The sequence below is a fragment of the Pinus tabuliformis genome, chromosome 6, assembly GCF_031772625.1.
Source record: "Pinus tabuliformis cultivar Carrire ecotype Pingquan chromosome 6, CPIR1, whole genome shotgun sequence".
Taxonomy (NCBI): domain Eukaryota; kingdom Viridiplantae; phylum Streptophyta; class Pinopsida; order Pinales; family Pinaceae; genus Pinus; species Pinus tabuliformis.
In genome coordinates, this window is record NC_142292.1 from 873616119 (window position 1) to 873688207 (window position 72089).

Below are 72089 nucleotides of genomic sequence, written 5' to 3' on the forward strand. Positions count from 1 at the left end.
CGAGTGGTAGAATAATAACACGGGAAATGGAAGAAATCTTCTTGTGGAGATAAATAGGCTTGATGAAGAATTCCTAGACGAAAAGTTTCAATGGAGGTAGCTTATCCTTAAAAAATTAAAATTACCCGTACTCACACAAATCGTGTTTTCCTGAATAGGGTTGATATCAAGGTCATAATAAATTGTTGTGTATTGATATTTTTCTCAAGGATGTTCTTTGACTTCTACTTTCTGACATAGGGTACACAAAATGAGTAGAAGGATTTCTATGATATCACATCAATGTGAGAGGGTTGGAATATAATTGAACCATTTGATACAAAGAACATAAATAATTTTGTCGTCCAGCATCTAATATGGGATATTTTTAGGTGGAATGAGGAGAAGGCTTTCCCATAGAACATAGATTCTTCTAACCTTTGTTCTTCGACAAGGGAAGATATCAACTTAGATGAAGATTTTCCCTTGGAATGGTTATGAGTGTTGGGGATTTAGAGGATTTGGGTCTATTTCTCAATGTTGATGCAGTACCATCTACTAATAAAAGAAATAAGAAGATTCATGTATTAGGTGTCTCATAGCTTATCATTAAATTAAAACCTAATATTGTTTCAATGTAAAATATGCCTCTTGGACCTATCCTGTAGATTATTCTAGAGTCATTCATGCATCCAAATCAGCTACAATTTAGGCATATTTATAGAGATTTAAACTCAAAATTAAATGAACTTTCAATTGAAGTTTTATTTACTTTTAATGTCTCCTTTCGAATGTTGGAATTCATCAAAAAGGAATTTCTTAATTATATGGGTTTGAGGTAATTGGCACATTTCATTTCTTGTTATAATGGTCAATGCCATCACATTATTAGAAAATGTTTGATTATACTTATCCTCCCTTTTCATGATGTTATTTCTATAATGACACAATATTTTGTATAAGCTTAGAGTAGGTTTTGAGGGCTGCTCAATCATTGTTTTGCTAGAGTAATTAGTATGTTGTAACTTTTTTGAAGGCCTTTTAGGCATGGTAAATCCTTTTAGGACCATAGCATGTATATTCTACTTTGTAAGTATAATGATTTTATTTTATTTTGGGAAAACAATTATGATTTTGTTCATTGAGTTGTCATATGTTATGATTTATTCAATTATAGAACAATTAGTTTGTATCCTCAACCTTCATATAACTCATTTAAATTCACATCATTGTGATATCTACTTAAATATTTTTTTCCGATAGAAGGAAAATATAGATGGCTTATTTCATTGTTGTTCACTGTAATAATTTCCATAGAGAAAGAAATTATATATTCAAAAAATGTTTGAACTAAAATTTTGAAATGTTGGTGTTTCACAGAATCAATTTATGTTTGATATGATTGAAGACCTACAAAGAAAGGTATATTATGGAAACCCTAAAATAGTTATAGAGAATTTATGTCTTTAATTGAGACATTTGTTATTTGTCTCATGTATTTTCTACATAAAATGTGTATATCACAATTCACAAAAGTATTTAAAGGTAAATGGATAATTAAATATTAAACGTATCTTTTTATTACTCTATTATTAATAATGAGGCTGCCATTTAAATTAATCACATTGTAGATATTTGGTGAAGTTTTGAACCAACTAATGTGGTTCATTCTGAGGACAAATGGTGAAAAAATCAATCTCCACAAAGGTTTAAATAAAAGAGAAGCATCATTTCTCAGAATAAGCTGCTAACTAGATGTTCGGAAAATGTTGTTAAGAATTAGTTAAAGAGAAATAGCATTAAATTTGTAATTAATTGATTAACTATAATTTCAATGTTCTTATGGGATAAATTAGTGTTTAAAAGGATATAATCTTATTTATTAATAATTACATGTTATAAATTGGTATTCAATAGTTTGAAGAAAATAATATTAATAATTATGTGATATTAATAATATTATAATTAGATTAATAATGAAATTATTAAGGATAAAAAATAAACCTATAAATGAATCAAAATGAAAACCCAAGCATAGTTTAAAAAACAAATTTGGAAAAGGCATAAAAAAAATCACATGAAAACTAGTAGAATAGAAGAGAGAAACAACATTAAACAAACAAATATATGAAAATAGAAAAACATAGGAAGCAATGAGGAGGAGAGTGTGGGAATCTAGCTCCTACTTAATTTGCCACCATCATCCCTATTGAGACTGATAGAATGCTTCTCAATCTCAAAGGCTTCTCTTAGCTTCTGATGATTGAAATCATCAACCCTTGTGATGAACTGGGTATCCTCAATGACGACATGGTGCTTCGAATTCACGACATGTTCAACTAAAGGTAAGGAGTGAGAGTGAATGTGCCTAATTTCCGTCACATGTTCTTAGTGTCTTTGGTTTATGGAGTGACTAGTCTCACCAATGTAAGGAAGACCACACGAGCACATAATTGAGTAAACCCCCTTTATGTCGTTAGGGTTAATAGGGTTTCTGATGGATTTAAGAGGATTTCTAACTTATGACGGGGCTTAAAAGTGGAAACAATATTATTCATTTTAAGAACATGAGCAGTCTTATCTCTAGTCCCTTGGATGAAGGGAAGCGAATTTGCTTCCCTTCATCCAAGGGACCACAGGTAAGATTCTTAATGTTCTTAAAACTAATAATATTGTTGCCACTTTCAAGCCCCTTAATACCATTAGAAATTCTCTTAAATCCTTTAAAGACCCTGTTAACCCTAAATGCATGAAGGGGGTTTACTCAATTCTATTCTCGTGTGGGATTCCTTACATTGGTGAGACTGGTCACTCCATAAAATAAATAATCCAAGAACATGCAGAGGAAATTCGGCAAAATCGCTCTCATTCCTCAGCCTTAGCTGAACATGCTGTGAATTTGAAGCACCATGTCTACATTGAGGATATCCAAGTCATCGTGAGGGTTGATCATTTCGATTGTCTAAAGCTAGGAGAAGCCATTGAGATCGAGAAGCATTCTATCAATCTCAATAGGGATGATGGTTGGAAATTAAGTAGGAGCTAGATTCACGCGTTGTACTCTTGACTGTTCCCTTTGCTTTTCTATTTTCATATTTTTTTTGTTCTATGCTTTTTCTCTCTTCTATTCTACCTTTTTTCATGCATTATTTTTTATACCTTTTCTGACCTTTTTGTTTAATTATGCTTGGGTTTTCATTTTCATTCATTTATAGGTTTCTTTTTTGTCCTTAATAATTTCATTTTTAATGTACTTACATTATTATTAATATGATATAGTTATTACACTACTATTAATATTGTTTTCTTGAAAGTATTGAATATCAATTCATAATTAGTATTTATTAATAAATAAAATTATATCCCTATAAAGACTAATTTATCCCAGAAGAACATTGAAATTATAATTAATCAATTAATTAATAATTTAATACTTTTTTTCTTAACCAATTTTTAACAACCTTTTCATAATGGCTAGTTTCCTAGCAGCGAATTTCAGGCAAGGACGCTCTCTGCTATTTAAACATTTGTGAATATTGGTTTTTTCACCATTATTAGTTGGTTAGAAACCTCACCCAATCTCTACAATGTCATTAATCCAAAATACAACCTTATTATCAATATAGATCACAAAAATATAAGATCTAACATACTCTATTATTTTTAATAACAAATACCTATAAAATTGTTATCATAAAACTATAAAACATTTTAAAGACATTCAAATAAAAAATTATTATTAAAATTACCATTATAATTACATCTAAAAAAAGTATTCAAATCTATTAAATTTCAATTAATAGTTATTTAACATAAAAATATACTGCTCTAAAAAATGCACCTAGCCATGAAACATATAAAATAGACATACAACATCGTGTAAAAGTGCATATCAAACTCCAAATTAGAGTCATTTTAAAAAATAGATATTAAGTATGAGGAATATTAAGAATAGTGATTAATTTATTTTTATCTATTCCTGTTACACAACAAAATGCTTTTCTCTTTTTTTTTTTCATTTCAATTTCGATTGGTTTTTCTTATTAAAAAATAAATAATTTTACTTTATTGATTATTATTTTTAATTTTTTAATAATAAAATAATAATTTATTTATTAAAATTTATTTTTTATTCTTAAATTTTAAAAAAATATTAATCATTTTTATTTAATAAAGATTTTTTTTGGTTACAGATCTAAAAGAAATAATAAAATATTGATTAATTAAGAGGATAAAATATTGAATAATTTTATTTATGCAATTTGACTTTGTTGAATCACTGCATATTACGAGTTACATTTGGTACATTTACCTTTTATTTAATAAATTATAAATTAGTTAATTTATAAACATTAAGGGATTATTTTAAAACTTTGTTGAAAATCTCGTAAAATTTCAATTTAAACATGAAACATTTTATATATTTAAAAACAAAAAGAGTATGAAACGCCCTCTTTTCATTCCTCTATACCTCTGGTTAGTTTATTTGATATAAGGTTGACGCCGGACGGTTCTTTATATGAAGTTTTGTTGTATATCAACTCTTCGCCATTGTAATTCCTACAGGAGCAGCTTCTGGAGGAAGCAAACAAGTCGCTGCAGAAGAAGGTAAGTGGAAAATGGATGCCGTCGATTTTGTCATCGTTATGAGTCATGTAATAGTTTGTTTGCCAAGATTTTAAATGATGAAATGGGGTTCCTACGCCACCCCCATGGCGATGGGAAATACGACTGTAACAGTTGTCGGAAGTGGAAAGACAATATCCATGCGATCAGTATCCTATTCAAATATCCTGTAGCTCGTGGCAGTCTACTGCTGGGAATTACAACCCTCACGTCCAGTCACCGCATCGTGGACCGACTCTGCATATTGGGTAATTCTATCAATTTACTTTTGCTTTCATATTTCTTGCCTCCCCTTTACTCAACAACATGGGGTAATTTGTTTACAATGCTGTTTTCTTGTGAGAGTGAATGATTAGGATAAAGTAGTAGGTGTTTTTTGTTTGAGGAAAATGAAATGCTAGGGGTTAATATTAGGTGATGTTTTAATATTTTTATGATTTAAAAAAATGTTTTGGTAAAATTAATTGGTCAAAATTTTATAGTATAAAATTATTTTATCTTTAAAATAGTTAAAATTTTATAGAGTCTATATAAATTTATTATAAATATGAATATTTTTACAGAAATATCATAAAAAAAAAATTACAACTTGCATAAAGTTCAGTAGTTACCAAGTTAGAATTATAATTCAGATTTGATAAAAAAAGTTGATTCAGAAATTTTTTATTCTGAAAGAATTGGCCACTATACTATTAAAATTGGTTTTTTTTTTAATATTCTCTTATAATTATATTTATATATATTTTTAAATCTTATCAATTTTCCCTCTATCTATCTTATTGATATATATATTCTATTTGATTGATTAAAATTTTGAAAAAGGAAAATCTTAGTAATAGAGACATCCCTTAACAAAGTATCAACCTAGTGATTGTTTTTAAATATTCTTGTTTTATATGAATAATGAAAAATCAAATTTATGTTAGTAAGAGAGCCACAACCTAGTGATTGTGTTTTAAGTATTTCTGTTTTATATGAATAATAAAAAATCAAATCTGTGCTTGTAAGACAGTCACATCTTTATATTGAAAATCAAATTTATGTATTTTTTTTAATCAAATTTTCATTTTCAATAAAATTACATAAAACCTATGTTGCACTAGTTTTTTAAATGTGCGAACATTGAGAACATGGGTACTGTTGTGGCGAATTGCTAAATATTAAAAAAATTAAAATTAAAAAATAAAAATTATTTTCTTAATTATATAATTTATATAATAATCAAAATTAATATTGAATGAAAATATTAAAATATTAAAATCAATTTAAATATATGTTTCTCTCCTTAGTCTCTACCTTATATATATATAGAAGATATTAAAATATCAAGTTCATTATGAAGCATGACAAGTATTTCAGACAGCCTGCCTTAAAAATACAAAGGAACAGTTTTCCTTATGTTTCTCTAGTTATAATTGACAGAAAAACTAAAACAACTCAAATGTTTAAGCATTGACTGTCAGATACAATATGCATACACAATCTTCTGGGGTATATACATAAACAACACATCCCAGATATAGCCTTTACATCTTAACCCATCAAGAGATTGCTCCAGTGTCTGAATTAAGGATATCTCAATTAAGGATATCGGTGTTAAGGTTGTTTTTGGCCTTTCTTCCTGTGAAGCTTTCAACATAAGATCATGTTTTGTGGGAAGTGGAGCATATTTCTTTATAGTCTTTGTATTCCCCAACCCCAGGGAATTCCGAAACTCCCAGAAAAACAGCCTTCAAAGCTCCCAGAACTTTCCGAAACTCCCATTGCAGCTCCCATCAAAAAGAACGTTTCTATATAGTTCCAAAACTCTAAAAAGCACGAAAACCATTAAAACAGGTTTTCCAACACTTGAAAACTGGTCCCCTAACCCAACATAAATCTAAAATTGATATAATTTTATAGTTTTACAAAAAAACAATGATGTAGAGCAAATAAATACTTATAGAATAAGTTCCTCTGATATGAAAAAAGAATAAGTATACAAAACAAATTTATTCATAATTAATTGATATCCCTCATTTCACCTAGGGCTTCAAAGTAGTGACGTGAATATCAAAAACTATTACAATATTCCAATTGTGAACAGTATTTGATTAAAAATTAGGCTACATCTGTATTTTTGGAATTTTTTTTATGGATACCAGCAAATTTGATGACTAAATTTTAAACTAGAAAATAAATTTCCCTTTTTTAAATTTTCTTAAGTCACACTTCAGCAGGACTTTTCTTAGCCTCTTTGCTCCTTATATTCAGCATCTTCCGTTCTGGTTTTAGTTAATCCTTTTCTGATTATCGTGGGAGTTTTCAATGCCCTAACCATTGCAAATTTGAAGATTGAGAATGATTCTTCTTTCTTTGGTATAGTTATTTTCTTTTAATTTCTGTGTTCATGTCAGTATTAGGACAGTTAATTTGAAAATAACAAATTCCAGATTCGCTGGAACATAGATGCTCCGATTCTTCTAGCAAAACTTTTCTTGCAACTCTTCCGAATTGTCTGGTTCTCCTCCAAAATGACTTTCTAGTTTAGAAGGGTACATTTCAGCCAATTACGACGTCTTGGGAATGAATCAAAATTTGTGATATATTCTGCCATTTCTATTATTGAGCAGGTGTCCATCTGCCCCTACTGGAATCACTACTCCTGGCCGAAGGCCATCGGGAACTTACGGTGCGCAGGGCTGGATGTTTTGAAAATCTAATTCAGGATATGTTATGTGAATTATCTTCCAGTTCACTGACAATGGCTAATCTGGAGGGTGATAACCAATGAATTTAATTACCTGCACTTAACGAATTTGTAAAATATATATTAGTCCAACAATTAACATAGCTAGGCTTATATAAACAGACAAGATGCCGAAGTGCAAAAAATATACTCCATTCGTTGATGTGAAATATATGTTTAGCGGTTATTTGCGTTTCTTGAAATAAATATTAGTTTATATATTTTTGTAGAAACTGGTAAATAATTATTTAATTGGTTAAATTTATTTTTATATTTAAATTTTTATTTTTTTTAAATCATTTAATTATCACAAAGATGAAAAAATATTTCAGCCCATAATGTGTTAATGAATTGTATGATAACTTATTATATATATATAGATATATTCTTTAATATTAATTTTCTGGTTAGTTCAACAAAAATAACTCTTTTAAATTATGGTCGCTCACAAGTTTATAATTTTTAAATTATCTTTTATTATATCATATATTATTACATTACAATTTTTATTATTCCTTTGCAATTATTTTAATGATTTAATAATATTTATTATTTTTATGTTTTCAATATTATCAATCTTATACTATGCTTGTTTTTAAACATTAAATACAAAATTAAATATCTTACTTTTTAATTCTACAGCTATAAAGAGTTACTACTCTTCAAAATATTATAACCTAAATAAACTAATTCGTCGGTTTGAAGTTGTCAAGAATTTTCATAAATGGGAGATATTAAATGTACTTCGACGTATTTCAATTAGATTAATGGAGTGAATTACGCCTTTCAATTTGGGTATTACCAACCTCAAGCAGATTAATGGACATAATCATACATTTCATTAGATTAATGGAGTGAATTATACATTTCAATTTGGTTATTACCAACCTCAAGTAGATTAATGGACATAATCATACATTTCAATTAGTTATTATCATTCTTAATCAAAGTGAAAATGTATGTATGAGTTTTATTTGTGGCTATTTAACTAGGACTAGGTGCTATTATTTTTTTAGTATATGTTCATTTTTTTTCCTTTTTGTTATTCATTAGATTAACCACGTATATTATATAATATAAAATTGTATTCTCTGAGGGCTCTTTAAAAGTAGATGTATGACTTTTATTTATGGCTACTTAAGTAGTACTAGATGTCAATCTTGTTTAGTGCATGTCTACATTTCTCTATATTAGTTATTAGTAGCATAGAGTCATTTTAACTCTAATTATACCAAGTTCAAAAAGATCAAATTTTTTGAGATAAAACCACTTTTAGAATGAAAATAAATTTGATCAGTTTAAGTAGTTGGTAGACACAAAGTTATAAATCTAAAATTGTATAGATATTAATACTATTAATATAAAGTTGTAATTTAAAATTGATAAAAAACTGAGAGAGATCACAGTTTAAAAGGATCAAATGTTTTGAGATAAAACCACTTTTAGAATGAAAATAAATTTCATCAGTTTAAGTAGTTGGTAGACACAAAGTTATAAATCTAAAATTGTATGCATATTAATATTATTAATATAAAGTTGTAATTTAAAATTGATAGAAAATTGAGAGAGATCACAAAGAGACTGTACTCACAACAAACCAAGCTTCAATGTCTTTATTGATTATCAGAGTTACAAATATATAGGGCATAGATTACTCACTTTGACACATCTAGATCATGACTCCAACTCATGCATTGGAATCAACAACATTTAGAGTGACACCTAGGGACTCACAATGACACCTACAAATTACATTGAAGCATTGCTTCCAACAACCTCCCTTAACTCTTACATCGAAAACATTAAAATCACATATTACAACAAGAATATGATATATGTCTCACTCATCTTCATCAGCACTCACATCCACTTTGGAACCTTGCAAACACTACTCTTTCTTCATCACCACAGCTTCCAGCTATCACTTGACCTCCATTTAAAACCTAATTGCTTCATAGCATCTTTGACATACTTTGCAGAATTGATGCTTCTCGACCTCCCGAAACACGACATGTTAATATTGATAGTGAACCATCCTATTGGCATATCTCCATCTATTGAATGCATGGTCTTTGGCTGTATTCTAGCAAGAGAGTATGAGTACTAAATGTATTCAAAGGTCAATTATACGAGATGACCTCTTAAACACATAATCAAATTAACCAATGTTCCTCCCTATTATACAAGATAATCTCTTAAACGCATAATCAAATTAACCTATATTCCTAACTCCAAGCTCCATATTACACTACTAGCTTATAACAAATTATACATAATCAAATTAATAATGTATTCTTGTGAAGTATGTTAATTTATTGTATAATTACTTCATCATTTGAATTTTCACACATTACCTACACCATGAAAAATTCTAGCAAACTCAATTTTTTTATTTTTTTATTTTTTTTTATATACACACAAAACAAAACGAAACAATAGAAACAGAACAGAGAATCAACGGACTTATGATATTTTTTTATTTTTTTTTATATACACACAAAACAAAACGAAACAATAGAAACAGAACAGAGAATCAACGGACTTATGATGACAACAAAACCGATTGCCATTCTTTTACATCCAACTATCCACTATTCTCCAAGTAGACAAATCTCCTTGTCCATGGAGTGGTCCTCGAAAACTAAGAAGCCATTTCTGCACGTCGTTGGGATTTGAGCAGTGGAATCGTTCCTTCCAAATTGGAATGAACTTCCACAGACAACTCTTCCATAATTGCACCATACGAAGGCCAAACTTCAAATTCTTCAACGAAGTAGAATTTTTTGTTTGTTTGTTGCAAAATAAGTTTTGGGATTTGGGCGGTGGAATCGTTCTTTCCAATTTGGAATGAACTTCCACACACACAACTCTTCAATAATTGCACCATATGAAGACCGAACTTCAAATTCTTCAACGAAGTAGAAATTTTTTTGTTTGTTTGTTACAAAATCAGTTTCGCTTTGAATATTAATGTTGTTGTCAGCCTTCTTCTTGATTGCTCGGATGGCTCTCAGTCACAAATCTAACTGAGTTCACTCGCAAAAACCGACGACTGCTCGCACTGCAATGATTGCTACAATCTCCTCTTTCTTTCCAATTGCAGATCGAAATATCTAAAAACTGTTGTGATTCTTACACCGTTGGTTCCAATCGATCTGCCTGCAGCAGTTGCAACCATGTGCATTAATTCTGCCTCATCGGATAGAGCCACAAAACGCGCAGAAGGAAGGCAAACAATAATTAAATCTTCGGTGCCTATTCAACAGAATTTCCACCCTGCATATCGATGGGTCTTCTTATGCTCATGAACCCACGCACAATAACCTATCCGATCTTAAACGGTGATAGATACGCAGTGATCGTCTTGACAGAACGCGTGGAGGGAAGTTCTTTTTGTAAGCGTTGAAGAATTGGCAGCGCTAGGGAAGCGATACATCGATAGCCTTCTCTCATGTGGATGACGCCACTCTGAAACTTGGATCTACCCGGAAAACAATGAACTCTTCACAGAGTTATATGCATTTTGACAGCGACTTCTCCCAATCATGAAAATGCTGCGGCCGTCTTCTTTTCAAAAAAGGGTGTACAATTTTTACGCCACTTACTGTGCAACATGCAATGAAAGGCAACGCTTAGGCAGCGCTTTGTAGATTTCTGAAGTTGTAGATATTCTAAAGAAAACGGAGAAGAACTTTCGCTTAATATCAAATCTAAATATAGAAAATCACACTCACAGGGAGAAATAATGCTCATAACAGAAAACAACTATCACACCACAAATCAACTATCACATATTTATATTAATTTAGTTGGGTAGAAAACAAAAATTCTGAAGATTTTTTCACATTTTCCCGGCTTTGTCCCGAGGCCATCAAGTCACATCTAGCTCTGATACTGTTATTGAAAATTGAGAAGGATCAGAAGGAGACGGTATACACAATAAAGAAAGCTTCAATGTTTTTATTGATTATTGAGATATAAATATATGAGACATATATTATATATTATTTACTCTGACACATTTATATCTTTACTTCAACTCATGCATTGGAATCAATAACTTTTAGACAAATACACAGGAACTCACACTAACACTTACACATGGTATTGAAACATTACTTATAACAAAAATATTAAAACCAGAATTGTAATATTAATATAAATATAAATATTAATATATTATAATATAATATTTAGTATCCATATTATAATATATAGTATAACATAATAGTATGTTATACTATTAATATCATAGTTTATTATTTTAGTAATATTATAATTTGTTAATAGCACTAAGAAGCTATAACATAATATTATTCCTGTTTAATAATAATACAGTTAATAATTAATATTAATATTATTAATATAATATTTTATGATGTTATTAAGTATAATGTTTTCAAGTATTTGTTTTTAAATTTTAAAATTAAAATGGTTTGGAAAAAAAATATTTAACAAAAAAAAATTATCTATGAAACTAATTAATCAATAACTTTTTAAAAAAATACAATATTAAGGTTCTTATAAGTTCAATTATCATTCATTATTCTTCAGTAATGTGGCCAAAACAACTTACAAAATTTGTAAATGGTCCAAAATGATTTGAATATGTGAATACGATTTAAGCCTATTAAAAGGATGTATTAAATTGAATGGTAATATTAGAAAGTATTTCGTGCTCAAATGCTTTAGAGTAGAAATTGGCTCCATGTTGACATGATTATGAACAACTCAAAGACATATGGTTGCCACATCACACATATATTTATATAAATCATGCAAACAAAGTGAAAATGCAAAAGGAATAAAGTGTTATGGAGAAAGAATCTTTTCCATAATTTTGGTATTTAAATTATTTAAATGTAGGATGGTGGCATTATACAACATTGTTTCATAAATTAATAAACTATACTAGCTATAACTATATTATAGCCACACATTTTTTACAATTTACTATGTTATTAGACTCAAACCTATAAATCTGATCACATTTATTTAAAAAAATGACTTAACTCTTCATTAGGAGACATTCAATTTTCAAATTAAAATTGAGTGATTTCTATTAAAAAAAAATCAAATATAAAAATTATTATAATATAAATTTACTATCTATATAATAAAAGTCTTTATATTACATTTTTCTAATTTGTTAAATTATTAGACTCTTAGGAGTAGATTCACATATAATTAAGGATGAAAAAATAAAACTACCAAAAAATTAAGTTAAATCATCCTAAAATTCCAGTGTCTTGATTTCTACTTTATAAATCTAAGCTTAAGAAAAAATGTGAAAGATACATTTAAAAAAAATTGGATTAGAAATATACTAAAACAGAAGTAGCTTCTGCCCAGCCAGTGAAATATTACTCTATGACCCTCACTGAATAACAACCCCGCACGTTTTCTTTATTCAAATCCATCCACCGCAAGTAGTAAAAATTAAAAATATACATATAATGATAACATTATTCAAACTATATGAGAGCATAGGCTTTGAAAGTAAGTCACATTTAAAATACCTCGCACGTTTTTTGTATTCAAAATTCAAATCCACCCACCGCAAGTAGTAAAAATTAAAAATATACATATAATCATAACTTTATTCTATCTATATGAGAGCATAGTCCTTGAAACTAAGTCCTTTAATTTTTTCTCCTCTAAACAATTTTGCAAACCTCAAAATGGATTTATTAAAATCTACGGAGCTATTAAACGAAGTTCGATGCCTGAGTGTTTTAAACTGGAAATCATTCTAGTAAATGTTTCTATGGTTTATAGAAAAAAATTCATACCTCACCCTAAATTGATCTAAAGGAATCAAAAATAAATTAATAAGACGAGCCAAAGTAAATCATCTAGGTTTTCAAAGGCTTTTACTTACCTCTTTGGCTTATCTGAGTGTGGTATTGAGGTCATGCAATTGATTTCAAGCTCAAAAGCTTTTACCTAACTCTTCTTTACCTTTTTGCTGGTATGTATTGAGGTTTTGCTTCGCAATTGCTTTCCCCCTCTTGAGCTATTGATTATATGGTTTATTTTTTTTTACGTTTATTTACTTTTGATGTTGAAGAAGACAATAAATTATGTTGTTTTTTAAAATTCAATCAAGAGATTGATTTTATATTTTATATTTATTTATATATTTATTTTTGATGTTAAAATAGTCACTAAATTGTTTTTTTTAATCAGTTATAATATAGTTGATATTAAAAAATGTGGACATAATTTTTTTTTCACATTACACTTAATGTCTACATCTCAATACATTCTCTCTTAGTGCAACAAGCTCTAAGAGAGATCAGCGCTTTTTGGGATGAAAACCACTTTTATAGTGAAAATATATTATATCTCTCTTAGTACTTGGCAAATTCAAAGTTAAGATAAATCTAAACTGGTAAAAATATTAATACTATTAGTATAGCATTGTAATATATAAAATATATATGAAAATTGTAATATTAATATAATATAATATTATTATGAATATTATATTATATAATATAATTTAATATTATATTGTAAAAAAATCTACTTGATAGTAATCTAAAATTAGAAAGTAATATTATAAAATTACAAAATGATATTATTAGTATTAAATATTAATATAGTTAATAATTCATATCTAATATTAATATAAATATTAAAGCTATTCATATAATTATTTATTATGCCTTTTCAAAATATTTCGTTTAAAACTTTCATTGAAATTGTTTGAAGAAAAAAAATAGCCAAATAATTTGTCTACAAAACCAATTAGCCAATAAGTTAATGAATCGATAAAACTTATCATAAATTCTCATGAACTATTATTCATTATTCTTCTATACAATAGCGAAACCAACCCTACAAAATTTGTAAATGTTCCGAAATTGTTTGAATATATGAATACAAGTTAAAACTACTAAACGGATCTATTATAATGGATGGAGCTGTTAAATGGAATTCAGCACTTAATTATTTAAATTGGCAATTGGTTCCATGTTGACATGAGTATGAATAACCCAACAACCTATGGTTGCCCCATGACAAATGTATCTATATAAATTATGGAAAAATAGTAAAAGGAGAAAACGAACAAATTACGATTTCACAGTTGAACAGGCCATGAAGAACCCCTTCAAAATTTTGATATTGAAAGTATTTATATGTAGGATAGTGACACTATTTAAATTTCAACAATGTTCCGCAAAATTTTGACATTGAAAATATTTATACGTAGGATAGTAGCACTATTTAAATTTCAACAATGTTTCGTAAAGTATGATATTGGCATACTTATTTTTTTTTACAATTTCTCAAGTTCTAAGACTCAAAACGACAGATCTTATCGTATTTAGTTAAAAGGAAAAAATAGAACTACTGATGGCTCATCCTAATATTCCAATGCGTGATAACCATCTTTTACTTCAAAAGTTTTTGTCCTATTTTGAATTGAATTTACTTCTATCCTATCATATTTGTCAAAAGAGTGACCGCGCAAGAAATATTACTCACAACACCACTAAATGACAACTTTTAAAGTGCATTACATTTAAAATTAAAATATGATCTCTAAGTCTTTCTCAAAAATTTTGCAAACCTTAGAATGGATCTATGAATCTATTATACTAAATATTTTAATTTGCTAAGTTATTTGAAAAACCTTAGGCAATGCTAAAGGCTTAAGTAGGAATAAAGGATACACATATATATTTATTTTTTTAAATTTTAGTAATAAATATGGTTCATCGTCAGGGTTAAAATTATGAGGAAAAGTGTGAAATGAGAGTTTCATTTACTAAATAGCTAGAATACAACTATTTCTTTTCCTATACATAAATAAATAATCTCATTTGAGAAATGGGAGGGAAGAGGATGAGAGGGAAGAAAACATGAGGCAATCTTGTGAACTTAGTACCTAGTTGGAGGAGGTCCAAGAAAGGAGAATGAAGCTATAAGCTTGTGACCCTTATACATGACATTATTGAGGGAGGCAGAACATTGCCAAGGGACTCTTGAGTTGTTTGGTGGGGTCATAGAATGCCTAGGGTGATACTTGTTATAGGTAGTGTTCATATAAGTGTTCTTGAAGTGAAACTAGCTACGGGGAGGGAGGGTAGTGGATATTGTACTTATTGGTTGGGTGTAGCACTCTTTTTCCTGGTGATTTTGTGGGTAGACCAAATAATTGAAGAAACATATAAGTATTTTGTTTCATTAGATTCTAAAACATAAAATAATTTATGTAATTACTATAATCTAGATTTGTATGCAAAGTCTTTGTAATGACAATGTATAAAGAAATAATATGTATATCTTGTAAAATAATTTTTGAATTTGACAAAATTCTTGTGAAAGGGATTTGATATGTAAGAGGTGAAGCTTTATTGTGTTACTGTAGTAGAAGGAAAACTTATACATTGTTAGCTCCAAATTTAACATGCAAAAGCCCACTGTTGGAACAATCCATGTTTTTGTGTATATACATATATATAAACCTGCATACGACAGAAGGGTGAATGGAATTTTCGTGGAAGGAGACCATGTCCGTCCTAAGAACTTAAGCACCAGTAATAATAACTAATAATAAGATTAGGTAAATAATTCAATTAAAAACTCTGTAGATAATTTAAATGCAAGGAATAAATACAGATATAATTGAACAAAGACCATCATAATGAAAATAAGAAGTTTAATGAGTGCCAAATTAAATTACTCATAGTATAAAATTAGATTGTAAGCATGACATAGAAAACTAGTAATTAAGGGCTACATAATCTGCTCTTTAATATGGTCACATATATATCTATATCTATATCTATATATATATATATATATATATATATATATATATATATATATATATATATATATATATATATATATAGCTTTGAGTTCATTGTTGGCTAACTTAGTATGAAAAAACCCAATGCAAAAATAACAGATGAGTGTCAGTGCTTATATATATATATATATATATATATATATATAACCACAACGAGTAAACAGAGAATATATGTTGGCCACATGAATTTAAGTTCCCCAAATTTTGAATAATGAAAACGAATTATCAAAATATCTATGTAATCATATTGGTCGCACTATATGTATATAGATGATTGACAAAACAAATTTTTACAACTACAAACATTACCACACCTACATAGCATTCATCGATATAATTGTATCATTAAAAACGAAAGGAAGAGAACTATAATAAATTCAACATTAAACAAAGGAAAATTAAGTTTCCAACATAGTAACCAAAAGTGCCAAAGTTGCTTCCATGGATTGGAAGAAATAGAATACATCATCACAAAAAACAACACAACTTTAAGACTTATTCTCATCAAAGGGTAATGGTCATGGGCCTTTCAACTACAAACAATAAACAAAATAATATATATATGATACTAAGACACAATTGTTAAAACCCCAACAAAACTAGAGAAGGGTTTGAGTGAAATGTAAATACATAATTAACATTTCCATTAAGATCGGGAACGTAAATAAATAAATTTGTTTCCATTAATTGAAACAAAAATAAGAACCAGGAAGTAGACAAGTGAAAATTCACAAAAGAATGAAGCAAAGGTCATAGCTTGCAGTCAACAATATTCTTTACAATAATTAATCCAGAATTGTAAGGAGTTCTCTAAGCCATACATTAACCCTAAAGGTTAGTCTCCCAAACCCTAGCTCGTGACGAGATAAAATTCAAAATTGAAAAAGAGTAAAGTTTTCCTTTTAAAAAAGATAACAACATGGAACCCTAACTTGATGTATCCCATTTTCACCTAGAAAAATAACATAGATAAATCGTTAAATAGAGACCTAGAAATGAATGTCCTCAAACTAAAAAAATGAAATGTTGAAGACCACCACTGAAGGTTTACATGCATGGATTATATGCAATAGGTAAGTCTTTAAGACAATGTAAAAGCATTAATTGTGATAAAGAGGGAAAATATTAGTAAGATTTCCTGGATATGATTCTTTCCCAACTCTCAGCAGCAATCCTAAAGTGAAGAAACCCCAGATGGTTAGATTCATTGTCAAGGGTATTAGGGATTTTTTTTTATAAGAAAGAGAGAACATTTTAGCCTACCATTGTAGAGAGAGAACCCCATAAGTAGGGTCCATTCATTGTACAAGTCATGTAACCTTAGAGAAACCCCTTTAGGGTTTTACATGACAAAGGTCGCCTGTGACCCTGGTATCTAGTTAGAAAATTCAACCAAGCACAAAGAACAATTTTCAATTTTTTTTTTAAGGTAAGAATATAATAAGCGAAGAAATTTCAGGTTGAAAAAAAGAAACAAAAAAAGAATTGAGGTATCATTCATTACCGAACATAGTGAGAAAAGATTGACAAAAGTTGGGTTCCCTCCGAAGTTGTAGAGATATTTTTCAGGGGAAAGGAAAGAATGAGGTGCAGAGGCTCTATAATAGGAGTGTGGTTACTCTGTAACCACCTCCTCTATTTCTCACCATCAAATAAACCCTAAAGATTAAGAGTCATAGATTGAACTAGTGCAAATTCTAGGCTATTAAATCACCAAGTGTCAAATGATTGACAGACTTCGTGGTAGTTTGAAATCTCTCTCCCAATAAGAAACATGTAATACATTAAAATCAAATTATGAACCACTATATGGTAAAATAATCTTTAATAAAATAATGCCAAGACCTTATATTAATGTTTAATGATAAAAAACTTTATGTATAGAGGATAATAGTGGATCATAGAACTATAGTAAACAATATGTTTTATAATTCATCATGATTACGCAAAGAAATGTTTTCAAAATGTGTAACCATAAATGTAATTATATATACCCCAATTGGGCTATGTGTCAAAGGATGTCACAGACTACACACATTAATGAGGAGTAAAGGCAAGATACACCCCACTGCCCCCCACACGCTCAAGGCGATGGGTGTGGTGGCCCTTCGCATGAGTACATGAAAGGATGGTGGGAAAGGTGGCAGGCATAGCATAGACAAGGTGAGAGGTATAGAAGTTAAGGAAAGACATGTGAGGGTGAATTGTATTATGGTTTACAAAGTTTAGAGCTGGAGCAGTAGAGGAGGAAGGCGCCGACAACAATGACAATATCATTGAAGCGAAAATGGGTATGTTTCCTGGCCCTTCACCTCCCTTGGAATGTCAACATGGTTTGGTTTTTTCTAGGGAGATTGGGAGAAACCTGGGAAGGGAAATTGGGGGAACTGTCAGGGAAAGTCGAGGAGGCATCGCTCGGTTGTAGTATAGCTCTGCATCTTAGTTATGAGGCCATCGGTAATTGAAGTGGTTAGTGGTTGCAAGGCCCTTCTTGTGGGTAGCATTGAGACCCCGATCTTTACATGGTGTGGATAGTGAGTGATCGGGTACTGGGAATGGGTAGATGATAGTCCCACAGTTGAAGCTAAGGGTAGCCAACAACATGCAAATTGTTGGGATGGTCGGTGGAGTAGTAGATGCAACCTTGGTATGAGCTAGGGAATTGGGAGAAGGAGTTGCGTAGATAAACCTGCTAGGATCCTTGGGGGGAGGAAGGGTATGATAAGGACAAAGGAGCGACATTGGCTTATAGGACAGAGGGGAATGGGATGGCATACCAAGGCATGAGGATACATGCATGGCTGAGGGAGGAGATCACCAACCATAAAGGGTATGTGAGGTATCAGAGAGGGAGGAGACTACCAACCATAAAGAGTATGTGAGGTATCGTAGAGAGAGGAGAGAGAAGCCTGAAAGGATAAGGAGTCTAACCTCGTCTTATGACTAGGAAATCACCCAACCTCACCCCTATTATGAGAATAATTTGGTTAAGATAAGAAATAGTGAGAATGCAGGCAATAAGAAGTCCCAGAAAGAGAATAAACTACACTAAAGACAAAGGTTAACACCTTGTTCATGTGAAAAAGGTTTTGAACAGTGCGGATATGGATTGACCAGCAAGAGGAGGGGGCCGCAGAAGATGGGGGCGGGAGCCTATAAAGGCCAAAGACGAGAGCACGTCGGAACCTCGAAGAGGAAGGAATTCATCGAGCATCTCATAAGCGAAGCTGCTGAGGCATACCAAGAGGGAATGGACAAAGCAATTCGTAATTTGTTGGAAGTATGGGAGGAAGAAATCAAGCAAAGAAATGAGAGAGGAAGAGATAGAGAACTGGAGGAAATTAGTCTCGGACCCTGGGAATACCAGAGGAAGGATAACCCAATTCAAACAGACTTTATACCTCTACTGGCTTATTAAAATCATGTTGGGGAAGGACATGGAACAAATCTCGGTGGGGATTGCCCTCTCTCTCCAGGACATGCCCAACTACAAACAAGATTTCCAGTGTATCCAATTCCAATGACACAAGCAGGACATTCGACTAGACAGAATTAAAAGGCACATCCCATGCATCTTTGAAGTGACTGAGATGCCTGGGGAAACTATCAAGGATCTTGCATCGGTGGAATCGGCATTGGAAGAGTAGCAAGGATAGTCAGTGAATCTGGTTTCTTTTGTTTTTATATGCGGGTAGCATTTACTTTTCATTATGCATGGTTATGGATCGATAGACATATATCGTCTTGCCATGAAACAAAGACATACTTAGCTTGGTTAAAAAGATTGAAACTTTATTTTTTTTGGATGGCCTATAATGAGGAAAGGTGGCAAACAAACTTGGTTTCCCAATGGGCAAGTTGAGGCCACCTAACAGACCTATGTGGTGTAAATTTTCCATTTATAAATAGAAAATGGAGGGTCCTCCAAAGCTGAAAATAAATATATAAATGTATGTATATATATATATATATATATATATATATATATATATATATATATATATATATAGTCGTATCAAAGATGAAGGGTTAAGCATTGTCGCCTGTTTAAGGGAAAATGATAACAAATTATGTTGTGTTTCATAGAAAGAGGAATTCAAAATATGGAAACCTCATCTATGGAATCAAGATTATGCACCTGAATTGAATTAAATCCTTAGTTGTAGTTGTAGTTAGGTAAAGAACCATGGTTCATATCAACCATGTCATTCTAAAATAGTGAAGAATTGAGGGAAAAAAACAACAATTAAGATCTAGAAATAAATAATAAATGTGCAACCAAATAAATTTCTAGTATATAAAGAAAAGGTAAAGAGAAGTGAAGAATTCGGTTACGAGCTTATTAAAAATAATTCCATTATGTAAGTTCATTTATCAATAATAGTAATTAAATTATTGTTGGACTAAACTTACTTAGAAGAACTAATATGTTGGGCATCGAGGTGAACAAATAGTTAATTGGACCACTTAAGAATTAACACATGTTAGTTAGTAAATTATATGTCATGATTGTGGGATAATGAATAAAGAAACATTTATGATATATAAATATAGAGAAGTAAATATGTAGACAATGAGAGGAGATAAATGTGTGTACATGGGATCACCCTCAAAAGAATAAAATAATGAAAATGCCTCAAATTAAACATCTAGTATGGATTGTTGAAGAAGGAGACAAGTATAGAAAAAGGTAAAGATACTTTTGGTGTGAAGTAAATAATATTAATTGTTACACTAGTCACTTGATTGGAATAAACTACATCCTTGTATAAATATTGGATGATAACCAATAACCTTACTACGAAAATTATTGGAAAACATTTGAAGGTAATAAATAAAAAAATAGAGAATATATAGAAACTGAAGTATCTATACAAGAAAGGGAATAAAATTGAACCTTATAAAACTTAAAGAAAAATACGTAGTGGATGGGTATACATGTCAAAGTTGTTTGGGAATACTTACTAATAACCTCTGCCAAATTTGAACACTTAAGGTTACAAAATATATGAATATGAAATAATTTAGGTGATCTTAGGTGATTGGTTGGAATGGTTTCTATCCTTTTCACCAAATTGACCATTAGAAAAAGATATGAGAAGTATGTTCAATGGCAAAAACAAAAGATAAAACTTATAATTCAACAATATAACTTAGATATAAATATTCCAATGTAGTAACAACCAACAGAAATGAGTAAGTTGGTTTTCATGACTCATCAACACAAACTGAGTAGTTCCTTTATGAAGGGAGTCATAAAAAGTCTTGCTACAATAGTACAATATGTTATCACATGGATTGAACCTCAGGCTGAAGGAAGGCAATGCTAGGGTAACCACAAACCACGCTTAGCCAAGTAGCTAGCCCTACTAGGTTGGGAGAGGGCTCTCTCCATAAGGATCTCAGCCAAGATGACTGGATCAGAAAATTGATATTAGGCTAGGTATAGTAGCACAAGGTTTGATTGGATTTTGAATTGGTTTTGCTAGATCAGGAGGAGCTGGAGAGTTAGCGCTAGGGAATTAGGTCAAAATTGCAGGGTGTTCAATGGGGCAAGGTAGGTACGAGTTTTATCACTCTAGGGCTTGATGGGTGAGGTGTTTTAATACTGGTGAGAAGCTAGGAAGAGCATGTGATTACCATGGATCCTTCCTAAACTGTAGAAAACATAATAATGGTGAATATTTCCCCAAAGCAGAGCAGTGATGTTATGGATTCTGCCTATCAACTTGAAAACATTCATTTATGAGCTATGAAATGATAAATGAAGTACACAAAACATATTAACATATGATCACAAGAGAGGAAACTGAACTACACTCCATACCACATGAATGCCAAAGAAATAGCTACAATTTTTATTAATCTCCTGCTAAACTGCTACAAAATGATGTACAATGAAGGCATAAGCATCCAGTTGAGTCCAACCCTTTACAATGAGAAAGAAGAAGAAGATATAGGCATTGTTTCAACCTCCTCCCATCCTCAAGCATCGAATCCCTAAGATGAGGAGCTAATCTAACCAATACTGAACAAGAAACAGGAATATAGGGATCTTAAAAACTTTCCTATAAAAGTCAAAAACTGATTCATTTGAGCTCAAATTGACTTTCAATCTAATGAATCTACCCTCTACTACTAATTATCCATCATATTTACAATCCAAGTCATCATTTACCATAGTAAAACATCCCCGATGAGAGAAACTACATGAACACAGTCAAAACATAGAAAAATAACCATCCTGTGCAAAATTTGCCCTACCCATAGCACCAATTTCAGGTCCCTTTTAGAGGCCTTCGTGACATCCAAATTGAGCTCATGATAGCTCATTGGAAAGGTATTTAAGTCTACCTTCCAAAAAAAAATATAATTTTTTTTAGTTGAAGCTCAGTGGACTACTCAAAATTTGATTCTCCCAAAACTGCTTTTGTGTGTCAAAAAAGTGGCAGAAAGGTCATTTCTAGGGTGTTTTTTGACCTTTTGGTGGACTAGTTCTGTCCCAAAAACTTAACAAATCCATAAGGTGAATGTACTCATCACTCTAAATCCAAAAATGTAAGCCATTTTTCCATTGGGTGCCCCTAGGAAAAGCACATCACGAGTGGCACTGAGCGTTGAGCCAGATTTTCTGTGCGTACAATTTCCAAAATTTGCTAAAAACAAAATCTTCTCCAAACCAGACCAAAATTGGTGAGCAACACCACCATCAAGCATCTTGATGAGCAAACGAAGCTTCAACAAGGAACCTCAGCCTATCCTCCTCTTTTTTTCCCTTTAGAGCCCGCCATAGCCTAGCTTTGATCTTTTCGACCCTCATGCTGGAAATTTTGTTTCGGGTCCTGTAATGGTAGGCCATGTGCCTGATCATTTGGTTATCCCTATTAGCCTTTTGCAATAGCATCTCTAGGTGCAAATTGACTCTCTAAATCCAATTCTCTCTATAATCCTCAATTTCCTTCTCAATAGGAGACAAAGTGACTGGAGCCTCCTTGTCACCTTGTCATTTTACCTTGAGAAGTTCCAGCTCCATCAGGACCTGCTTGTCACTCGATTTTTTGTTCTCTTGTTCCAAATATGTGATGACATGCTTGGCCCTCTCCAAATTGTCCATCAATGCTTGGCTTTGAGCCTCCTTTTCCTGTATGATGATGTCGTTTATTGTTTCTTCATCCTGAGCCTCTAAGTCAATTATTTCCATGCTGATGAGTATAATGTTGCTCCGGCTCATCATGTTGTATCAAATAAAAATCTCTCTCTTTCTCCTCATCATCAAAACATTCCTTCAACATCTTTTCTTTCCCTTTGTGCAACTGCTGCACCTGTACCTGTTGTGTTGATGAAGAAGGCAAAACCCCTTCCACATCTTGTGAAGCAAGCATTTGCCTACGGGTTGATAAAGAAGCCAAGGTCCCTTCCACATCCCATGGAGAAAACACTTGCCTATCAGCTACAAACAATCTTCTTGTACCCCTCTAATATGTCATGTAAATCCTGGGCATCTTGGTAGCTCTATTCTCTTTGGCCTTCTCATATGTCTTCACCTGAGCACTGGTAGAACGTCCTCCTGATTCTTGGGACACTGGTGGAGGAACTTGAGGACCCCTAAAGATGTCATGAGAAATATATGTCTCCCAAGAGATGTTGAGGAGGTTAATATGATGAAGCACGATCATCTTGATCAGGGAATAATGATAAAGACTACTCATCTATTGAGGGTATGGTTTTTTCTACACAAGATGGGCCATCTTTTCAATATTCCTGAACAAGAAATAAGGGAGGCTTAACATCCTCACCCTGGTAAAATGCATGAGAATCTTGATGTGATAGGTGTACATCCTGGAAAACCTGCCCTCACAAGTGGAATATTTCATCATGATTTTCATCATGGGGGCATACTTGTCCTCAAGGAATCTGAAAGGAAAAAGCCTTTTCACCTAGTTTTTGTACCTGGGCTTGATGTAAGGCTCACAATAGTGTTCATCCAGGTCCTATGACTTGTACCATTTCTCCCCTACGTCTGGAATCCTGATTTCATCTGCAATATTGGAGGGTGAGATTATGAATATCACCCCAGCAAGAGTCACCCTGTTGTCCTGAAGATGAGCTACAAAAACTCTGGTGAGCTCAGGGTGGTGTTGAACTCTCTCTACCTGCTCACAAAACTCATAGCACCCTTGATGTCTGAAATAAGTGATAGCCAATTGAGAGGCCTGCAATTCTATGAGGTTTGATGGCTCTTCCCTAATAATTTTGCCTCCCTTGTGTGGTTTTCTTGGATGTTGAGGTCTATCTGTCGAACTATCATTGCCTGTGTTTTCCTCCTCCTCATAGTCTCGGTCTTCTCTATCCATGTTTGCGAGGTTTGAGGCTGTACACTCCAAGAAAAGGGATAAAGGGAATGAGTAAGAGTAATTTAGGAGTGAGGGAAAGGGAGATGACCTTGTGAGGTATTTTGGTAGGCTAGAAAATGAAGGGAAGGGTATGAATTATGAAAGTGAGGGAGAGGGGTTTGGGCCCTTTTTGAAATATAACTTCTGGGATAAAGGATGAGGGGATATAGATGTTATAAGGTAATGTATGGAAGGGGTTTAGGGTTTAGTGATAAGTGGTGGAAAAAATAGAGGGGATTAGTGTTTCTAGAATGTCATGGAGGGAGAAACTAGGGTTTCATAATTGGCATGGTAAATTTCTTCAAACCCTGCAATTGCAACTTTAATGATGAGGTAGAGGGAGTGAACTTACATGTTTGAGAGATGAGAGGGTTGTTTGGATGTTTTTATTAAGGTTGGAGGCTTTCTGGTCTTTCTGCTCAACATGTAGTGCCAACCGCAGACACGCAGCGCCACCTCCCAATGCATAGCGCAATGTAAATTTGCACTACAGAAATATCGAGATGCGCAATGCCCAACTCGGATCCACAACACCACCCCTCAACGCCCAGCGCCAAAGTGTAGAAGCACAACACCACTTCACCACTGCTCCAAAACTCACTCAACCTCTCCTCTTTCCTTCACTTTTTGACTCCTTCTTTGGCAAATGAAAATGATGAACTTGAAAATGAAATGTGAGACCTTATATAGGAGTATATTTTGATTTTTCACTTGAAAACCCCACTTTCTAATGTTTATTGACAATTTTCAAATCTTTGTTTTTAATGCCTTTCCTTATTTGTTTCTTTTCAGGTGGATGATGCTTGACTTGAACTAATTTTTTGCAGTGTTTCTTTGTCTTGTAGCAAGGAGAGATGCATTGGTGTAGCCAGGATCATTTACTACCTAAAGTGACTTAAAATTACATAAGAAATACAGACTAACTCAAAATACTCTGTTTTTACCTCAAAAACATGTTTTTGAGGTGAAAATTACATTAGTTTAAAAGAGAATTATATAGTGGCTATGATTTACTAGCCATCATACTTGACTTATTTATCATCCTCATACCCTTGTTGCCCCTTATTTACACTTTCAAATCATGCTCTTAAGCTTGGAAATGAAACCCTAAGACCTAATGAAACATGCCCTATGACCTAATGAATGCATGATTGCAAATTGACCATGAAACCATAACTGAAGACAACCTGAAGAAGTGTCAACAAGTATACTCTATGAGGTAAAAATTATATTTTCTGAAGAGAATACAACCATCTGTGGATTAGTTTGACATGACCTAATGAGATGATGTAATAGTTTCAGTATGAGACCCCTAAAATGAAAATGAAAAGGGAAAATTTGATCCCTGATGGAAGTATGTGGATACTTACACTAAAATTGGCCTTATTGGGGATGGCAGCTCCTTGGAGGTGTCAAGAAAACCATAGAAAAAATGCCTCATCCATTGGGCAATACGGTCAAACAAGAAAAATGACTCGATACAAACTGAAAATTTACTCACAATTGACTCTAAAATTGACTATAAACCAAATCAACCAAACTTGACACAAATCATTCAAGCTTTATAGCCTTCACTTTGGGCCCCAAGCTCAGATGACAGTGTACTTGAAACCTTGCAAGGAAAATCCAACTGGTATATATAATGAAGGTGAAGTAACTTCAAGGAACAACCTGAAAAGTAGTAGTGTTTCAGGAGCCTACCGTTCACTGGCCCTCCTGAACACTCCTGACCATACATTTCCTTTAACAAAAATGCATTCTGTCCTCGATAAGCTAAGATTTTATACAGTCCTTTCCATAAATTGTCAAACTTACCATGCTTTCCCTTTTCCTCATTCTGTGCATCCCACCGCAGCGCTACATCTTCCAGCTGAAACTTCTCTGCTTTGGTTTTGCGGTCATAAGTTTTTTTTATCTTCTCTTGCAACTGGAAAGTGTTTTGGGAAACATGTTCCCTTGTTTGCTGAAGGCGAATCATTTGATTAATTCTGCATCGAATATCATCGTCTTCACTGCTAGCTTCCTGTAATAATTTCATAACCAGGATTGCAAGTGATGTAGGAAATATTGTATCAGTACCATAAAACAACTCAAAAGGTGACATACTTGTTGATTTCTTGTTGCTCACTTTTTCAGCCCACAAGGAATTAACAAGCTTTCGATGCCAAATCTTCTTGGTTGCCTCCAACATTTTCTTGATAATGTTCACCAAGGATTTATTTGATGACTCATCTAATCCATTACCCAGTGGGTAGTATGTCGTGGAATGACCCAATGTAATGTTGTACTTGTTGCAAAACTCAACCATCCTCTTGCAGTTAAATGATGCTACATTATCTGTTATAATTTTGTGAGGGAAACCAAAATGAGACAAGATATTAGATTCTAAAAATTGGATAATTATCGTGTCCATGGCTTGCCTTGTCGTAATGGCCTCAATCCACTTGTTGAAGTAATTTGTAGCTGTCAAAATCCACTTGTGTTGCACTAATGATGTAGGATGGATTTCTCCTATGAAATCAAGTCCCCATTGCTAGAAAGGTGCATTTATTTTAGTTGGCTTCAGATGAAGAGGAGGCAACTTTCTTTTTCCTTGAAAAACTTCGCATTCATGGAAGCTCATAACTGTCTTATATAAATATGAAAACAAAGTTGGCCAATATTATCCTACTCTTAACACTTTCTTAGCTGTTGTTTTCCAAAACAAATGACTGCCACGATCACCTGTATGAAAATCATTCATTACCTGCTTAGCTTCATCTTCAACCAAACAATTAAGAAGAATTCCTCCTGGATCTTTCCAATAAAGAGCACTTTTAAAATTCAGAATTTTGCAGACTTTATTTTTTGTGATCTACCTTTACTTCTTGATATTCCATGAGGCGGCGAAAGATGCTGAAGAACATAAACTATATCAGAATACCAAGGTGATTTGAGAAAGATTTATGATACTTGAATGAGTGAGCCACAATCTTCGTCATCTGACATTGCTGCAATGATATTTATGTCTAGAGCATGCAAGTTTGATTCAGCCATCAGTTTTGCCAAGGCTTGTCCTTTAATTAGTTTGGTAGGCTTGATCTCAAGATCATGCTCCAACATTGCTACTATCCATTTACCTCTTCTCCCCTCCTGATAAGTTTGCATGAGAACATCCTTGACAGCTGCATTAGGAACATATACTATAGTATATGGATGCATAATGTATAATCTAAAATCCTTCAATGTTTTTATAGGAGCCAGTGCTTGTTTTTCAATGATATTGTAACACAAGGTAGCATCTCGAATATTCCTACTAAAGAAAGCAATGGGTTGCTCCACCTGATCCTTCTTTTTCATCAACAACGCAACCATGGTGTGCTCGGACACAAATGAAAATATAATAAAATCATGAGTATAATTAGGACTGATCAAGACTAGGGCTGTGGTCAAAGAAAACTTTACCAAGTTGAACAATTTCATGCCATCCTCAGTCCATTTCACAGTGTTGTCCTTTTTCCACATATTAGTTAATTTGTTATGAAACCAGCTCAAGAAAAGATAGAAAAGATAGATCAACGCCTTAGAATTCAGCCTCTTCGAGGGGGCAACCTCCTTTACATTACATAAATGAACAATTCTTCGATGATTCAAATGACAAAACCTCCTTTCTATATATAGGAGTCTAAGGAGTCACAATATAATCCAGCCGACCTAACAATAATAATATAAAGGCACAATAATAACAATAGTGGGCTTCTATGGGGCACAATAGTAACAATATGGGCACTACATGGGTACATCAATATAATAAGTGGGTTGTACTAATAACAATAAGGGGTTACACTAGTAGTATAGGGGCCTAACATGCCCCTCTCCTTCAAAAAGCGTTGTCCTCAACGCTTGAGTAGTTCTTGATGCTTCTGTATAAAATTCTTGTCCTCCCATGTGGAATCTTCAGCGGGTAAGTTCTTCCACTTGATGAGATACTCTGAAATTGATCGATTTCGTAGCTATCGCGTTCTTGTTTCTGTGACTGCTCCAGGTTCCAATATGATTTTTCCTTCCTTTTCAATATCTGGCAATATTGTTTGAATTGGGATCGTTTGCAAGTTTTGAATAAGTGACCATATTTCTTTGTCCTTCTTCCATTCATCCCTTGCTTCATTTATCCAATCTGGTTGGATAATAGAAGTAGCACAAAACAATGCTTCCACATCCTCATCCTTGAAGAGTCTTCCCATTCGGTAAGGTCACCATTTTTTAAGTGCATGTAGTATTGCCAACGTTTCCTTCTCATAAATAGCTTGCTTTAGATGTAGTAGTAAAAATACCCAATCGCCTACATCAAAACATTTTTCACTATGATGTTGATCTACCTGTTGTTTCATTTGATTTTGCACCGAAGTGGCACTATCCTTTAAAAGTTGGAGAACTTGTTGTTGATGCTTGATGTGATCTTTCACCGCTTGGACCTTTTTCTTCTTGATATGTCCTTCTATCTTTAGATTTTGAGGAGTGGTAATTTCTTCCAATGCTTTACAAGATATGGTCAGATTCATTTCTTGACGCTCGATGTGATGTTTCACTTCTTGAACATTTTTCTTCTTGATATGTCCTTCTGTCTCGCTAGTTTGAGGAGTGGTAATTCTGACCTGTGAATTACAAGATATGGTTGGATTCGTTTCTTCTTTCTTGATGTGATCTTTCACTTCTTGCACCTTTTTCTTCTTGATATTTCCTTCTATATTGAGAGTTTGAGGAGTGGTCATTCTTGCCAATAGTTTACAAGAAATGTTTTGATTCATTTCTTCTTTCTCTGGGGTCGGGTCCTGGCATATATCCTCTTCTTTTGATGTTTCTTGATCCTTTTCTTCCTCCTCTTCATACTCTATGTAAAATAATTTCTTCTCAGCACACTTATGACCTTTAGTGCATTTGCTATCACAATTGTAACAAAGCCCTTTTTCTCTTTTTTCTTCCAATTGTTGTGGTGTAACCCTTGTAGATTGTGGAAGGCTAGGAGGAACAACACGTCCATCTTTATAGTTGTGAGGGGTAGAGTTCCTTGTTGCCATAATTTTACTTTCAAATATGTCACAAAGCCCTTTTACTCTTTCCAATTGTTGTGGTGTTGCTCTAAAGAAGGTGTTGCTCTTTATATCCTCATAATGTGCTATCATTTCCTCCGTGAGAATTGACCACGTAACAAGTTTTTTACGGGAACAGAGCCCTTTGTACCATAAAAATTGATCTGGTTCTAAATATGAAGATGCAATACATACCTTTTGTAATAGTTGTACACCATGTATATCAAAATATTGCTCCATCTGAAGTATCCAATTTACCGAATCCTTGCCATCAAACTTCCTCATCTTGCTTTTTCTTGATTTTAAGAGCTCGACCTTGAAACGACTGTAACTCTGTACTTTTGGATCTTTAAGTTCTGAAATTTCTACCTATAGTAGCCCTCTATGTCCTCTTTCCAGTGCCACCAATCTGATCCAAATTGGATTCTCCAAAAAAGAGTTATGCACAATCTCCCAAGATGACCTGATTATAGACCTTTCTAGAAGAGTGAATTTGTATGAAGTGCCACGTGTCAATTTTTCAACCTTTGGCTCTGAAAATGATATACAAAAAACTACAGTCCGTTCTCTTTCTGTACCTTCTTACGAAATTTCAATCCGATCCTCAGAGAGAAAGTTATGATGATTTTTCCTAGGTCACCTGTTTTGAATGTAATTCAGGAGTCTGCAAAAAGACCAACTTCCTCAGATCATATCTCTGAAAATATCGCGTGAAAAGCTCTAAAATTTGGACCCAATGTTCAGCGCGATTTCTTCTAAAATGGGTTTTTTTTGTGACTTCTGAAATGTCACAAAAAAAAAGTTATAGCGAACATTCCACGATGACCTATTTGGAGCAGCGAAACCCTAGAATCTGTTGACACCTAAACCGAAACGGATGAGGTGAAGCTGGACAGTCATCTAGAAGATGAACTGATCCGTTTTGTGTATGTATAAATAATAGTTGGCTAATGAATAAGATAACCAGTTCTGTCTTGCGCTCATTAATTGCTGGAGTTACCCTGGCCTGACATGGTATCAGAGCACAGGTCCCAGAAATAACTCCTGCCTCTGCCAGGTTTCTGCTGCCTCATGAAACCTCTGTCCTGAGTGCCTCTGGAGACTGCGCCCTCTGACCATGAGTAATTGATGTGCGTTTTTTTTACCTGAGCGTTGATGCGTTTTGAGCGTTGATGCATTTTTTGAGCCTGATGCGTTCATGTATTCCCTGGAACGCTGCGTTGAAGCTCTGCTGTCGAACCATGGTAAAAGACTATCCCTTTCCATTCAAACAAAACTGATTTCTTGTAATGGTGGCTGTGGTCTTATTTTTAAGGAAGACTGCATTTTTTAATGGTAACTGCAATGGTGGCTGTGTTGAAAACTGAGGTATCGTGTTTTTTGTAATGGTGACTGTGGTATGCTAAGAACTGTGGTATGCTGAGAACTGAGGTATCGTTTTTTGTAATGGTGACTGTGGTATGCTCAGAACTGTGTTATGCACAATGATTTTATGAAGGCTGCGTTCAAGATTCTGCGTTTTTGTAATGGTGGCATAACCTGCAACTGTCAGAAAACTTCTGTAGATCGGGCCTGTTTGTGGAGATGCGGAGTAATGCGAGTTTTGTATGCTTTATTGCCTGTGTTTTATGGTATTGATGACTGCGTTGTATTGAATGCTGCCTGAGCGCATTGCTTGCGTTTTATGGTATTGATGTCTGACAAAGATGCGGCCATTGGGAGCGGTAAAGGTTTGACATTAATATATTTTCACTGAGGTAACAGAACCGGCAGCCTAGAGTCGAAAGCCTGAGAGATACTTAACGTTAATCCATGTTTCTGTTCATAAGTTGTTGACTTTGTGGATTGTTCTGTACAATCGTATTTACAATCTCTGCAGCTCTTGCACGAAGTGATGCATAAGGATTCTTGGGTTTTTTGCATTGATATATATTGTAGCAGTGATATATGTTGAAGAGATATCTTGAGCGCCCTCTTTTTTTCAAAACATAATATTGTAACAGTGGTATATGTTGAGCGCCCTCTTTTTCAAAACAGTGATATATATGAGCGCCCTCTTTTTCAAAACAGTGGTATATGTTGAGCGCCCTCGTTTTTTTTCTTAAAACATAATATTATGGAAGTGATATAAAGAAATGGTGATGCTCATGATATGCTGATGAAATGTTAGAAGAAAAATAAAATGCATAAGGCTATCATATAAGGATTTTTTTTTCTCTCAACAGAAGTTTTTGGCAGAGATATTTTTTTTACAGAATGCATTCAATCATTTCTATGGTCGGAATAGTTCTCACTGGCAAGGAGAACTATTTTGAATGGTCCCGGATGGTAAAACACACCCTTATCTACAATGAGCTGTGGAAAGGAGTGTGTGTCGGAGAAGAAGACAAAGACCCTGTGCAGCCCACATCAGACAAAGAACTCGCCATTTGGGAAAACAAGAACAGCAAAGCCTTTGCATTGATCGCAACATCTATAAATGAGGAAGTAAGTCGTCATATTTCATCCTATTCCACTGCCTTTGAAGCTTTACAAAAGCTGAAAGAACTCTATGATACACATTCTGCACTTGAAGTTGTTCAGCTCATGATTAAACTCTTCACCCTTGAACTGAAAAATAATGATCCTCTTACTCTTGCATCTGAAATAAAGTCTATAGTGCATGATATTAAATCCACTAAGGTTGAGCTGGATATCTCTCTTATTGCCTTTCTCAAAGAACTCTATCCTACCTACTCTAACTATCTTGAGTCTTTACAAGCAAATGGAAATCTTAAAGATATAACCTTTGACACTCTTGTGAAAAAGTTTGCTGAAAGAGAGAAAGCCTTTGGAAAGAAAACAGTCCCTGAATCTTCTGAAGAGACTGTTTGCCTTGCTCATAAAGAAAAGCATCCTGCTCAAGATTCTACAAGAGGAAGAGGTGGACGAAGAGGAAGAGGAAGATACTTCAGAGGCAGGGGGGGCAGACATCCTCAAGCAGAAAAGGCGGATCTGCATTGCATTCGCTGCAAACGAAATGGATCACATGATGCTTCTACATGCAAGCTACCATGGGACAAGGTTGAGCAGAGAAGAAATCAGCAGAAAGGTAAAACTGATGACACAGACAAAGGTAAAGCACCTGAATCCGCTCACTATATTGAGGCACAATGTAACATTGGAGTAAATGAAGATCTGTTTAATGCTTCACTTGCTTCTTCAAAAAATGACTGGTTGCTTGATTCAGGAGCAACCTGTCATATGACTCATAGGAAAGATTTCTTTGAAGATTTCACTGACAATGTTGATGGAGCAGTATACTTTGCAGATCAGTCAAAAATCAAGCCATCAGGGCTTGGCATAATCAGGCTTAAACTGCCTGGTCTTCCAGACTTTCTTCTGGATCATGTTCTATATCTCCCACAGCTCAAGAGAAACTTGCTGTCCCTGGTCCACATCCGCCAGCAAGGACACTCCATTCACATGTTTGATGGCAAGCTTGAGGTAAGAAAGGCATCTGACCACTCACTTGTCATGAGGGGTATAGAAGAAGAAAGACTCCTTAAACTGCAAGGAACCTCTGCTCATGCACAACATTTCTCATATATTTCTCATCATGAAGAAGGTGCACTTCCATCAAGTTTATTATGGCATGCTAGATTTGGACATTTAAACTATGATAGTCTCTGCTTGTTGAAGAAAAATGGTGTTGCTGGTTTGCCTACAATTCCTAAAAAACATAAACAATGTGATGCTTGCATTCTAGGAAAGCATAGCAAACAGTCTTTTCATGATTCACATTCAAGAGCACATAGGAAGCTTGAACTTATTCATTCAGATTTATGTGGTCCAAGGCCTGTTTCTTCTGCAAATGGAAATAAATATATCATGACATTTATTGATGATTACACCAGAATCTGTTGGGTTTATTTTTTGAAGAACAAATCTGATGCTTTTCAAACATTCAAGAATTTTCATAAATGGATTGAAAATGATGCACAATCTCATATTGGGTCTATTCGCACTGATAATGGAAAAGAATATACATCAAATGAATTTGAACACTATCTTCGCCAACATGGGATTAAACATCAAACAACTGTGCCTTATAATCCTCAACAGAATGGTGTAGCTGAAAGAATGAACAGAACAATTTTGAATATGGTACGATCCATGCTTTTCTTCAAAAATGTAAAGACAATGTTTTGGGCTGATGTTGTTCTATGTGCTGCATATATAAAGAATAGATGTCCATCTAGTGCTATAAGAAACAAGACTCCTTATGAATTGTGGTATGGACATGTTCCTTCGGTAAAACATCTCAGGATATTTGGTTCCACCTGTTATGCTTTAATACCAAAGGTACATAGAAACAAACTTGGTGCTAGAAGTCGTAAGTGTATCTTCTTGGGGTATTCAAACACATCTAAAGCATACCGCCTCTATGATGAAGTAAATAAGAAGTTTGTTTTATCTAGAGATGTCATTTTTCTTGAATCATCCAAATCTGACAGTGTTGTTGAGCGGCAACTTGATCGCTTTGATAGATTCAAAAAACCGAAATCATTTCAAGAGTTTGATAATCAGATTCCACATCTTGAAGGGGGGATTCCTATACTAGATCAACATGTGGAATCTCCTTCTGAAGAACAATCTCCCCTGCATGACACTCCAACAACGGATGATGCTTTAAGTGATGTAATTGATAGAATTGGGAGACTCAATCTTGATTCAGACCCAACTCAATCAACAGAACAACCTGGACCATCTCAGAAAGGTTCCCCAAAGTGGCTGACAAAGACACTTGAAAGTGTTCATCCTAATGAAATTGGAAAAACAGGAACCAGAAATTCAAACCGACAAGATGGAGGTGATGTAGATAACTCTAATTCACCTGTTGATATGGATGTTACTTATGATTGTGAATTGAACTTGTCTACAGATTTTGAACCAACTTCCTTCAAAGAAGCTGCTTCTCATGATGAATGGAAAGAAGGGATGCAGAAGGAGTATGATGCCCTCATAAAGAATGGCACTTGGAAGCTGGTTGATCCTCCATTTGGAACCAAACCAATTGGCTGCAAGTGGGTCTACAAGAACAAGTACAAAGCTGATGGCTCACTTGACAAGCACAAAGCTAGGCTTGTGGCAAAAGGTTTTGCACAGAAGGAAGGGGTCGATTATGAGGAAACTTTTGCTCCCACAGCAAAATGGGCCACCATCCGGACACTCTTTGTACTAGCTGCTCAGAACGGTTGGAAAGTCCATCAAATGGATGTAAAAACTGCATTCTTGAATGGAGATCTAAAAGAGAATGTTTTTATGTCCCAGCCTGAAGGATTTGCTGTGAAAGGACATGAACACAAAGTATGCAAACTTGTGAAGTCCTTGTATGGCCTCAAACAAGCACCACGAGCCTGGTATGAAAAACTAACTGAGCATCTTCTGAAACTCAACTTCAAACATTTTGATCTTGATGATGCAACTTTATTTGTCAAGAAAGTTGGCAAAACAATTGTATATCTTGTGGTATATGTAGATGATCTTTTAATGACAGGGAACAATGAAAGCTATATTGCATCCATAAAGAAAGAATTAGGAAAATTTTTTGAAATGACTAATTTGGGCTATGTTCATTACTATCTTGGCATTGAAGTAACCCAACATCCAAAGTCCATATTTCTTTCTCAAAAGAAATACATTGGAGATTTGTTAAACAGATTTGGCATGACAGAGTGCAATCCCCTTTCTACTCCAATGGAACAAAACTTGAAGCTCACATCTATTGAAGGAAAGGAATTTGAGGATGCAACAAAGTATAGACAACTTGTAGGAAGTCTCATCTACCTCACTACTACCAGACCAGACATTTCATTTGCTGTTGGAATCCTCTCCAGGTTTATGCAAAAGCCTTGTGAGGGACATTGGTCTGCTGCAAAAAGAGTTCTAAGGTACTTGAAGGGAACTCAAGACTTTGGAATCAAGTATACACAGGTGGACGACTTCAACTTGATTGGATACTCTGATTCAGACTTCGATGGAGACAAAGAAACTGGGGTATCTACTTCAGGATATGCTATGAGTCTTGGATCAGGAGCTGTCACCTGGAGATCACGCAAATAATCAGTACCAGCAGATTCCACAACAGAAGCAGAATACGTGGCAGCAGCTGAAGCAACGAAAGAAATTGTGTGGCTCAGGAAAATTCTTGAAGATTTGCAAGTAAAACAAATACAATCTACTCCACTCATGATTGATAACACATCTGCAATAAAGTTGGCCAAGAACCCAAAGTTCCATGATCGCACTAAGCACATCAATACTAAATATCATCTGATCCGACATCATGTTGAGGCCAAAACAATCCATCTCCGTCATTGTTCCACAAACGAGCAAATTGCAGACATCTTCACCAAAGCGCTTGGAAGAGAAAAGCTTGAAAGATTCAGAACGATGCTTGGACTCACCAACATCCCTTCAGATTAAGGGGGGGAATGTTGACACCTAATCCGAAACGGATGAGGTGAAGCTGGATAGTCATCTAGAAGATGAACTGATCCGTTTTGTTTATGTATAAATAATAGTTGGCTAATGAATAAGATAACCAGTTCTGTCTTGCGCTCATTAATTGCTGGAGTTACCCTGGCCTGACCAAATCCAAAGCTCTGATACCAAATGTTATGAAACCAGCTCAAGAAAAGATAGAAAAGATAGATCAACGCCTTAGAATTCAGCCTCTTCGAGGGGGCAACCTCCTTTACATTACATAAATGAACAATTCTTCGATGATTCAAATGACAAAACCTCCTTTCTATATATAGGAGTCTAAGGAGTCACAATATAATCTAGCCGACCTAACAATAATAATATAAAGGCACAATAATAACAATAGTGGGCTTCTATGGGGCACAATAGTAACAATATGGGCACTACATGGGTACATCAATATAATAAGTGGATTTTACTAATAACAATAAGGGGTTACACTAGTAGTATAGGGGCCTAACATAATTCACGTAAATGCTTAGCCAAGTTTGGTATAAATCTGTGTAAGAAATTCATCTTACCATTGAAGGCCTGAATCTCCTTTTTTTTGTGCGGAAAGTTTATATGTTGAATTGCCTCCACCCTTGAAGGATCAATGCAAATACCATCTTGAGAAGTTATATGACCAAGGAGTTTACCCTCATACATGGAAAAAAACTCTTTTTTGGGTTTAAAGAAATCCCGAAATTCCTACATTTTTGAAAGACAATCCTTAAGTGGTGCAAATGCTCATCATCAGAACTAGAAAATACCATCAAATCATCTAAATAGACTACCAAGAAAATATCCTTCTCATTAGCAAAACTTATTTCCATCACCCGCTGAAAAGTGGCTCCGACATTCTTCAACCCAAATGGAATTTTGGCATACTGAAAATTTTCCCACGATGTTCTAAAAGCAGTTTTGTCTTGGTCTCTTTCATGCACCAAGATCTTATTATAGCCTGAGTAGCCATCTAGTAGTGACATCTGTGATGCTCCAACTACTCTTTGCATAATATGGTCCATCTTGGGAAGAGGGTAATTATCCTTTAAGGACACTTTGTTCAGGTTCCGGAAATCTATACACAACCTTATTTCTCTAGTCCTCTTTTGTACCAGGACCAAATTTGAAATCTAATCAGAAAATCTAATTGGAACAATGATGCCAGCTTTAAACAATCTATTTACCTCTTTCTTGATGGATGGCAACATCTTTGGATTGATTCTTCTCAACTTTTGTCTAAAAGGTTTTTGATCCAGCTTGATAGGAATAGTATGTTAAATGATATTCTTTTCATACATTGTCAAATCTGAATAATCCCATGCAAAAACATCGGAAAATTCAGAAGGTAATCTAACATACTTAGCCTTTACTTCGGGAGACAATGTTTTTGATAACTTTCAAAGCTTGGGATGGTCTGTTATTCCAAGATTTACATCTTCAACTCCTTCGTCTGTAGGAACTAAGGTCAGTTTTCTTGCCACATCATCCTGATCAAAAATCTCTTCTAAAGGTATGAGACCTCTAGGAATAATATTATCCTCCAGCTGTAAACCTCCATCTGATTTACCTCAATATCTTGTTCATCAAAATCAAAAACATCATCAATGAAAGCATTCTTAAACTTTCCTTCATTCTGCAAAAAGGCATTACTTTCATTGGCATCCCAAAAAACTTGGCAATACCTCAAATTATTAGGAATAGTAGGGCTATGTTTGACACGAATTTCAAATCTGTTGCTAGAATTCATTGGAATCTTCAAATTGCTGGTGACAGTGGCGAGTGAATCTGCAATGATGTTTTAAGTCCTGGGTACTGTTGTCAAGGTGTATTCTGAAAACATCTTCAAAATATCCAGAACTACATTTCTGTAGGCTCTCATGTGTGGATTCTTTGGTTGATACTCTCCTTTTACCTGTTTATTCACCAGTCTTGAATCACCGTAAATAAAAATTCTTTTCGTGTCTAGTTTCTTCAAAATTTTTAGACCTGTAATCAACGCCTCATACTCTGCTTCATTATTAGAGCAATAAAAAGCTAACTTGTAGGAACATACTCTAACATTACTTGGGACTTTGGTAGGTTGGAAAGTAGGGCTTGGAATCCAAATTCAAATACCAGCACCATATTTACCCACAACACCATCGAAGTCCATGCTCCAAAGGCCAACTTCATCTTCTAAATACTGGAATCTTATTTCTTTCTCAACCTTACCTTTGTTGATTACTTCATTTTTCTGCTCTTCACTGACCTTTTGCTGCTGTGTAGGCTGCTCATAAGAAATTGCTATTTTTTCTTTTTCTTAATTAAGAACTGCTCTAAAATTCTCCGAAATTTTTGGTACATCATCTACTTCTACAAGTTGAATATCTACATCATTCAATCCACTATCAGAGTAAAAAATAAAGGTCTGTAAATCAGGACTAGTGATCATATACTTCATTTTCTTTTCCCGGTACAATTTTCTCCATTGATCGAAAACAAGGATGGTAGCATAAGAGAAGTCAAGTTGTAAAGTTCCTTTGAGTTTAGCACCCCACGATCTAGATAAGAGCATAACAAATCGAGGTGGTATATCAGCAACTACCACATCCATCAATACATTTTTGGCTGGGATTTGATCTAAAGAAACCACCATATCTTTGATGAGACCAATGAAACAAACTCTACTAGAGTCAAATGAGTACAAATCATGATATTTCCAGGTGATATCCAGGCCCAACTTTTCCATTATAGATTTGGGCATCAAATTATGGGAAGCTCTGGAATCTAACATAACATTACGGAGAATATACTCATGCAGTCTAAGACTCAGATAAAAGGGAGGGACCTCGTTATCTTCAAGCTGACCTTCTATGGCTAGATGAAAAATGAGTTTAGGATGATCATCCTCGACATTCACCATGTCTGACAAAGGATCTATTTGCAATATTCTAGATACATGGTGTTTATAATTGCTACTCTTAACAAGTTCAGTCAAAGGAATGGACACTTTTAATTTAGCAATTTCACTTTCTAAATTAAAGAATGAAAATGTTTCTACCTCTTTGACACGAATGCCCTTCTTATCTGGGATTCGGATCAACAAGCTCTTTCCCTTTCTTCTGAGTGCCTGAGGAATCATTCTTTGATTGCACATCCTTTCTTTTCTGAATGGGATTGACCAGTACATCTCTGCTCCTTAAAGAGTACTGCCTCTACTGTGCAGTCAAAGCATTCATATAACCATGTTGATAATCATCAGATTCAGCCTCCAAAACCACATCATTTGCTAAGATGTAATCCTCATCCATTTGAATGTATGGAACTTCTACGTATTCTTCATCTTTAGTCAGAAATATGGGCATAGCATCAGCAGTGAAAAAGTGATTGTTTCAATTACCGGATCTTCCTCATCTTCTTCTTCCATTCCTTGAACATAATTCCACTGTAAGGGAGTTCTGATTCTTTGTTGTTTTGCTAGTTGCTCTAGTGCTTTTTGTTCTCTCTGCCTGATTGGGAATTGGGGTTGCTGTTGTCCTCTAAAATTTGGATTTTGGATTGGTGGTTCAGGTCTATATGTGATGGATGACCAGTCAACCATCCTTTCCACTGTTTAAATCAATGCATCCATCTTTACATCTGAAGTAGGTGCTTCTTCTTTCATGGTCACTCTTTTCTCAGATCTCGTTCTTGCTCTTTTGGCCAGTAGGTTTGCTTCTACACTTACAACATACTTTTGCATGTCTTCTAGTGTGTTAGGATCACGTTCCCGCAACTGATATGCCATATCAACATCAAAACCGCCAGGAAACATGAGCAAAGCCAATCCCTCCGGTGGTTTAATGTTTGCAGGAATAGGATTGTATACTGCATTAAGCCTCACACAATAGTCTTGCACACTCTCACCAACATTTCTTTTGATGTTCTCATAATCGAACAAAATCTGAAGTGGATTCTTCTTCACCTCGCATCGATCCAGGAATTACCTATGGAGGATTGGTAAAGTGGTGATAGAAGCTGCTGGTAAAGATTTGAACCATTTTCAAACTTCACCTCCAAAGCTTTGTACAATCAATCTCATCGTCACATCTTCAATCTCTACTTCATGGAGGTCAAAGAAATCATTCATTTTATCCACATGTTACTAAGTTGTTATGGTTTGAGTGGCATCAAATAAAGGTATTTTGGTTTGATAACCAGCGGGCATGGCACCATGATTCTGAGGTAAAACAAGGGGTGCATACCAGGAAGCCATAACTAGAGGTGGGGGAGGTGGATTTAAAGCAAGGATTGGGGTACTCAGTATATTGAATGGGGAATTAACTATAGCTGGAGTAGTATGAACTATCTATAAAGATGAAAGAAATGGGTAAGGAACTATTTGAGTTGCAGTGGATTTAAAGGAACTATTTCAAAAATTAAAAGATGGCCTATTTTTCACCCAAATGTCTATGTTTGAAAAAAGGTTCTGCAACTAATCGAGAGCATGAATAAGCTGTGGCCCTAGTTTTCTTTGTGTAAACAAGTCTACAATGGGGTATTCAAGAGATATAGAGGAATCAACAACTATTTAATCAATCCAACTCAAAGATTTACTGTGAAATAGACTTTGCTCAAAATGAACATCGAACTCAATATCTTGCGGAGTGTCTAACCTTTCCAGGAGTGAATGAACATGAGGAATGAAAACTTCACGTAATTTTTCTTCCGCTACACTGAGTTTCTTTGTAGACTTCATAAATTTCCACTCAATTTGTTGAGGATCACTGACAATGGCTGGAGGATTCGGATCTGGATTGGATCTAGCGTACTTTCACGAAGCCAGTATGCTCGATTTTGAAATTTTATATATTGCTTTACAACTTTCCAATTCAGCCTAGAAAATTCTAAAACTCATCATCCATAAGCTTAAGAATTCAAATGAAAGATACTACTGGGGTGATTAATCTTTCAATCCCCAGTATGGTAGCCACTATGTTATCACCTGGATTGAACATCAGGCTGAAGGAAGGCAATGCGAGGATAACCACAAACAATGCTTAGCCAAGTAGCTAGGCCTACTAGGCTGGGAGAGGGCTATCTCCGTAAGGATCTCAGCCAAGATGACTGGATCAGAAAAAGGATATTAGGCTAGGTATAGTAGCACAAGGTTTGATTGGATTTTGAAGGGGTTTTGCTAGATCAGGAGGAGTTGGACAGTTAGGGCTAGGGAATTAGGTCAAAATTGCAAGGTGTTCAATGGAGCAAGGTAGGCATGAGGTTTATCACTCTAGGGCTTGATGGATGAGTTGTTTTAAGACTAGTGAGAAGATAGGAAGAGCATGTGATTACCATGGATCCTTCCTAAACTATAGAAAACATAATAGTGGTGAATATTTCCCCTAAGTAGAGCAGTGATGCTATGGATTCTTCCTATCAACTTGAAAACATTCACCTAGAAGCTAGGATATGATTAATGAAGTACACAAAACATATTAACATTTGATCACAAGAGAAGAAACTGAATTAATCTCCATAACACATGAATGCCAAAGAAATAGCTGCAAATTTTATTAATCTCCTGCTAAACTGCTACAAAATGATGTACAATCAAGGCATAAGCATCTAGCTGAGTCCAACCCTTTACAGTGAGAAAGAAGAAGAAGATATAGGCATTGTTTCAACCTCCTTGCATCCTCAGAGATCAAATCCCAAAGATGAGGAGCTAATATAACCAATACTGAATAAGAAACAAGAATATAGGCATCTTAACAACTTGCCTCTAAAAGTGAAAAACTAATTCATTTGAGCACAAATTGACTTTCAATCTAATGAATCTACCCTCTACTACTAATTATCCATCATGTTTACAAGCCAAGTCATAATTTACCATATTAAAACATCCTCCATGAGAGAAGATCCATGAACACTGTCAAAACATAGAAAAATAGCCATCCTGTGCAAAATTTGCCCTCCGCACAGTGCCACTGGCCCAACGAGTAGCGCCCCTTTCAGGTCCCTTTTGGAGGCCTTCCCGACATCCAAATTGAGCTCATGATAGCTCATTGGAAAGGTCTTCTAGTCTACTTTCCAAAAAAACCTAGAATTGCTTAATGTGAAGCTCATTTGACCCCTCACAAGTTGATTGTCCCAAGACTAATTTTGTGTTTCCAAAACGTGGTAGAAAGGTCATTTTTAGGGTGTTTTTTGACCTTTTGGTGGACCAGTTCTACCCCAAAATATTAGGAAATCCATAGGGTGCATGTACTCATCACTCTGAATGCAAAAATTTAAGTGATTTTTTCATTGGGTGCCCCTAGGAAAAGCTGGCACTGTGCGTTGAGCCATATTTTCTGTGTGTGCAATTTACAAAATTTGCAAAAAACAAAATCTTCTCCAAACCTTACCAAAATTGGTGAGCAACACCACCATCAAGCATCTTGATAAGCCAAGGAAGCTTCAGCAAGCAACCTAAGCCTACCCTCCCCTTTTTTTCCCTTTACAGCCCGCCTTAGCCTACGTTTCATCTTTTTGACCCTCATGTTGCAAATTTTGTTTTGGGTCTTGTAATGGTAGGCCATGTGCCTGATCATCTAGTTATCCCTATTTTCCTTCTGCAATAGATTCTCTAGGTGAAAATTGAATCTCTTAAGCCAAGTCTCTCTATCATCCTCAATTTTGTTCTCAATAGGAGACAAAGTGACCGGTTCCTCCTTGTCACCTTGTCGTTTTACCTTAAGAAGTTCCAGCTCCATGAGGACCTACTTGTCACTGAACTGCTTGTTCTCTTGTTCCAAATATTTGATGACATACTTGGCCCTCTCCAAATTGTCCATCAATGCTTGGACTTGAGCCTCATTTTCCTTAATGATGATGTCCTTTATTGTTTCTTCATCCCGAGCCTCTAAGTCAATTATTTCCATGCCATGATGAGTATAATGCTGCTTCGGCTCATCATGCTCTATCAAATCAAAGTCTCTCTCTTTCTCCTCATCATCAAAACATTCCTCTGGCATATTTTCTTTCCCTTTGTGTAGCTGCTGCACCTGTACCTGTTATGTTGATGAAGAAGGCAAAGCCCCTTCCACATCCTGTAGAGTAAGCATTTGCCTATGGGTTAATGAAGAAGGCAAGGTCCCTTCCACATCTCATGGAGCAAACACTCACCTATCAACTGTGAACAATCTCCTTGTACCCCTCTGATATGTCATGTAAATCCCAAGCACCTCGGTAGCTCTATTCTCTTTGGCCTTCTCATCTGTCTACAACTGAGCACTGCTAGAAGTTCCTCCTATTTATTGGGACACTAGTGGAGGAATTTGAGGACCCCTGAAGATGTCATGAGCAATAAATGTCTCCAAGGAGATGTCGAGGAGGCTAATATGATGAACCAAAATCATCTTGATTAGGGAATAATGATAAAGACTACTCATCTGCTGAGGGTATGGCTTTTTCTACACAAAATGCACCATGTTTTCAATATTCCTGAACAAGAAATAAGGGAGGTTTAACATCCTCACCCTGGTAAAATGCATGAGAAGCCTAATGTGGTAGGTGTACACCCTGGAAAATCTGCCCTCACAAGTGAAATGTTTCATGTTGATTTTCATCATGAGGGCATACTTGTCATTTTCACCACGTTTCTTTACCTTGGCTTGATGTAAGGCCCATAATAATGTTCATCCAGGTCCTGTGCCTTGTACCACTTCTCCCCTATATCCAGAATCCTGATTGCATCTACAATAATGGAGGGTGAGACTGTGAATGTCACTCCAACAAGAGTCACCCTGTTGTCCTCAAGATGGGCTACAAAAAGTCTGGTGAGCTCAGGGTGGTGTTGAACTCTCTCTACCTATTCATAGAACTCATAGCACCCTTGATGTTTGAAATAAGTCACAACCAACTGAGAGGCCTACAATTCTTTGAGGTTTGATGGTTCTTCACTAATAATTCTACCTCCCTTGTGTTGTTTTCTCTAACTTCGAGGTCTATCTGTGGAATTGTCACTGCCTGTGTTTTCCTCCTCCTCATAGTCTCGCTCTTTTCTATCCATGGTTGCAAGGTTTGAGGCTATACACTCCAAGAAAATGGATAAAGGGAATGAGTAAGAGTAGGAATGAGGGAATGGGAGATGACCTTGTGAGGTATTTTGGTAGGTTAGAAAATGAAGGGAAGGGTATGAATTATGAAAGTGAGGGAGAGGGGTTTGGGCCCTTTTTGAAATATAACTTGTGGGATAAAGGATAAGGGGGTATAGATGTTATGGAGTAATGTATGGAAGGATTCTAGGGTTTAGTTATAAGTGGTGGGAAAAATAGAGGGGATTAGGGTTTCTAGAATGTCACGGAGGGAGAAAGTAGGGTTTCATATTTGGCATGGTAAATTCCTTCGAACCCTGCAGTTGCAACTTTAATGATGAGGTAGTGGGAGTGCACTTACTTGTTTGAGAGATGAGAGGGTTGTTTGGCAGTTTTTATGAAGTTTGAAGGCTTTCTGGTCTTTCTTCTCAACGCGCAGTTCCAACCACAAGCGCACAACACCACCTCTCAACGCGCAGCGCAGTGTAAATTTGCACTGTGGAAACCTCCAGACACGCAGTGCGGAGCTCAGATGCGCAATGCCACCCCTCAATGTGCATCACCAACTCTCATGCTTGAAACGCGCAATGCCATACTGCAGAAGCGCAATGCCACTTCACCACTGCTCCAAAACTCACTCAATCTCTCCTCTTTCCTTCACTTTTTGACTCCTTCTTTGCCAAATGAGAATGATGAACTTGAAAATGAAATGTGAGACCTTATATAGGAGTAGATTTTGATTTTTCACTTGAAAAACCCACTTTCTAATGTTTATTGACCTTTTTCAAATCTTTGTTTTTAATGCCTTTCCTTCTTTGTTTCTTTTCAGGTGGATGATGCTTAACTTGAACTGATTTTTTGCAGTGTTTCTTTGTCTTGTAGCAAGGAGAGATGCATTGGTGCAGCCAGGATCATTTATTACATAAAGTGACTTAAAATTACATAAGAAATACAAATTAACTCAAAATACTCTGTTTTCACCTCAAAAACATGTTTTTGAGGTGAAAATTACATTAGTTTAAAAGATAATTATATAGTGGCTATGATTTACTAGCCATCATACTTGACTTATTTATCATCCTCATACCCTATCTTCCCTTTATTTACACTTTTAAATCATCCCCTTCACCTTTGAAATGAAACCCTAAGACCTAATGAAACATGCCCTATGACCTAATGAAAGCATGATTGCAAATTAACCATGAAACCATAACTAATGACAACTTGAAGAAGGGTCGGCAAGTATACTCTATGAGGGAAAAATTATATTTTTTGAAGAGAAGACAACCATCAGTGGATTAGTTTGACAGGACCTAATGAAATGAATTAAGAGTTTCAGTATGAGACCCCTAAAATGAAAATGAAAAGATCAAATTAGATCCCTGATGGAAGTATGTAGATACTTACACTAACACAATAATTGTAACAAATCATGAGCTTGGAGGATTGTAAAAAGCTTAAGTAGAATTTCCACACAAAGTTGTTATTTCAAAAAATAAAAAACCAAACAATAAAGATTAAGTAGAATTGCAAGACAAAGTTCTTATTTCAAAATCAAAAAAATAGAAAATGGGGGTAAGTTGTGATAAGTTGTTAGAAAAACATATGGTGGAAAGGAGATTAGTCTCTAGAATAGTAAAACAAGCAACATAATTGTGACTTTTAAGTTGAAAATGATATGATAAAATTATTTTGGTTACGCCAACACACCAAATAAACACGGAAGAACATTGCAACAATGTTGTTGATACTAAAAGAAGATACCAAATTTACCCCAAATTTAGTGAGTATAAAATGTGCAAGATTAAATACAATTTCTAGAATATGGAAATTTACTAGAAGAGGAATTCAGTTGCCCTCAAAATATGGAAAAGGAATTTAATTAGCTTAAATTGATTTTTTTTTACCTGATGGACACAAGTGGCTCAAGATTGTTCTAATATTTAGTCTCGTAACACTAATTGATGCAATGGTTTGTTAATTGGTATAGTTTATAACCGCCTTGCAATTGGAAATGTTATGATTTATTGAAATCAAGATAACAAGTGAATTTTGATTTTCTATAATGGGTGTTGATTGTAACTTCCATATTTGTGGATTTGATCTTAGTTTGTATAACAAGGTAAACATAAAAGTATTTAGGCTAGATTCCATAAAAAAATCTAACAGAATTGCAAGAGAAGAATATATATATATATATATATATATATATATATGGCTGAATGACATAGTTGTAAACTACAAAAGGAAACGGCTGAATGACATAGTTGTAAACTACAAAAGGAAACGGCTGAATGACATAGTTGTAAACTACAAAAGGAAACCTCTTAGGATACACCTTGTTGGTCTCATGTTTTTATTTAGTTTCAGAGGAAATCATAAATTGGAAAATGATAGTTTAGGAATATATGTGTGTGTGTGGGTGTCTGTGTGGATGATAAGATACACATAATGTATGTGTATATTAAATAATGTAAGGAGTATTTTTCCCTATTGTGAATTAAATGACTAATGGTTTATATAGGGAGATAGTGAAGTAAGGAAATAAAGAAAATTTGGAATATAATTTTAAGAAAATTTAGAGCTATGATAGAAAATGTTGGTAGCCTGTTAGGAGAAGAATTACCTATGCCTATTGACATGGAAAGGGAAACATGCCACTAGTCAATGTTTCCCAAAATAAGTACATTAAGGATCATTAATATGAATTTCATAGACACAAATGGAGTTGGGTGAAATGATTAATTGGAATGGAAATTTTCTTTACAAAATCAATATGTCATGATAACCACACTAACATGATCCATTGAGATTGCTAATAGGCACGAAATATGCAAGGAGAAATGATCCCATAGCTAGGGGACATGCAACCCTAGACACCTTAATCAATAATTTGCAGAAGGAATGAAAAAACTAAGGAGAGAGTTGTGAAAAACACATGGGTGAGGCGTGTCAGAGACATACTGATGTAAACATTTGTGATATAGTTTATTCTTATCTTTTGATGATTTTAAAACATGTTGTACTACCCTAGGTTGTGCCCCTAAATTGTCATAATCATTTCTTCTAATATTACCTTATGCTTTGGCTGATGGTTTACTAGGAAAGTTCACATTAAAAAATAAAAATAAAAAAACGAGGTATAAAATATTGATCAAGACATGTACATAAAAAATCGATGGGATAATTAAGGGGACATGATTGGGTCCACTTGAGCAAAGGACAAGATAATATCTGTTGTGAAAATTGAAGTGGAATAATTGTCCTCAAATTTTAGAAATGTTTCATTCTCACGAAATTAATATGGTGCCTAAAGGTCAAATCATTGGTTGGGAGTCATCACAAGGACATGGAAAGGAAATTTTCCTTGAACTTATAAAAAAAGGGAGAAGGAATTGATTATAACAAGCATGATTACTGTGTGAATGGGATAATAAGAAAATTATTTACTCTCATTTCTATCCATGATATCTTATACGTCAAAGGTAGTAAAATAGAGTATTGTTTAATGAAGTGAATAACATGTTGTGAATGAATATAAAAGAAAAGAATTATACTAGACTAACGTTGTGAGTATGAGAAAACCAATACACTTTCGAGCACAAAAAGGGGAAACTTTTATGACTGCACACGGATGTATAACCTACCTCAACAAACTCTAATGTGGGATGATAAGGCCAAAAATAGAAGGAATGTTGCAAAGTGAATTCTCATTTTTGAGCTAAAGACAGTAACAAGCAACCCAAGATAGGAATAACTAATTTTACTTAGACAATGTAGACAACATTATAACGATATTGAATATGGAAGGGAAAAGAAAGTTATCCTAAAATTTACTCATGCACGAATAATGGATATGTGACATTAAATTAACATAAAAGTTTAGTTGAGCAACCTAGCACAATAATACATTACTTGCAATCTATCGTAAAATACAAGACCAATAAATCAATTTTCAAATATTATTTAAGTAGTGCAAATGGAATTGGTACTTCCATGCTCTGAAATTTACAGTGGGACCATATGGTGAGGTTCTTGCCAATTGGCATAGCCATTGGGAAAGTAAAAAATATTTATTTTTATTTTTGATGAGCTTATAATGATGTTGTTAGCGCTTATAGATTGAAAGATTCTAACCCTTGATTTGGGTTGGGTTGCATGTTCATGACCCTTGTTGGGTACATAAGTAGTAACTGATGTTGTCTATAATAAAGTTTGAAATGATATATCTACATTCTTAAACGAGGATGTGTGGAAACTAATGACAACCATAAAGATTGTTGATGTAGGTTGAATGTGACGGAGTATTGCTCGTAAATTTTTTGTGTATTCTTGATTAGAGATAGATTATGCTTCAGAAGTAAGAACACGCCTAGGTTAAATTGTAGAGGAAGCAGTTCAGCCAGCACAGGCTACCTAGGAGGATGAACATTTTATGTGTAAGGCATATTACAACATATTTTGAGGGCCAAAAAAAAAAACTGAGGATGGTGTTTCGCTCGAGGGGGGAAAGATGTAATACCCCAAAAGTGAATAATAAATATTTAAATTTACTAAATTACTTAAAAAATAGTAGGCCATGTTAAAGGCCTGGGTATGAATAAACGATAAACATAAATGCTTATATTCTAGACTTTATTAATAAATATTGTTTACATTCGTAAATAAAATTATAGGGAAAATTTCTAAATGAGAGTTTCACATACCATACAGTTAGAAGATAGTTATTCCTCTCCTTATAGATAAACAATTTCACTTGGGAAAAGGGAGCCAAGAGGGTGAGTGATCCAAAATAGATCCAGTTTTGCCTCCATATCAATGTCTTCAAATTCATATGAAAGTAGGATCAAGTCGAAGTGCTCGTCGATACGATTCCAACGGTGTGAACAACGCATAAATCTGAGTCTGGATGAAGAAGTTAAAGCCAGTCAAACTTTTTGGGAAAATTATGGCAAAAGTCTAAAAGTCAAAGGTCAATAGTCAACGGTCAACCAGGTTAATGCCTACGTCAGTAAGGACACATGTTAATTTGGGAATGAGCCATGGGTCCTGGATGATGTTAGCAGAGGAGGTGACATGGCAGATTGTGATTTCTTGGTATGGGCCAATCTGGTGCTGACACGTGGCAACCCAGATTTTTCCCAATATGGCCTTGTTTCCAAAATTTTGGGGATCAGGGAGGTTCGAACCCCTGACCTCTCAGAATGGCTAAGTTTTTGCTTGAGGGCCACACCAGATGGGCTATGATAGATCTTGTTAATAGAGTAGGTGAAGTTGTATTTATGGTGATGCGGCTTTGTGGCTGGAAAAAGGCCAGACGGTCAGGGTCAACCCCACGACCGCCAGACCTTTGATATATCAGTTATCATATAATCAAACCATATCACATATATCACCTCCAATATATACCAAATATAATGTAATACCATAACCAATGGCAGAAGGATGGGCAGTGGTTTCGAACCTCTGACCCACCAAAACTCTGTATAACTACCGCCTTAATGTGCATGCCATTAACCATGATGCCAAGGGTGGAGTTTGGTAAACCAAGCCTCCAAAATTTTATTTAAAATTTATGTAGGTGCCGAATAGTCAAACTACCAATGCGCACATCGAGGTGGTTTTGTGCACACAGAAGTGGTTTTACAAAAGCTAGAGGTGGTTTTGCACATTCCAAGGGGTTTGAAGGTCATAGTGGCCAAATATGGTCATGTTTATATTCATTTGACTCGAAATTTTGAGTTGAATGCAATGGTGAGGTCCATTTCCTCATTTGAGCTACTGTTTTTGAGCTCATATATGTAAAAAAAAATTGAAGACAAAATAAAGTGGTTAGCACTCGAAGCTAAAGGACCAGGAGATGTAGGTAGGAAGTCTGGTGAACTCCTTTATTAAATTTTGATGTGTTGATGTGATTGAATGAGTTTTCAATTTTCTTATGTGTTTATGTTATTTGCAATCTTTTCAAAACATATCACTAAGTAACATAGGAAACTTCACATAAAGTCTATAATACCTTTTTCATTAACGTATCAAGTGGTATCAAAGCAACAAGGTTTTTATGGTCCGACCAGATTGTGTGAAGATTTGAATGCTTACTAGATTGAGGCTCAACCCAAGTGAAGGTGAACTTGTTGAGGTGAATCCAGAGATTGGAATGATTTCTTCCCAAAGAAGGATGGCGGATGAAACCCCACTTGGGTCAGAATCTCAATTTCTAGATAGTTTCATGATGATACGTGCCATGGTGGAAGAGATGTATCACGAGTTTAAGAAGAACAAAGATGAAGGCACTTCATCACCTAAAGACCAAGAAGATAAGGGAAAGGGAGAAATGCTTCCTCCACCATATCCTCCATCATCACCACCATCATCATCATCATCCTCTTCTTCTCATAAATCTAGTCCTTGTAAGAAGAAAGAGAAGAAATCCGCTTTGATAAAATTAGATGTAAAATTTGATTTGCCAATTTATGATGGAGAACTTAACACTGAAAATCTTGATAACTAGATAAGACAATTTGAAGTGTATCACAGGGTGCAAAAAGTTGTTTTAGAAAAGGAGAAGATCCATCTTGCTAGCCTTCGACTTGGAGGAACCGCACTTGGATGGTGGGAAGGCAAGACACAAGCAAATCTCAAAAAGCATGGTAAAATCATTTCAACTTGGAATGGATTTGTTTCTACTATTAAAAATCAATTTTATCCTTTGGCTTATATGCAACAAGAAATGATGAGTTGGCAAACACTGTTAGGTCATAATACTACTAGTGTAACCCCTTATTGTTATTAGTACAACCCCCTTATTATATTGGTGTGCCCATGTACTCCCCATATTGTTATTATTGCACCCCATAGAAGCCCACTATTGTTAATATTGTGCCCTTACATTATTATTGTTATGTTGGCTCTGATTATATTATGACCCCTTAGATTCCTATATATAGAAACAAGGTCTTATCATTTCTATCATCCAAGAATTGTTCATTTGTGTAATGTAAAGGAGGTTGCCCCCTGAAAGAGGCTGAATTCTAAGGCATTGATCTTTCTTTTGTATCCTTTTTTGAGATGTTTTCATAACATTTGGTATCAGAGCTTTGGATTCTAGGGTTTCGCTACTCCAAATAGGTCATCGTGGCATTTTCGCTATAACTTTGTTTCTGCTATGTTTCAGAAGCTAAAAAAAACCTCCGTTGAGGTGAAATATTTCTGAACCTCGGGTCCAAATTTTAGATCTCGTCTCACTGTATTTGCAGAGATATGATCTGAGGAAGTTAGGGTTTTTGCAAGCTGCACAATTTCATCTAAAATAGGTCATCGTGGAATTTGCGCTATAACTTTGTTGATACAAAGTTTCGAAACCTAAAAACAGAACCCATTTTAGAATAAATCGATCTAAACCCTGGGTCCAAATTTTAGATCTTGTCGCGTTATATTTACGGATATATGATCTGAGGAAATTAGGTTTTTAGAAGATGCTCGAATTACATCATAAATAGGTGACCTGGGGAAAATCGTCATAACTATCTCTTTGAGCATTCGATTGAAATTTCATAAGAAGTTACAGAAAGAGGATGGACTGCAGTTTTCGGTGTATAATTTTTAGATCCAAAGGTCAAAACAGTGAGACGTGTCACTTCATACAAGTTCGCTCTTCTGAAAAGGTATATAATCAGGTCATCTTGGTAGATTGTGCACAACTATTTCTTGCAGAATCCAATTTCGATCAGACTAGTGGCCTTGGAAGGAGGACACAGAGGGCTATTACAGACCAAAATTTCAGAAAATAAAGATCCAAAAGTACAGAGTTATAGTCATTTCAAGATTGAGCTCCTAAAATCAAGGAAAAGCGAGATGAGGAAGTTTGATGGCAAGGATCCAGTAAATTGGATAATACAAATGGAGAAATATTTTGATCTACATGTGTACCATTGTTACAAAAGGTACATATTGTGTCTAATTATTTACAACCAAATAAATTTTTATGGTATAAGTGGCTTTTTTCGCATAAACCACTTGTCACGTGGTCAATTTTCATGGAGGAAATGATAACACATTATGAGGATACAAAGAGAAACACCTTCTTTAGCCAATTGATAGATCTCAAACAAAAGGGTTCAATGGCAAATCACATTGAGGACTTCCAAAAATTGAGTATAAGGGTAAATGATATTCCAGAGAAGAAAATGGTTGATGTCTTGATAGGTACTTTAAAGGATAACATTCAACATGAGCTTCATCTTTGGGAACCTGATTCATTGGAGAAGGCATTCATGTTGGCAAGAAAAATTGAAAGTGAAATTATGGAAACAAAGAATCCCACCACTCATGACTACAATTATTGAAGTGGTTTCTCTCCTAGCCTTCCACAACCTACAAGGTTTGCACCACAACAATTGGAAGAAAAAAGAGAAAAAGGGCTTTGTTACAATTGTGATAGCAAATGCACTAAAGGTCATAAGTGTACTGAGAAGAAATGCTTTTACATAGATTATGAAGAGGAGGAAGAAAAGGATCATGAAACATCAAAATAAGATGATATACACTAGGAACCCACCCCAGAGAAAAAAAAAATGAATCTGACCATATCTTGTAAAGCATTGGAAATAATTACCACTCCTCAATCTCTCAAGATAGAAGGAGATATCAAGAAGAAAAAGGTTCAAGAAGTGAAAGATCACATTAAGAAAGAAGAAATGAATTTGACCATATCTTGTAATGAATTGGTTGGAATTACCACTCCTCAAACTATCGATATAGAAGGACATATAAAGAAGAAAAATGTTCAACAATTGAAAGATCACATCGAGCATCAAGAAATGAATCCAACCATATCTTGTAATGCATTGGAAGAAATTACCACTTCTGAAACTATCAAGATTGAAGAACATATCAAGAAGAAAAAGATAATAGTGTTGATTGATTTAGGTAGTACCCGTAATTTTATTCATTGTAAGATAGCCAAGGAATTGAATTGCTTCCCATATCTAGCACCAAAGTGTCAAGTGGTGGTTGCAAGTGGAGGAACCATAAATTTCTCTACAAAGTGGCATAATATCAAGCTATCCATGGGAAAATATGTATTGAATAGCCCAATGCTTTCCATTCCAATGGATGGTGCTGATGTTTTACTAGGAGTCTAATGGCTACAATCTTTGGGTATGATAGCTTTTAATTTCAAGAACTTTTCTTGGAATTTTTTTGGGAAGGAAAGGAAGTTGAATTGAGGGATATCGAAGGGAAACCTTGAAATATAATCAACTCTAATAGCATGAAAAATCTTCTAAATATAGAACAATGGGGCGTAATTGCACAATTATTTTCACTAGAGGATCCCACATCGAAATCATGTATTTCTCCAGATCTCCAAAACGTTTTGGACAACCATTCCAAGGTATTTGAGACTCCCAAAGGCCTCCCACCTATTCATGATCATGCTCATGCTATCCATTTGATACCAGGAAGTGTTCCTCCAAACATTAGGCCTTACAGATATCCATATGCCGAAAGAAGTGGGAGCTAATTAAAAAGTTGCAGAAGATCCCAGTTCAAATAGTATTGCGAGAACTTGACAAGGAAGGAAAAATCATATTGCAACCTAAAGTAGTCAAAGAACCGAGAAATTAGCAGCTATGAAATAGATCAATTTCAAAGTATCTCATCAAGTGGAAGAAATTACCCATTGAGGATTCCACATGGGAGCACAAGAATTTATACAGAAGCATCAAGAACTACTCAAGCGTTGAGGACAACACTTTTTGAAGGAGAGAGGCATGTTAGGTCCATATACTACTAATCTAACCCCTTATTGTTTTTAGTACAAGCCCCTTATTATATTGTTGTGCCCATGTACTCCCCATGTTGTTATTATTATGCCCCATACAAGCCCACTATTGTTATTTTTATGCCCTTACATTATTATATGTTGTCTCTGATTATATTATGACCCCTTAGACTCCTATATATAGAAAGGAGGTCTTTTCATTTGTATTATCCAAGAATTGTTCATTTGTGTAATGTAAAGGAGGTTTCCCCCTCGAAGAGGCTAAATTCTAAGGCGTTGATCTTTCTTTTCTATCTTTTTGTGAGCTGGTTTCATAACAAACACTACATCAATTAAAAGGTCAAAGTATTCAAAGTTATACTCAGGAATTCCGTAAGAGAGCTTTAACATTAGGCATATCATTGAACTCACCAGACACATTGTTGAAATACATAGGTTTTCTTCATAGTTATTTGAGGCATACCATACTTATGTCGAATCCAACTAGCTTAGATGATGTATCGGTCCAAGCAACTCATCTAGAAGCTAGAGGCAAAAATGTAACACAAGATGTTAGGAAATCATCCAAACTTATTGAAAGCAAGAATAAAGGTAAGAAGAAACTTAAATGGAGGGAGAAGAAAAAAAACATTGTGAAGAAGGATAAACCTTCATGCACTCATTGTAAGAAGGAAGGCCACGATGAGGCAGACTGCTGGTCATTGCATCCAGAATTGAAGCCTAGGAAGTTTGGGACTAAAGAGCAGAAGAATGTTGTTGCTATTCAAAATGACTTGAGATCAGATTCAGGTGAAGAAACAACGGTTACAACTATAGGTATAAAAGGTGAAGATTCTAAAGCATCTACAAGTACTTCTTCACATTCTGTTGATAATGGTAATGATGAGAGGAAAAGAAATGAGATATTTCACATTAGAGTCATTTCCAAGCATACTAAAATTGATGCTTTATTCGATAGTGGGTCACAAGTTAATTTGATTTCTGAAGCAGTTGTGAAGAAGTTGTGTCTAGAAACAAAACCTCATAAAAAGTCATATTCATTAGGTTGGATGTGTGATAAAACTAAGCTACAAGTTACGAAATAATGAAATCTTCATTTTGCTATTGGGTCAAAGTTTGTAGATGACATTGAGTTAGACATAGTCCCATTGGACATATGTGGAATCGTATTAGAAATTCCGTACTTGTATGATAGAAATGCTATCTTCTATCGAACTGAAAGTACGTATCAACTCACTAAGGATGGAATTGAATGTATTGTAAGGGCTCATAAACTCAAAGATAACTTCTCTCTTATAAATTTAGGACAGATGAAAAGAATTGTATGTTCAAGTAAACAATTTTTACTTATGATTGTAAAAGCAAAGGATATTGATAAATCTGATGCTTTCCAAAGCTGTAATCCTAAATAGAAATCATATCTAGTTAAAGTTGTTTCCGATTATGATATTTTGTTTCAAGAGCCTAAAGGGCTTCCACCCAAGTGAGAGATAGAACATGAGATTTATTTTCACCGTGATGCTCCACTACCTAACATTGGAATGTATAGGCTATCAGCTCTAGAGAATGCACAGATAAAGAAGGAGGTACAGGAGTTGCACGATCAAGCGTTTATTCGACCAAGCACATCACCGTGCAGATCACCTATTGTGTTAGTGTGCAAGAAAGATGGTTCTTGGAGAATGTGAATTGATTTTAGAGCATCAAGCAAAATGACAATAAAGAATTGTTATCCTCTTCCTCGTATTGATGATTTGTTAGATCAGTTAAAAGATGAAGCTTACTTCCGTAAATTGGACTTGCGAAGTGGCTACCATCAGATCAGAGTTGCAAAGCAGGATGTATGGAAGACTACTTTCGAAAGAAAGCAAGGACTCTATGAATGGATGGTTATGCCTTTTCACCTAACTAACGCTCCAGCTAAATTCATGCGAGTCATGAATGATGTATTTAGACCATTCATTGATGATTTTGTAATAGTCTATTTAGATGATATTCTTGTTTTTAGTAGAACATGGGATGAACATGTAAAGCATGTTTTAGATGTTTTGAAAAGAGAAAATCTCTATGTAAAACTGTCAAAATGTGAATTTTGCAGAACATATTTGGATTATTTGGGTTATATTGTAGGGGGTGGTGAATTGAAGATAGATCCATCTAAGGTCAAAGTCATTGTAAATTGGCCTAAGCCCAATACTACTACAAAAGTTAGAAGTTTCTTAGGGGTAGCACAATATTGGAGAAAGTTTATTAGTAACTTTTCTTTGATTGAAGTCCCTTTAGATGCCTTGACAAGTGTGAAACAAGTGTTTTAGTGGGGAGGCAAATAACAGAAAGCCTTCGACTCATTGAAAGAAAGGATCAGTACAATGCCAGTACTAGCACTACCAGATCTTCAGCATCCATTTGAGATCAAGACAGATGCAAGTGAATATTCCATGGGGGCATTGTTCATGTAGCACATAAAGCCTTTATGCTTTCATTCTGAGAAATTCACATCAGCAATAGTTAACTATCATACGTATGATAAGGAATTGTATGCATTAGTTCAGAGCGTTAAAAAGTGTAAACATTACATAATGGGTAAAGAAACAATCATATGCACAGATCATCAACCACTTCAATATTTACACTCACAAACTAAATTGCAGCAATCAAGACACTATTGGTGGATGGGTTTTCTATAGAAATTTCATCTTGTTATACGATACAAGAAGGGCACACATAATAAGGTTGCAGAGATGTTATCAAGACCAATTATAAATGCATCCATAATACTTAAGCATAATTTAGTAACTCAAGAAAGTTACATTGAACAATATGCTCAAGACATAGATTTTACGGATGTATATGCAACTTTATGTCATGGTAAGCAAGTATAAGAATTGGATTATTTCATAAAGGACAAACTCTTATATCATTTGGGAAAGTTATGCATTCACCAAACTGAAAGAGTTAATATAATTCGAGAAGCACATACTTCTCTCATATCAGGTCATTTTGGTGTAAGTAAAACAATTGCACAATTACAAAGATTCTTCTATTGGCCATGAATGAATGAGACAATTTCTAGATATATCAAAGGATGTACTATGTGTGATACAAGCAAGCCAGGTAATAGAAAATTAGGCTTGTATACTCCACTTCCAATTCATTCTCATCCTTTGGGAAAGTGTTTCCATGGATTTTGTTGGGCATTGCCAAAGTCTAGAAAGGGTCATGACGTTTTGTATGTAGTTGTGGATAGGTTCAGTAAGATGTGTATTTTGACACCATGTAATAAACAGGTCACAGTTCAACAAACTCCAAAGTTATTCTTTCAAAATGTATGGGTTCATTTTGGGTTACCCACTTCTATTGTATCCGATCGAGATTCTCAATTTGTCGGGAAATTTCAGTCAAGTCTATGGGAGTTAATGGACATAAAGTTAAAGAAGAGCACGACATTTCATCCATAAACAGACGGTCAGACAAAAGTGGTCAATAGGACAGTGATACAGTTTCTTCAAGGATATTGTAGCAAGCATCCCAAACTTTGGGATGAGCATTTGTGTTATGCGCAACATGCTTACAACCATGAAAAACATTCTTCTACTTAGAGATCTCCTTTTGAAACTTGTTTTGGTTTTATGCCAAAGTCTCCCTTGGATTTTATCTTTGGTAAAGACATAACAGTTGATGGACATAGTGATGTGGACAAAGCAACCAAGTTCATTGAACAAATCTAGGAAATTCACCAGGTAGTACAGGAACAGCTGGAAAAAAGCCAAGCAAAGTATAAGGCACGGCATGATAAGCATCGAGTTCAGCAGAGTTTTCAAGTTGGTGATCAAGTCTGGTTGTACATCAGCAAAGAAATACTACAAGGGGAAGGTAAGAATTTGAAAACAATTAGATATGGTCCTTTCAAAATACTTGACAAAATTGGTGAAAATGCTTTCCGCCTAGATCTACCAGCTTATATGTAGATCTATTCCATTGTAAATGTTGAAAACTTGCGATTGTATGAAGCTTCATTGATTGAAGATCCCAAAGAGCAAGGTCATATACCTTCCATTGAAGATATTTTGCATGAGTATCTCAATGAGCTATAGGAGGACACAATTCTTGACAGGAAGATAAGGACTTTGCGACGGGGAAATGTTGAGTATATTCGAATTGGACTCAAAGGTACAAATATGAGTAAAGCATGATGGTTATAGATTGGAAAAGTGAAGGAACTTTATCCTCACTTACTCGATAGCTAAAACAAACTTTTGGTGGTCCAAAAGTTTCCAGTGGGGAGGAGTGATCCAAAATGGATCCAGTTTTGCCTCCAGATAAAATTCTTCAAATGCATATGAAATTAGGATCAAATCGAAGTGCTCGTCGATACAATTCCAATGGTTTGAACGATGAATAAATCCAAGTCTCAATGAAGAAGTTAAAGCTAGTCAAAGTGTTTGGGAAAATTAGGGCAAAAGACTAAAAGTCAAAGGTCAACAGTCAACATTCAATAGTCAACGAGGTGAGTACCTATGTCAGCAAGGACATGTGTCAACCGACGAATGAGCCATGTGTCCTGGATGATGTCAACAGAGGAGGTGACATGGTAGATTGTGATTAGTTGACATGTGCCAATCCAGTGTTGACACGTGGCAGCCCAGATTTTGCCCAATGTGGCCTTATTTGAAAATTTTTGGGGATCAGGGCGGATCGAACCCCTGACCTCTCAGAATGGCTAAGCTTTTACAGGAGGGCTGCATCGGATGGGCTATGATAGATATTGTTAATGGAGTAGACGAAGTTGTATTTATGTTGATGGGGGTTTGTGGCTGGAAAAGGGTGGATGATCAAAGTCAACGCCACGACTGTCGGACCTTTGATATATCAGTTATCATATAATCGAACCATATCACATATACCACCTCCAATATATACCGAATAAAATGTAGTACCATAACCAACGATGAAAGGATGGGTGGGGGTATTGAACCTCTGACCCACCAAAATTCTATATAACCAATGCATTAATGCGTAGTCCATTAGCCATGATGCCAAGGGTGGATCTTGGTAAACCAAGCCTCCGAAATTTTATTTAAAATTTATGCAGGTATCAAACAGTCAAACCACCAGTGCATAGACCGAGGTAGTTTTGTGTAGACAAAAGTGGTTTTGTAGAAGGCCAACATGGTTTTGCACATTCCAGGGGGTCTGGAGGTCACAGTGGCCAAATATGTTAAAGTTTATACTTGTTTGACTCAAAATTTTGGGCTGAACACAATGATGAGGTCCATTTTATCATTTGAGCTACTGTTTTTGACTCATACTTGTAAAGGCATTTTGAAGACAAAAGAAAGTAATCAGCACTGGAAGCTAAAGGACCAGGAGACATAGCGAGGAAGTCTGGTGAACTCCTTTATTAAATTTTGTTGTGTTGATGTGATTGAATGTGTTTTCAATTTTCTTATGTGTTTATGTAATTTGCAATATTTTTGATCCACTGCACTATGTAACATAAGCATCTTCACATAAAGTCTGTAATACCTTTTTCATTAATGGATCAGTGAGAGGGAAGATAACATGAGGCATCCTTGTGAACATGGTACTCGGTTGGAGGAGGTCTAAGAGAGGAGAATGAAGATGTAAGATTTTGACCTTCATGTAATATGTTGTTGAGGTAGGAAAGACACTTCCAAGTAAGGGGTTTTTGAGCTGGTTAGGTAGTGGAATAAAAAATTGAACTCCATGTGTTAAGTTTTAGCCCTGAGACTAGACCTTTTGGGGTCCGAGAATTTCTACGGTTCGACCTCTTATAGTCACTCATTAGATAATTGTTTTGGAAGTGAAACTGGCTCGAGGGGGGGCACGGGTTCTTGTAGTGGATGACATGATCATTGATTAGGTGTAGCACTCCATCTCCTTGTTATTTAGTGACTATCTCAGATAGTTGATGAGATAGATAAGTATATTGATTCATTGGTTTGTAGAACACAAAATAATTCAAGTAATTATTGTAATTTGGATTTGTCTAGAAAGTCTCTCTAATGCTTATCTATAAAGAAATAATATTCCTATCTTGTAAAATAATTTATGAATTTGACAAAATATTTATGAAAGGTTTTTGATTTTTACGAGATGATGTTTTATTATGTTACTATGTGGTATAAGGAAAAATTATGCATTGTTTGAACTTTTGATATTATGTTAAATGTATCTAGTTAGTGTTGAATGAAGATATTTCCAAATTTAATAGATATATATACAAGAAGTTGAATGGAAAGTCCTAGAAGGAGACAAGGTCTTGCCTACTCCCTCAACCACTAGTAATAATGCTAGTAATAAGAGTAGGTAAAGAATAAAAACCACAGCTCTATAGAGAATTTAAATTCTATGTGGTAATTAAAAAATTATTGAACAATGGCCATTATAATGCAGGTAAGAATTTTAATTATTGCAGGGCTAAATTACCAACATTGTAGAATTATGTTGTAAGTACGACGGAGAAACCCGGTAATTATGAGCCACATAATCTATTGTTAAATATCATCATATATATATATATATATATTGAGCCCTCAGTTCATTGTTGGCCGGCTAGGTAGGCCAAACTCAACGCACAAATAATTGTTGAAATGTCAATCCCTGACGAGCAACTGATATATATATATAACCGTTGTGAATAAATATATAATATATTTATATCACATGAAGTTAAGCTCCCCAAATTCTGAACAATTAAAACAAATTATCGGAATATTTGTGTAATCATATTGGATTTACTGTACATATAGAGATGATGGACATAAGAAGTTTTATAATTGCAAACATTTTTGCCCTTAGATAACATTAATTAATACAACTATATCATTAAGGACAAAAGAATGTGAATTGTAATAAATTCAACATTAAACAAAGTTTGTTTAAGGTTCCAGCCTAGTAAACAAGCTTCCATGGTTACTTAAATGGCTTGGAAAAAATCGAATATATCATCACAGGAAAAAAAATAGAGACTTATTCTCGACAAAGGGGGATTTTGTGGACCTTTTAACTAGAAACAATAAACAAAATGATATAGGTGTGTATACAAGCTAGGACACAATTGTTAAAACTCCAGCAAAACTAGAGTAGGGATTGAGACAAATGCAAATGCATAATGAAAATGATATAGATGTGTATACAAGCTAGGACAAAATAGTTAAAACTCCAGCAAAACTAGAGTAGGGATTGAGACAAATGCAAATGCATAATTTACATTTCCATTAAGATATGGAATGTAAACAAATAAATTTGTTTCCATTAATTCAAACACATATAATAACTAGGATATAGACAAGTGAAAATTCACAAAAAAGGGAAAAAGAGGTCGTAGCTAGCAATTGCCAATACTCTTTACCTAAATTAATCCAATCTTCCAAGGAGTTCCCTAAGTCATACATTAACACTAATGTCTAGTCTCTCAAACCCGTGACAAGCTAAAATTCAAAATTCAGAAACAATAATTATTTCTTGCTTAAAAAATAGAACAACATGGGACCCTATCTTGGTGTATCCCATTTTCCCCTGGAAAAATAACAGCGATAAATCGTTAAAAGGAGACATGGGAATTAAAGCCCTCGAACTCATAAAATGAAATGTTGAAGACCACAACATAAATTTTTCCTGAATGGAGTAGGCGTAATAAGTAATTCCTTAAGACAATGTAAAAATATAATTGTGATAAAGAGGGACAATAAGAGCAAGATAGCTCTGAAGGGGATTTTCCTGAATATGATTTTTTCCTAACTCTCGGTAGTGACCCTAAAAGAAAGATAGCTTGGATGGCATGATTCATTGTCAAGGTTATTATGGTTTTCTTTTTAAAAGCAATAGAGAGTCCATTTCAACCTACCATTGTACAGAGAGAACCCCATAAGCCAGGTTCGATAATGGTGAAATTTGTGTAACCATTGAGAAGCCCCTTAAGGGTTTTACAAAACAAAGTTTTCCAATCACTATGACATCTAGTTAAAAAATGCAACCAAGCATAGAGAACAATATTCATAAATTGAGTTAAGGTAAGAATATAAAAATTAAAGCAATTTTTGGTTAAAAAAATAAAAAAATTTGAGGTATCATTCAACACCTGCCTGAGCAAACAAAGATTGGCAAAAGTTGGGTTCCCTCCGGAGTTGCATATATATTTTTCATTAGAGGGAAAGGAAATAATGAGTTGTGATGCTGTCAAAATGGTAGGTTGGTTAATCTGTAACCACCTCCTCTATTTCTCACCATCGGATAAATCCTCAATATTAAGAGTCATATATCAAACTGGCACAAATATCTAGGCTATTAAATCACTAGGTGTTAAATGATTGACATACTTCCTCATAGTTTGGGAGCTCCCTCCACCTAGGAAATGTGTAATACATTAAAATCCAATGATGAACCACTTTATGGTTGCCTATGCTTAAATAGAATCTCTCCAAGACATTATATTAACATTTAATGAAAAAGTTCTTATGTAGAGAGGACTAAAAGCGGATCGGACAACTATCGTAAACAATCCCTGTTATAATTCATGCTAATTACGCAAAGACATTTTTTGAAAAAGTGTAACCATAGATGAAATTATGATGTATATATATATATAAAGGTACGCTACAATGGATATATTAGATGGAATTCCATGTTTGAATTTCTTAATCTGAAAGTTGATTCGAATAAGTGTTTGCATGGTTTATTGATGTAGGGGAATCTGTAATTCTCATTGACCGAGAGGTCAAAATAGTTTACGAGAGGAGTTAGTTCATCAATTAGTGGGTTGTTAGAATATAATTTATTTAAAATTTCTATATAAATATTTAAATTAGGAAATTTGTTGTAGTAGTTCTATTTTTGTCATTTCTCCCAAAAATGGTCTTTTGATCCTACATTTGTGGATCTAGATTGAATCATTGTGATCTTTATATTATTTAGATTCTAATAAAAATTGGTTCGAGCATGTGGTGTGTGAGAGCTATAGATTTATTGAAACCAATCCTCTGAAATCCTTTACAGATATCATATATATCTTACAGAGTGTGTACAATCCTGTAGTTTTCTATGGTTAATTGTTGAAGGTAGGGACATATATATATATATATATATATATATATATATATATGGTTGGATTGGAGGAGGGTGGTGTAGAGGAATTAAGGTGCACAAATGCAGGGCCGCATAGGAGCTGATCCATTATAGAGAATGATGAGGGACATAACATTTCTACTTTCATGTAGTGATGCATCACTTGATGGTGGAGGAGTAGACAGAGGTGACAATTGAGGGAGTTCACTCAGTGATTGTTACACCGGAAATATTATGAAGTGATAGATTGAATGCGTCAAGTTGTTGTGAGCAGGTGGGTCCCACACGAACATTTGCACTAGGTGGCTCTTTGTAGCCTCCCTTTCCACAATCGAGCTTTAAAAGTAACCCAAAACATTGACTGTGGGTCCTACCCCAAGGGATTATCTCGATGGACTTTACAAGCACCTTTTACATTTCACAAGATGTATAATAAGTGGTCTAAAACATCAGCTATGGTCCTACTTGGAGGGCTTACCCCAACAATGTTTGCAAGTTCTCTTTTTCATAGCATTAGGTTGTTGAAACTAGGCTCACATGGCATCGACTATGCACCGATTAAAGTGAAGTCATCATTGACATTATAGAAGCGTCATTTGTGAATAAAGCAATAGGAAAGTTGGAATAGAATAGGAGGGAGGCACATAGGCGTGATCCTAGGGAAAAGGAGGCTCATGGAGGTGCTGCTACAAGAAAATGGAAATTAAGGAAATTTAGGCCATACTCATATAGAGTTGGCCATCCTTTCGACTCATCCACTATTATTACATCTGGATCTACAATTCTCAAATGGATTTCACTCCCAAAAGAATGGTTGAAGGGTGCACCAATTTTGGGAATTTTCTTTATATTGGGACCGACTCCTAGCAATTGCAAGTTTCAGTTGCATCAAGTTATACTAGAGAAAAACATGTGTTTTATTTAGTAACAAAAGTAATCATGTTGCCGAGAGTTGATTGAGGTGTGTAATGAGGCATTGGAAGAGGATAAATAAAAAGTCCTATTGCTAATAGAGAGGTGTCGCAAGAAATACAATGATTGGAGGTAGGAATGGCTATGATGGAGACGTGCTTGTAGCTAGAACCAAAGGTTAGAGAAGTTCGTACCAAAGAGGAAGAAGAAGTAGTAGAAGAACCAACAAAAGTTAAGCTATTGAAATAATTTTTGGGATATGTCATGAAACCCAAAAAAGATTTGTCTTCTTATATATGTAGCATGAATCTCAAGGAGCTTATTGACTAGATCAGAAAGATGGCTAAATGTTTTGAATATGAAGAAATGGATAAGGAGGAGAAGGTTAATTTCACTATAACTAAGTTAAACGGTCATACAAATCTCTAGAAAAATGATATATAGGCAAAGAGAAGGAGAAAGAATAAGTAGAAGATTGAAAGTTGGGATAGGATGATGATAAAACTCAGAGACAAGTTTTTCCAAAATACTACCAGCTTACCCTATTCATGAGTATGCATAACCTTAGGAAGATGGCTATTATAGTCGCAGTGTATACAAAATAATTCTATAAAGTGAACATCTAAGCAGGATATGTAGACGAGTCTATAGAAATGATAACAAGATACGTAAATGGGCTTTGACTAGATATACGGGATGAGATTAGTGTATTGTCATCGAAAATAATCAAGGAGGCATATCAGTCTTCTTTAAAGGTTGAAGGGAAACTTGCAAAGAAAAAATATGATATAGGTAAGAGTTCTATTGGAGGAAGAGGTAAGCAAACAAATAGCGGGATATATACTAGACCAAGACATGGAGCTAGTAGCTCAAGTCCACAACGACAACAAGAGGGAGAATCCAGAGGTCGAAGATCCTATTTCAAAGGACTAGGAAGAGGAAAAATAGAGGTTTGTTGCTAAAGGTGTGTCTCAGCTTTTACATATGGAGATTTATTTTCTAGAGAACAAAGAAACAGACCAAAGGAACTTTTTCATTGCTCTAGTATTGGAGGTGGAAGTAGAGGTGTAGGAAGCTAAAAATTTGCTAGAGACAAGAGAGGCCCTAATGCTAAAAAGGGTGTTGATTAAAAAGGAGAAAGAAGTTGTTCAACCTGTCCAAAGGAGAGCCTTATTTCTAAGTATTTGCAAAATTCAAGGAAAATGTTGTAATGTGGTGATAGATAGTAGAAATACTGACAACTTGGTGCCTAAAAAGGTTGCATAAAAGATGAAGTTTAAGAAGGAAAAGCATCCAACACCCTATAAGGTGTCCTGGTTATAGAAAGGACATCATTTTTTGGTGAATGAGAATCGTGAGATATAGCTTCTAATGTGTACTTACAAGGACAAGATTTTGTGTGATGTGATGTCGATGAACTTGTGTCATATTTTGCTAAGTAGTTCATGGTAATTTGATCGAGGAGTTGTACATGATAGTAAGAGTAATACCTATAAATTTAAGAAGGATGGCATCAATCATACATTTCTTCCATTACAAGAAGAAGAGACTTCTAAATCAAATAATCCTTAGGGAAAATTTTAAGGATGGAAGTTGACCTTAAAGTTTATAAACCTTGACAAATATTGAAGATGAGAGGGGGTTATAGATGTTAGGGAAGAATATTATAGAGTAGCCAGTCCTTGCACTTATGAATTTTAAGAAACCTTTCCAAGTGAAAAGTGATGTCAGTGATGGTGTGATTGGATCCATACTCATCTGGGAGGACAAAACCATTACTTATTACAATGAGAAATCAAATGAGGCCAAAATGGAGGTCTTATTTATTGTCTAGGGATTTTATTCTTTAGACTCATAATCATGTATTGAAATATATTATGCAAAAACCAACACTGAACCAAAAACATATTAAGTAGGTTGAGTACCTGTAAAGTTTTACATTCTTTTGAAAATACATCAGTGGACACTCTAATAAAATCGAATATGCTTTGAGTAGAAAACAATTATTGTTGTAGTATAGTCAAATTCAGGTGTTGGGATTTGATTTTATGAAGGAATTGTATGACAAGAATGCATATTTCAAAGAATATTTTGAACCTTGCATGAATCCAACCTCAAAAAATTGAAGCCCATGGCTTAATTATATGCTTCAAATGGATTTCTCTTTTAAAACAACCAATTGTGTATTCCTAATTGTTCCGTGAGGGGAAATTTAATTAAGAAAAAGAAGAGTGGAGTGCTTGGAGGACATTCTGGACAAGACAAGACTTTTGATATGTTGAAAATAAAGTAATATTGGCCAAATTTGAGGGCTAATATGTAAAAATTTGTAACCCAGTGCAGAACCTCTGAATATGCTAAAGGGGGAAGCTAAAAAAATGGACTATATATCCCATTGACGATTCTAGAGAGCCCTTTGGACTCTGTAAGCAAGGATTTTTTTTTAGGACTATCAAGAACTCATAAAGTTAATGATTCTATTTTTGTGGTTGTAGATATATTTTTAGAAATGGCTCATTTTATTCATTATGCCAAGACTATTGATTCTAGCCATGTTGCTAATATTTTCTTTAAATAAGTGGTAAGACTCCATGGAATTTCAAAAAGTATTGTATCAAATCTAGATACCAGATTCCTCAGACAGTTATGGAGAACATTTCAAAGAAATTTGGCACAAAATTGTAGTTGAGTTCAGCATATCACCAATAAATTGATGGCCAGAATGAAGTGTTGAATATAAGTTTGGGAAACATTCTACCTAGTTTGATTTTAGATCATCCTAAATAGGGGGACCAAATTTTAGCATAAGTTGATTATACATAAAATGACAATCCAAAGAGGAGTACTCAACAAAGCCTTTTCTAGATTGTTTATGGAATAAACCTAAGAGAAATGCATGAGATAAAAAATATAGGAAGAATAGAGTAGAGAAGTGAAACATCAGAAGAGTTTTCTATAGCTATATGAGAAATCCATGACTAGATAAAGCATAAATTACACGAAAGAAGTCTGAAATATAAAAGTACAGTAGATCTGAGCAGAAGAGATATTTTTTTTGAAGTGGGAGATTTGGTATTTTCGCACTTGACGAAAGAAATATTTCCAAACGGCGAGCAAAACAAGTTAAAATTTAAGAATATTTCATTGTGAGGGATGTTAAGGAAATTCTCTACTAATTCTTATGAACTATAATTGGCATCTAGAATTGGAAACACGCCAATATTTAATGTAACAGATTTGTATAAGTATGAGCCTGAGATAGAACATCCAATATATGATGATCAAAAGTAGCAACCACTACAATGGGAAAAGAATTTGCCAGAAGATAAACCTTTGCATCCTAAAAGGATTTTAGACAAGAGATTGATCAAGAAAACTAGAGACAAAGAATACATTGAAAACACGGTAAGTGGAAAAACATTCTAGTTTCAGATGAAACTTGGACGACTACCAAACTCATATGTAAAAGTGAAAAATTTGTTGAAGAACTCATGAATAGGAGTCCATGAAATATCTTTTCCTTGGGAGTATGATGTACGGGCATCTATAATTCTCATTGACCGAGAGGTCAAAATCATTTAGCATAGGAGTTGGTTCGTGAATTAGTGAGTTGTCACGATAGAATTTATTTAAAATTGCCATGTAATTCTTTAAATTGTGAAACCTATTGTACTAGTTGTAGTCTTGTTATTTATCTCAAAAATGGTCTTCTGATTCTACATTCATTGATCTGGAACAAGACCATTGTAATATTTATATAATTTGGATTTTAATAAAAATGGGTTTGAGCATATTGTGTGCGAGAGCTTGTAATTTTACTGAAACTAATCCTTTGCAATACTTTACGAATATCATATATATGCTAGACAGTATGCGCAATCCTGAATTTTTTTAGCTTAATTCTTGAATGTAGGGACCAAATGTTATATATATATATATATATATATATATATATATATATATATATATATATATATATATATATATATATATAGATATATATATATATATTGTTGGAATGGAGGAGGGACATGGAGTGGCGCCAAAGTGCACAAAGGTAAGCCAAAAGAGGAGCCAAGCCATTATATATACTCGAGAAGGACTTTATATTTTTCATTTCATGTAGGAATCTATCACTTGAAGGTGAAACAATTTACATAGGAAACGATTGAGAATCAACCAAGTGATTGTTACCTCAACGATCTTGTTGAAAATAAGAATAACAAATGTTCAAAATAGAATCCATAAATTCCAATTTAATTGTCCTTGAACTAAATTGTGAATTAAAATTGTAATTATTTTCCCATAGAAACTTGTAATAGTTAACTAAGTTAATTTGACTTAATTAACTTAGGAATTTCGACTACGAAGTCTTTTATAAGTCATGTATATGTTCTCCCTAAATTTTAGGGGTCCAGGATGAGTTTAATTATGAGTTGTAATTAGATAACTCAATTTACTGAGTTATGCTCAGTTAAATTAGTTCCAAACTATTTGTGGAACTAATAGAGAGTTAATAGTTAGTTGGTGTACCAGTGCATCCACAAGTGTTACCTTAGTTAACTGAAAAATCGCTCATGAGAAAGTCATGCATGTCGAGTCTGAGAAAGACCCAGGTTAGACTAGAGTGTAGTGACAGTGTACTATTAGTCATATCATTTTTTGAGTTGTATATATATCATGCATGCAATTAGAGAAGGACCTAATTTTGAACTGTATCGTTATGGATGAGGAATTTCCATTTAAATATGGGCTAATTATCTAAGGAATTTTGCAAAGAATTAGAAACTTGGAGGCTTGAAAATTTGGCTAAGTATTGGCCAAAGGAAGTCATGAGGTGGAGGATAGGAAATACTTGTGCAGGTTAAGCTCAAGCTTGAGTAAGGCATATTGTATTCATCCAAATTCTTCCACCAAGGGCACAAAGGAAGCTACGATTTAGCTTGAGCTTGCTTGTGAGCTGGGAGATTAATCATACTGAGTGGTGGGATTATTCTTGTGATTACAAGCATTATTTTATAATCTTGGATCTATAATTTAATGCAATACAGATAGTGGGGTTTTGAGTTATGTCTTTCCCCGAGAAAACTTATTCTGTTCTATGCCATTTTTTTGTCTTCCTATTGCTATTATCATTTTCATCGATCTATTTGCTTTCGTTGGTTGAAAGTAGAAGTAGATTCTTATCTTTTTCTTTAGTACATTGCATGAGCTTGTGAACCTATAGGAAATTTCTACATGGTATCAGAGCTAGATTTGTAGACATTTTCTATAGATCTTATTAAGTGGTAAACTGATAACGCCATGTTGTTATGAGTGGTTGGGTCTCACCCGAGGATTTCCACCCCACAACTCTATGCACCCTCCCTTTCCAGTGAGTGCGATTTAAAATTGACCTGGAACTTTCAGTGTGGGTCCTGCTTTGAGTGCTTACCCCGATGAAATTTTCAAGTGCCTTTTCCATTGCCCAAGATATATAATAAGTGGGCTGCAAATTTAAATATGGGTCCCTCCCAAAGGGCTTACCCTAGTGGTCTTTGCAAGTGCATTTTTCATAGTGTGGGGATATTTGAATGAGTATCACATGGCATTGACTACATGCCAATTAAACTGAAGCCACCATTGAGTGTATAGAATCATGGTTTGGGAATAAAGTGCCAGGAGAGTTGGAATAGAATATGAGAGAGCCATGTAGGCATGATTCTAGGGAAAATGAGAGTCGTGGAGGTCTCACTATAGGAGAAAAAGAATTAAAGGAAATTTATTCCATACTCACGTATATTTGGCCATCATTCTGACTCCTCAAGTGCTAATAGATTTTCCTTTGCAATTCCTAAAGGGATTTCAATCCCATAAAAGAGGTTCAAGGAAGCGTTGATTCTTGGAATTTTATTTGTTTTGGGACCAACTCTCGATAAATATGAGTTTGATTTGCATCATTTATTCACAAAATTTCATACCTAATACTAAATTGATATAAAGCAAGCACTTTTTTTTATAAACGGACTAGAAATAAATCATCGAAGGTTTTTAGAGGTTTGCACTTACATCATTTTTTTGCTTCTTCATAGTATTGAGGTCTTGTAACTATTTTTCACTTCTCCTTCTCCTAACTAATCATCTCCATGGAAAAATTCAATGATTGAGTAATCAACAAATTTCTTGTATCATTTATGTGTATTTAACCATTTACTTTTCATGCTGGAGCTAATAGTAAATTGTGTTTGTTTTTCTTTAACTAGTTTTAATAGAGCCAACAAGAAAACATATTCACATAAAATATTTCTTACATTATGCCTAACATCTATACATCTCCCCCATATTGGGTTGTCGAGTTCCTATCAATGAAATGAAGTGTTATTTTAGCTATGTAAAATATGTAGTATGTAATTATATTCCCATTTGTTTACTATGTGAAAATAGAATTCATTTTATTCTCTCTCAATTTTTTTCCTTCTTTACTATGTGCACACTTTTCTCATTATTTTCTACCTAGATCCATTCTATATAGGTTTAGCTATAATTTGACATGGAATTCAAGCCTACATGATCTAGGAAGACGAAGCATAAAGAATCCTTTAATAGGTGCCAAAGGTTGGAGCTATCAGAAAGAAAGGAATTCCCACCTTCCATAATTGTCACTCCATATACCTATTTCAAAAGGAAACTAAAGATTATACTTAAAATTATAAATATAGGCTTGTATATGATTGTCATGGTGACTAACATTGAAAAAAAATCTATAGTTGTAAATTCCAAATATTCCAACCACATGGATAAGGCCTTCAGTCTCATATCATTATCAATTTCTTTAGAATTATTATTTCTTGTCCAACATCTTTGTTGGCGAGCACAACTAAAGAATGCATCCTTTATATAAATTGTTAATTCCATGCCGCATGCAAGGTCCCTTCCAAATTATGAAGTGCAATGATAAACTTTGGTTTTTACATACAAAATATATCTCCCCAAAAGTATATTACAAGAAAAACAACTTTTGAAGCATGAATTGGCATGCAACTAGATGTCACATATTACAACATCTTTGTATATTGCACATGGGCCTCCATTTCTATAGAAAAATAAGAAGCCTTCAGAGAATAAAAAAAGAGTTCATATTTGTTAGATTTATATATGTTTTAAAGGGATATGTATATCATATCTTTCAATAGAAAATCTCTTCATTGAGAGAAGTATTTACTTTGAATAAAATCCCTTGCATGCTTATAAATAACAATATGCATAGAGTTTTGTGCTTCCATGTGTAGAAAGTATAAGAGTTGATGCACCTTGTCATTCAAATTAGATTTCATATCTAAATTTTAAAGTTGATTTATATTATCATGAGCATGCATGCAACACTTTAGATTCCCTACAAATTTTAGTATAGAAGTGGCACCTCATGAGTCATCTCTTGGGTGATCCTAACAGAAGGTATCAATTTTAAGAGGCACATCATGCACTCATAACTATCAAACTAGTTAGCCCCATGCATTACTACATTTGTTTAGCATTTTAATCTTAGAATCTTGAAAAAAATGTAGTGTTACAAGACCAGCTCACAAAAAGATAGAAAACGATAGATCAATGACTTAGAAATCAGCCTCTTCGAGGGGGCAACCTCCTTTACATTACACAAATGAAAAATTCTTGGATGATACAAATGACAAAACCTCCTTTCTATATATAGGAGTCTAAGGGGTCACAATATAACACAAGCCGACCTAACAATAAAAATATAAGGGCACAAAAATAGCAATAGTGGGCTTCTATGGGGCACAATAATAATGATATGGGGACAATAGGTGCACAACAATAACAATAATGGATATAATGACTATATTAATGGGGGAATCACTAGTGTTATAGGGACCTAACATGACCCTCTCCTTCAAAAAAGTGTTGTTCTCAACGCTTGAGCAGTTCTAGATGCTTCTGTATAAAATTCTCATCCTCCCATGTGGAATCTTCAGTTGGTAAGTTCTTCCACTTGATGAGATACTCTGAAATTGATCAATTTCGTAGCTATCAAGTTCTCTTTTATTTGAGTGCTTCAAGTTCCAATATGATTTTTCCTTCCTCATCAAGTTCTGGCAATATTGTTTGAACTGGGAGCTTGTCACCTATAACCTCCTTTA